The sequence below is a fragment of the Hemibagrus wyckioides genome, linkage group LG11, assembly GCF_019097595.1.
Source record: "Hemibagrus wyckioides isolate EC202008001 linkage group LG11, SWU_Hwy_1.0, whole genome shotgun sequence".
Lineage (NCBI taxonomy): Eukaryota > Metazoa > Chordata > Actinopteri > Siluriformes > Bagridae > Hemibagrus > Hemibagrus wyckioides.
The window spans coordinates 18187699-18259787 of NC_080720.1; the positions used below are offsets into that span (position 1 = coordinate 18187699).

The following is a 72089-nucleotide window of genomic DNA, read 5'->3' on the forward strand; positions in this document are numbered from 1 at the left end:
ATATATATAATATATTTTATATATATATATATTTACAGTGTAAAAAGAAAAGGTTTTTTTTTCACTTAAATGGTTCAGACCATCAGTTTTATTATACAAAGATAATTATGCGAGTAAATACAAAATGCAGTTTTTAATTATGATATCATTTATTAAGGGTAAAAAATTGTCCAAACCTGCCTGGCCCTATGTGAAAAAGTAATTGCCCCCAAAACCTAATAACCTGTTTGTGGCCCCTTTGGCAGGAACAACTGCAATCAAGCATAAGCAATAACTGGCAATGAGTCTTTCACATCACTCTGGAGGAAATTTGCTTCACTCTTCTTTGCAGAATTGTTTTAATTCAGCCACATTGGAGGGTTTCTAGCCTGAACGGCCTGTTTAAAGTGATGCCACAGTATCTCAATAGGATTTTAGTCTGGACTTGAACTTTTTTTTTTTTTATCCATTCAGAGGTGGACTTGCTGGTGTGTTTCGGATCACTGTCATTTTTCTAGCAGCATTCACTAGTGGATTTGCTGGTTGCTTTTATGCAAAATGACTTAAAGCTTAACTTAAAGCTACGCTGAACTCAGACCCAGCTGTCAGAGGGGAGGGAAGGAAAGGACCAATCAGACCCTACTGTATGTCTACATGCAGATATAACTGCTGATCAGAACAAGACAGATGACCTTTAAAGTCTTTTCATGTTTCATCATAAAATTGACATAATAAAGCCTCCAAAAGTCAGAATGCACAAACCCATGTGTATAAATCACACCAAAATATAAACAATAAGATCATAGAGGTCATCAGGGAGAAGTAGTTTGAAACAGAATTTCACCAGCTGATGGAGGGATCTGTAACCATTCAGGGTGAACTGGAGGCACAGTGGTGAGACATTTTTTCCATCGAGGGGTTTAGAAAGAACCTCATCATCTTCAGACAGAATTTCACCTTCATCATCCTCCGAGGTATTACATGATTGTCTATAAAATCATACAAAATGTAAGTTTCCAGTGCCAATGAAAGCACAGCAAAAATAAAACAGTGTGACATTTGACTACTATTTTGTTTATGCTGTCTGCTACATAAACCTAGCACAACCATTCTACTACAGGAAATAAATCAACTCATTACACTTGGTTGTGTACAAATGAGCTCAACAATCCAAACCCTAAATGAAAATTATTTTTCCTCTTCTGCATAAACCTTTTTTCTCCATTCCACTCCTCCTCACTGTCCTCACTGTCAGATATGATTTGCCTAACATTCCAATTCTGCTCTTGCTTTCCATCAAACAACTTTATGTCCATTTTTCTGGCACAAAGTGTTAAAAGAAGTAAAATTAAATCCAAAACAGAAAATAAATATTTTTAATTGTGCATAAATACTTGTGATGACATCAAAACAGAAAAAACTTCCTTAAAAACTACCTCTTATCCCACAACGTTGCCTTGAGGCAACAAAAAGAAAAACTTATTTTCTAAACATGCAAAGTACCAAAAAAACATTAAACCATGATGAAAATCTTCTTTATGCCTTCATGCATGCACATATATTTTTAATTTACAGTTAATGTCATTTTAAATTATATTACCAAAGTAAATAATCTTACCTTCATCCTCACAATGTGCTCCTGCGACCATGTGTCAGAAAAGGAAGTCCAACCTTCAAATGATGCTGGATAGTGACCAGGGGCATTTCTAGGATTTGAAAACATCAGGGGCTGAGCCCGAAACATCAGGGGCTACTTAGGAAGAGTGGTAAGCAAGAATAACACGTTTTGTAAAAGTATTTTTATGTAATATTGTTTAATAATAAACACAAATAAACACAAACAGTATGCAACTTTAGAAAATTTCATTCAATCTTTTTTTCTGACTCCTCCCATCATTTCAGAGTCTTGCTACTAAAAAAGGAGTTCATTAATTTCATTACCTTTTCTCTCTCACACAGGTATGCCATGCAATATTATCTCTTTTACAGCTTGTGTGTGTAGCTGTGCCGTGGAGATCCTTTATTATTACTATTATTTCACAATAATCTATATTATACATGCACCTATTATTTCATCAGAATCAGAAAAAGTTTTATTGCCAGGTACAGCAAAGGGTCAGCAAAGAGCACTTTACAGTATTAGGAATTTGTCTTGGTGTCAGGTGCAAACATATACACAGGTATGTAATGTCTGTACAAATATACACAATTTTTGAAAAGTTATTTAAAAATTAAGTTAAATAAATACTGTATAAAGTGACTTGCATGAGAAGTAGTGCAACAGAATGTAAAAAGTGAAAGTGACTGTCCAAACATATATACAGATTTGAGGTATGTACACAATCTAGAGTGAGATAAATATTGTGTACAAAAGTGTGAGTTTGAATGAGTTAGAATGTGGAAGTGAGTGTCCGGGTTGGGGGGGGGTCATCTGGGGGTAAGTGAGGCACTGTTCAGCAGGCTGACTGCAGTGGGGAAGAAACTGTTTGTGGCATGAGGTTCTGGTCCTGATGGACCGGAGCCTCTTGCCAGAGAGGAGGGACTGAAAAAGTTCGTTTCCGGAATGAGAGTGGTCGGCTGCGATCTTGGCTGCACGTCTCCGGGTCCTGGAGAGGTACAGCTCCTGGAGAGATGGGAGTCTGCAGCAGATCACCTTCTCAGCAGAGTAGATGACACGCTGAAGCTTGGCCTTGTCCCTGGCTGTAGCTGCAGCAAACCAGACCGTGATGGAGGATAGATTCCATGATGGCAGTGTAGAAGTTCACCAGCATCTTCTCAGGGAGAAGATTCCTGATTTATGCTGCCACTACTGTATGAATTATTCTTTGTTCATGTTTTTTATTTTTTACAGCTTCTCTTCTGTTATTGTTCTCTCGTCTCTCATCTGTCTTGCTGCTTATATCTTGTCTACTTCATGCTCTTGGTGACTTTTCTATACTATTTCTTTGAGGGTGGAATCATCAGAGAGTATCTCCGAGACTTCAGTCAGTCACCATACTACTATTTATAGTGCTGAGAATTCCTTTTCTATTGACAGAACAGCCGAATGATGGAGTCTGTTCTGGCCCATTGTTCACCTAAGCCATGTCTGTATTTTAACTTAAATACTGCATTAGTTGAATAATAGAAAGTCATGATGTTCAGACTAATATCTTAGCGCTTTAACAGTTTTCACATGAAATGTTATAATAAAATATTTACAAAAATACATATACACAGGGGCGTCGCTACGGCTATTCATTCGGGGCTCGAGTCCCGGATGATTTTAATCTAGCCCCGAATGTTTTATCCCGAATTTTGCCACCGGAGTGTAGAGGAATTAAGTAAATGTTGATTATTTTATTAGAACACTGTGGCCGTTTACCGTACACGAGTTTGACTGACATCGCTCTCCGCGCGCACACACACACACACACACACGCTCGCGCCAAAATACCGCGAGAGTGTGCGCTGGAATATGTGCTAGAACAGCTCTCGCGATACTTTAATGTCACGCACTTATCGGTCTGTGCAGCGCCGCTTTCCCACCACGTGACTAAAATACCTTACAGCCATAGGCGTCGCTGGGCCATTTTTACCATTTCTACTCAGCCCCCCTAAACTTTCTGCGATTCTCCATAAACTGTACATAAATTGGTGATCTCCTCAGTCCCCTTTAAATATCAGATGAAAACAGCGGCTCTTCGGCTCCTCCCCGTCTTTCAGCGCGTTCTTCAATCCGCAGACCGCGGTGCCGCAGAGCGAGGATACCGCGGTCAAGTTAGTTTGATATTCGGACATTAGACAGACACTCAGAAGCGGTATTTTATGGACCGTCGACAAATTTCTGTACAACTGAAATGTGGTACTTGTTCCTTACCTCGCTACGTGCCCCAGTTATTCTAATTTCTTCTTAAATATACATATGGCATGCCTCATTGCAATCAGATTTTGTTTCTTTATTAATTATGTATCATGTGAATTAATTTGTAATTATTAATTTACTTTTTAATAAAAAAATACCTATTCCTTCAGTAGCTGCTTGTGACCCCAAACTAGTACTAAAATAATCTACTTGGAAACCTCCACAGGGTACACCTCTTGTTATCCAAAAATGTCTTCACTGATTTTTATTTAATCTTAATTTTATTAAGTCAGTTTTTTTTTCAGTAGCTTCTAGGTCGTGTGATCCTGTGACCCCAAACTAGTACCAAAAATAATCCACTTGGTCATCCCTACAAAGTACTCCACTTGCTATCCCAAAATATGTCTTCATTGATTTTTATTTATTTGTTTATTTTCTTCATTTGTTTAATTCCTTTCTTATTTAAATAAACAAGTCATTTTTTCCTCATGATTAAACACAGTTCTTTAAAGTTATTACCCAGTGGTCTTCTTAAACACACAAACAGCATTTCCAAATTTTTTTTTTCTGGCTGTTTGAAGCTGCAAAGTTTCCATTCCCACACACTGTGCATATCTATCTATCTATCTATCTATCTATCTATCTATCTATCTATCTATCTATCTATCTATCTATCTATCTATCTATCTATCTATCTATCTATCTATCTATCTTATAATAATTAAGACAGAGATAGATAGATAGATTTTAGTACTAGTTTGGGGTCACAGGGTCACATGACCTAGAAGCTATTGAAGAAATAGTGTTTTTTTTTTAAATAAAAATTAAAAGAAAAATAAAAGAAGATACAAAGAGGTGTATCTTGTGGGGGTTTCCAATTAGATTATTTTGGTAGTAGTTTGGGGTCACAGGGTCACATGACCTAGCAGCTGTTGAAGGAATAGGGCCTAATCTTTTTAGTAAAAAATAAATTAATAATAAAAAATTTATTCACATGATACATAATTAATACTATCTATTAATTAAATTCTTTATTTATAAATAAACAAAATCTGTTTGCAATGAGGCATGCCATATGTATATTTAAGAAGAAATTAGAATAACTGGGGCACATAGCCAGGTAAGTAACAAGTACCACATCTCAGTTGTACAGAAATTTGTCAACGGTCCATAAAATACCGCTTCCGAGTGTCTGTCTAATGTCCGAATATCAAATTAACTTCACCGCGGTAGCGAGGAACAGAGGACAAGTGTGTGTGTGTGTGTGTGTGATCGGAAAGACTTGTATTTGGCTTGCTCAGTACTCAAATGTTATACACATCTGTGCAATACAGTGGAATGCTGCAATAAGTTTACCTATATCCTGTTAGTCAAACCTTTATTTTATTTTATTTTATTTTATTTTATTTTATTTTATTTTATTTTATTTTATTTTATTTTATTTATTTATTTATTTATTTATTTTACTATTATACCCCCATTAAATGAAAATCCTAGAATCGCCCTGGTTAGAAATAATGATTTTGATGGAAATGATGAATGTTTTCTTCAAACTTTGCCTTCATCAAAAAAAAAAAACACCTTTTGCAGCAATTACAGCCTGGGCATTCTAGCTGTCAGTTTTTCAAGATAATCTGATGAAATTTCACCCCATGCTTCCTGGAGCATCTCCCACAAGATGGAGTGGCTAATGAAGTCTTCGTCCATTGAAATCAAGCTGAAATATGCAAGTGATCCCAAACTTTTAAACGGTAGATACAGTATATACACCGATCAGGCATAACATTATGTTATTATATTATAACATAATATTATACATACATATTATGCCTAATATTGTGTTGGTCCCCTTTTGCTGCCAAAACAGCCCTGACCCTTTGAGGCATGGACTCCACTAGGCCCCTGATGGTGTGCTGTTGTGTCTGGAACCAATATGTTAGCAGCAGATTCTTTAACACCTGGAAGTTGCGAGGTGGGGCCTCCATGGGCCTCACCTAGCAACTTACAGGACTTAAAGGCCTTACAGGACTTAAAGGATACTTTTGATAAATACTGACCACTGCAGACCAGTAAACACCCCACAAGAGCTGCCGTTTTGGAGATGCTCTGATCCAGTCGTCTAGTTATCACAATTTGGCCCTTGTCAAACTCGCACAAATCTTTATGCTTGCCCATTTTTTCTGCTTCTAACACATCAACATTGAGGACAAAATGTTCACTTGCTGCCTAATATATCCCACCCACTAACAGGTGCCATGATGAGGAGATAATCAGTGTTATTCACGTCACCTCTCACTGCTCATAATGTTATGCCTGATCGGTGTGTATAGCAGCAGTAGGCAACAGTTTGCACAAATAGCAGTAGCAGCAATTGAAGAAGTGTGCAAATACAAAATGTGTTTATTGTATATGTATCTATAAACAAGTTTCTAAATTGTTACGCATAATATTTAGAAGTCCGGTACACACAGTAACTACGATTCATCCAAAATGATTAAGACAAACAAATAAAAGTAATGAAATTGAAAGTAAAACTTGAATAAGCATTTAATATGTTTATAATGACATACTTATGATGTGCTTAGCAATTGTGATGTTCATTTGTTGGTTAGTGATGTATTTTCAATATTTCTGTCAAAAAGTCACTGTGGCTTCACAGCCTGTCCTGGGTACAGGGTGTGTATCCTGGGAATAAATCATGAACAGGATCCCAGAGTGCCAAGCACACACATACATTCCCACAGTCAGCCAATTTAGCTGTAGATGTTTTTGGGACATGTGAGGAAACCATCAATTCTGGTAAAACCTGGGCAGAGGCACTAGTAGAACATACATAGAAACCTGAGCTCAGGATTGAACCACAGACCCTGGAGCTGTTCTTGCATTGTTCATAAGATCCCCTGAGGGGAAAAAAGCCTGTAAAACTGTAAAAGTTTCTGTTCAACGACAGAGAAAAACCCTTTCAACCAATTTTCTAAAACAGACATTGTGTGTAAGGGAATACCTTCTGCACCACACTACTACACACACAGCACAGATGACTGAAACATGACACATTACAGCTGTGCCTCTCTTACACGCATGAATAAGCCTAAATTCCAGCTGGCTCTTTCAAACCTTTGCAGAAATGATTGAGAATGCTTTGACTCCCTTCAGTTTGGACATCAAGCATAGCAGCTAATTTACAATGGAACACAGATACACTCCTTGAATACAGACCTCAAATATACTAGGTTGTGCTGTTTATGGAGCTTGTAAATTATAATTTGAACTGTTTCTTAATTATTAAGGAGGATCTTGCTGCTAATTAAAAAATGTGTTAATGCTTGCCAGTATCTACTACCAAAAGTAAAAGTAAAGTAGGTATTTTGGATTTCATTAATTTTGGATAACTCTAAGGCATGACACATAGCTATTCATCCTGGCCCATGGCTGGCCTTTATTCTTATACACTTGATTTCTAATCTGTGCAGGATCTGACACCTAGACCATAGTGTCTTGCTTGTGGCTCCTCAAAGGCTAGTAAGATCATGGTTTCCTTGGCTACTTTATCTAGAGGATGGAACACATCAGATTCCAAACACTGATGCTTGCCTACAAAGCCAAGAATGGACCAGCATCCTCTTACGTCAAAGCTTTTATTACTCCTCACACTACACCATGCTCCCTCTGATCTTCTAGCACTGCTTGACTGGTCCCACCATATCTCAGGGTAAGAGGTAGTTATACATCAAGACTCTTTTCTGTTCTGGCAACAAGGTGGAGGAAAGAACTTCCTCTAGATGTCTTCAAATGACAGGCTGCCTGAAATACTTAAATGCTCTTATTCTCCCTGTTTGTTTTATATACTACTGTATATTGTATGTTGAAAAAAAAATCCTTCCAACACAGATATGTTCCTCCCAACAAAGGCTGGTGGTATCCTAAGTCCTAATGTCTGCCAGAAATGTGAATGTAAATGAAAATGGAATACTCTGAGCAGATTTGGCACCTTCAGCCAGGTCACCTGTGCCTGTGGATCTGCCCTTTGGACTAAATGGCCATATGCCTAAATCAGATTATAAAACTAATTTTTATGTATATGATAGCCATTGTAGAAGACTGTGAATGGCATAAGTCTGGCAGAAAAATAGTTGGGGGAGTGCATGCTCTGTCAATAATCTCACATTGCATGTGTTGGTTAGTCCAGATTCTCATTACATTGTGGCTTATATTTTCTAGGTGATTCTCACGGCTCCAGGCAGCTGGGAGGGATGAATTAGGAGATTAGTCACAGATGTAATTGTAGTTCGTTGAGAGTTCAGTTTAAGATAAATTACATGACATGCTTAGAAGGCCTTGGCATGTGTGTGCATGCATACAGGAAGGTATCCAAGTGATTCATACCTTCCCTGGTATTTATCCAAGGTACATATTGTTAGAGAGTATAATAGGATTTTGTCTATTACTTTAGTAGCTTTGTTTAGTTCAGAAAACAAAATATTCGACTTTAATGTTTAGCATGTCCCCTGGTGTTTCAGCGGCAGGTTCCAGTGCTCTCATTGCCCTGGGTTTGATTGACCGGGTTAGGTAGGGAACTAACCCAGGCACTGAGGTGTCCACTCTCAGTGCTAGTCCCAAGCTTGTATAAAAATGGGAGGGTTGTGTCAGGAAGCTCATCCGGTGTGAAACTTGTGCCAAATCAAATATACAGACTGGGTGATCTGCTGTGGTGACACTGAACAACAATTTAAATGTTAAGCATCATCATATTGTACTACTGCTTTATACTAAACTACTATACAGTACTACTAGCATTGGTATATAATATATGGAAATGGTCTATCATATTTGAAACCAGATTTCCTTTTTACAGTTTATTTGCCTTGGCTAAAAGTGCTGATCATATGAACATGCAAAATACCTTTTCATTTAATTTAAATCGAATTAAATTATTTAGAACATTTAATATCCTTTGCTTGTGCTTGCTCCATCCACAGGATGGTGCTGTATGCAAGGTTGAAGGGAAATGGCCTTTATTGTCTGACTAAGCTGACAAGAAGACCAACAGCATTCTAGTGAGTTCAGTTCTGTCTTCAATTCATTAGAATTAATTTGCTTCTTTAGCAGCATTGAATCTTATTGTGTCTGTCCACACTCTTTCCTTTAGCGTGTGTTTCTCTTGTGCAAAATCTGCCTGTAACCTTCTGCACCTTTTGCATCTCCACAGCATGTTTGGGTGACTCTGTGCCTTGGAAACAAATGTTTCATCACTTCTTGGTTCATGCAGCTTTTCTGAGCAGCAGATGGCTTCCACGAGACCAACGACTGAAATTGTAAGCTGCTGAAATGAAACTGAGAGTTTGCAATGCTTGACTTGTTTTAAAACAGATAAGAATTGACGCATGATGCTGAGTGAATTGCAGTTTGTTTGTAAAGTCTCAGTCATGTGCTGATATTTTGAAATTGTGTGCTTTCTTCTTTTGCAGCCAAATAGTTCTTTTTATTTTTGTGGTGCTTTTTCTAACACCCCAGGTTTACATACTGACAAGGTAGATCCTAAAAATATTATTTATCTCCATAATGTTTAATCAACCTATTTTATTTATAGTTTTCGAACATCTGCATCTAAATGTATTCTAAGACCAAAATTCCTACAAATGCTTTGTTGGTAAATATAAATCATTTCTTTTCAGGCCAAAATCTTCCCGTTACTGTGAAAAGCCGCTCTTAAACAACCTCATATCTCTCATTGTGTTTTCAGTCATGGCTACAGGTGGTCATTCACTCTGCTACTAATTATTCCACATGTTCATCATGTGACTATTTTACAAAGTAAAGCCTGTATCTTGATTTCTGTGTCTGCTGAAGGCTTAGCAGTGACCCTTACTCTCACTGACCCTGTGCCCAAGAGTATCAGGTCAGCTTATCACACATTCGGATTGCTTTCATTCACCCAGGGACTTTGTACCATCATTCTGACTTTCAAAGCTCCCCAGTGTGTGAGTGTATTTACTTCTCGTAAATGTCAGTTGTAATCATCTGTAAGACCATCAGAGTTATAATGTTATAATAATATATCTTTTTTTTTAAGGAGAACACTACACCTGAGCTCTATCTCTTTTCACTGGTATTTTCATGGGCTTGTATCATATCAACAGGTAAGTGACTGCAGTCAGTTCTCATTTAAACCGCTGAACTATACAGTATGTTAATAGAGAACTAAATCACTGAACTGCATTTCATCATGTTCGCACGAATCATATGCTTTATAAAATGGTATTGTTTAAGAAGGCATAAGAAGAGATATATATATATATATATATATATATATATATATATATATATATATATATATATATATATATATATATATATATATATATATATATATATAAATATATATATAAAAGTCTAAAGTTTATAATCATAAACATTAAACTGACCAAAACATTTCTACACATTTCTATACAGCACTCTTCATGATAAGAGGCTGCCTTTGGATGTTCCATAGCCAGTGTCCAAACTGGTTCAGTGAAACATGCCTCTAGTCTGGCCAGCTCACTGCTCCATACAGCTCCATGTATTATTCAGAGCCTCCTGTTGAGTTTGAGACAGATCTTCAGCTAAACTTGGTGAGCTCCTGTTACAAAGGATATTGGTTTACAGTGCTGTCCAAACAAGCAATCTAAAAAGTGAAATGGCTTTCATAACATCACAAGCCACATAACTCCTTCTGCAGAATAGTAGACTGTAAGCTGCATGTAAATTAAATATTCCATCATGGTAATATATATGTTGTTCATTAATAATCATTAATCATTACAAATATACAAATAAATGTAATAAATTACAATTGAAACTGAATGCTACGGTTTTGAAAATGTATTAAATGGAATCATTTCTGATGAATGACTGATAATCATCATTTAGCATTAAGATAAATGAATATGAAAGCTGACATCTTTGTTGATGAATCCTAAACACCCCAGCCTGTTCTTTTCTGTCCAGCCCTGATATTTAACACAAAAAGAATAGTTTCACACACTCACTTGTATATAATAAGACTTTATTTCACTTTTTAAAAAATCATTCATATAATGTGAATTGTTTGAAACTTACCGAATGGATTATTACTTGAAAATGCATGTTTATTAGTACAATTATACAATGTGATTCAAGAGTTTACAGTACTAGGTACAATACAGTTTCATTTGTTAAATCAACCAACTTTTTTTTTTAAACCAGGCCGGATATTTTCAAATGGCATTAAAATGGAAACCAGTATAAAATCAATGTGCACTTTATCAGTTATGTAGATGTCAATGAAAATTCCACCCCAATGTCACCCCCCCTTACTGTGTTATCCACATAAATGTTTTTTTTCCAGAAAATAAGTGATTTCATAGTTGTTCTGTTTTTTTTTTTTTAAAGAATTAGAAAGTATAAGTATAATAAGGCACTTATTTTTTTTCCTGAGGTATATTATGTAGTTGCACACTGTGACAAATATATCATTTTATATATTCCTGGAAAGCCTTAAAAAGCCAATATGGCAAAGTTAAAAGACACTTTCTGCTGTGACTACACCTGAAAGACTACAAACACTGATATATACAATTAGCAACCTTCGAAAATACCCAAGCCAGTGCTTCATAAGCCAGTGGATTTGAGAAAGCTTCCCAGATACACATTCAGACAGATCATACATTTTTTCCATTCTACATGATGAGTCCTAACATATTATGTGACTGTTTATCAATGTGTATACATTAAAAACATCCCTAACTAAGGCTACATGGGCCCAGCATATCCAAATACTCATTTCAGAAGCCAGTTTAAAAGCACCTATTAAACTGATCACAGCAGGTACATGTTTTTAGATTGAAACATTTTGATAAAAAGTAAAAAAAAAATCCCTTTTTGGTAAAATTAGCACAATAAACTATTTTAACTATAAAATTTATTGTCTTCTCATATTAATATTCACAGTTTCAAGCCAACTGAAAGGCACAAAGAACAGAAAACAAGTAACACAGTGAAATAAAATAAACTGTTATGCAGTCTGTTATGCAAAGGGTGAAAAATCAGACAAGTGTACAGTAATAAAAGATGGTCTCTTAGTCTTGTCTCCACAACATTTCAGTTAATTGGAACTACTCCAGATGATCTACACAGATCTGGCATCTGTTTTTCCCTCCAATAAAAACTCTAGCATGGGATTTATGGACTGTTATTATCACTGTATTTTAATCACATCCTAAGTATGGCAAGGCAGTTCCATTTCTATGTTGATATCTCAACACTAAGTTTCTATATGCATTTTTAAGGGCAAAATGTGTTTAATAATGAACAAAGTATTAATCGAATCCCCCAAAACACCCACTGGGTCCCTGATATTTTGGTAAACAGAGTATTTTAATTAACAGTATGTACTACACTTTGGTATTCCTGAGGTTACTGACTCTTATCCTAAAAGTGCATCATAGTCTATATACCATGTTAAATGGCCATCTTTTAGTTTTACACTTGTGATTGGATACTTTGGAGTTTTACCCTTAATTCTACTGAGCTGAACTACAAGCTCATGTTTTCTTTTCCCCATGATCAGTATTCCTACCCTGTGTGCTTTGTTGATGGCAGTGAATGTAAGACTCATCCTCTGGTGAGGCTTGATTGGACTTTCAGTCAGAGCCACCAATCTGTCCCCATTATACTGCAGATTGGTGTCTTGGAACAGTGAAGCAGTGTGACCATCCTCACCTACACCAAGCAGTATATAATGGAAACGAGAGCCATTGACTAATTGGCTTATTTGCTTCTCATAGAGGAGTGCACCGCCATCTTCCTCAACACACAAGCGCTGGTTGAGCTGCACTGGCATGGGGTGGATGTTGAAGTAAGGAATATGGACATTCTGCAGGAGCTGGTCATGAATGGAATGGAAGTTGGAATCTGCCTCAGTGGGTGGCACACACCGTTCGTCTGCTAACCATACATGAGTGCTGTGCCATGGGAAGGTGTAGTGGTGCTGTGCAAGCTGAAGAAACAGGGCAATGGGACTTGAACCACCTGACAGGGCCAGATGGAACTGACCTTCCGCCTGAACTATCTCTTCGGCCATGTCGTGCAGGTCAGAGGCTAAGCGGTCCACTAATTCTTTGGACCAGGCAGAAACCATGTCAGCATTGCGGAACTTCCCTTGCATAACCTGGAAGTTCTCTTCGGGACCTTGCTGAATCACGTTCACCTCCTCGTCACTAATGAATCCAACCATCCTACTTTGCAGCTGAAAGTTCAAGAGGTCACCATTAGCGGCACCGCCCGGGTATAGCCGTGGAACGACATTAACCAGGCTGTTCAAGAGCGGTGTCCAAAAAGCCCATGAGGCCATGAGGTTCTCTGCACTGACAAAACTATCCTTACGTCCATAGAAGACATTAGGAATAAGTTCATAATAGGCCTCTGTGGGCACCTTAGGGGACTGGATGTGATAGTCAGAGAGTGGTAACCCAAGTACAGAAATGTCTTTATGCTCGATAAACTCTTTCCAATCACTGTTTACCAGATCTGGCTTAAACAAATTTTTGCTAACAAGAATTGCCGAATATTGGAGATTCCCATGGCCGAGATAGAATACAATCTGTTTGGGCTTGCAGTGGACACTGCTGTATTCCTGAATGCAAAATTTGTCATTTTTGAAAATAACTCGAGCATATCCAACGCGTTCGTCAAGCATCTTACCCGATGACATAAATATGGGAATTCCACTGAACTGAGGACTGTTTCCAAAGATTACCACACCTGCAAACATAATTCAGCTGGGTAATATCTGTACTAATATTAATTTTACTAACAAAAAATGGAGTTGAATGCAGCGAGTTAAAGTTATATACTCACCAGCAAAAGTTGGGGTAAGGCTGAAATGATCCTTTGTTTTGTTGAGTTCCATCTGGACTTCTGCATTATAGCCCTGATACTGACCTACAACCACACTGCCCCTATCAATGTATTCAAGGCCATTGAAGACTTTAAGCTTATTCTGTAAAACCTCTTCACTGTTGGACAGGTTAGCAGGTATTTTCATCATTAAAAGGGTCATAATTTCCGTAAGGTGGTTCTGGAGCATGTCTCTGATGACCCCGTATTGGTCATAAAACTGAATCCGGCCTGTAAATGCCAGAGCAAAAGAATAACGCACATCAGCCAGATGGCTTATGTAAGTTTGTCTAGGTTTTACTATCATAATGTAAACTTAGCAGCTTAGCAGTTTTACTGTATGTTGCAGTTACTTGTTTGCAGAAGTCTGGGTCAATGACAGTCATTACCTTTGCAATCCAAAGTTTCCTTCAACACGATCTCTATCCTCTCAATGTGCTGCTTGTTCCAAATTGGCTTTAGAAGTTTATGGTTTTTTTTCCTAAAGGGCAATATATGGGAGATGACCTATAGCAAGAAAACAGGTAAAACAATTAATAACACATAAATCTCATTAAGATTCAAGACCTCAGGAACCTAGAAATTGTGCTTTCACCTGCTTCCCTAAATAGTGATCAATCCTGTACATCTCCTCCTCTTTCATAAAACTGTACAGCTGCGTGGCTAAAATTTGGGCGCTGCTGAAGCTGTGTCCAAATGGCTTTTCCAGAACAACCCTGAGCCATGCTCCATCTGGGGGCCGACAGGTGCTATTGATCTTTTCTGCGATTTCAGCATAAGCGAAGGCTGGAACAGACATGTAAAAGAGCCTTCCTGCTTCCATCATGCCCTCCTGCTTGAGCTGCAACTGGATCTGTTCACTGAGCTTCTTATAATCCTCCAGGCTTTTAAGCTGCAGATACTGGGACAGTCGTAAGAACTGCTCTTTAACCAGAGCACAACGCTCAGCTGTAAGTCCTGATGGACATTTCAGCTCCTTTAATATCTCAAACAGCAGTGGAGTGCCTTTCTCAGCTGAAGAAAGGCCACCTCCGTAGAAGGAGAAAGTGTGCCCTTTGTCTACTTGGCTGGCATAAAGATGGAAAAATCCTTGCCAAAGGTATTTTTTGGCCAGGTCACCGGTGCCACCTACAATAACCACAGACACATGTCCAGGGTGTGGAGGATCCTTGCTGTCTTTGGCATCGCCTCTTAGCCAACACGTGGTGGTCAGGAGCAGCACACACCATCTTATCTTCCACATGGCTTCACCAAACCCTTTGGATAATCAGAAAAGAAAATTTTAACAAAGTTTACAAGCGAAATTCCTGAATTCCACAAATCATTCCATACAAGCACAGAACCTTATCCTTTTTACTAGGCAGATGAAAAGTGGGCAATTTCACACCATAAAAATTAACAACATTTTTATGATATTTGACTATAGCAATAATGTAGTGGTCTAATTGTCTCTGTAGAGACTTTAAAGCATTTTAATCTATAAATTAAGTAAAGCACTACTGAATGTGTGTTCCATTTCATAACAAGATTAATACTCTACATAAACAAATGCTACTACCATTTAGTTTATCTCTTCTACATTGACTATCACAACACAGAAAAACATCAACATGGAGCACTGTGTAAATAACCGAGTTTAATACTCAACTATCAGTTTACATTGTCCCATTAAAAAAATGAATCAAACCCTGATCCAAAAATTCTGATTCAGGTATTGACATATTCAACTGCACTTTACCAACAATATCATTTTAAATCAAAGTTCTGTCTGTTCACTCAAATTCATTTATCACAGTTATTGCAAGTGTGCTCTCAACAAATATTTAATGTTGTTCTAAAAGCAATTTAGGTGTTTTATTAAAAATAATCAGTACTTAAACACTCATTATTGGTTGACTGGCTTGAGTTTCAAACCAGTATCAGCTAGTCCAGAGAAGAAGACACTCAGGTTAATGATAAACGTCCCGCTATGGAGGTTAGTCAGCACAAGCAAGGTTAAGCCAACAAAGCTGATTAGTACCTTTGACCAAAAGACTGTGTCAGTTACAGTAAAATATGTTTACTGACTGAACGCAGGTCTAATTGTACAAGACAACGAAAACCAAAAAAAAAAACAACAAACAAACAAAAAAAAATTGTTTCTCCGGTGCTCTCTCTTCCCATTGAATGTTAATCTCTTTCCAAATTATTCAATTCCATACCAATTTTTGATTCAACAAAAGAAATTAAGCTAACCATCTAACATGTGTTACCTGTGGATACAAAGTGTGACGATTATATAAATAATGGCAAAAGTTTTGGGACACCCCTCCAAATCATTGAATTCAGGTGTTGTTTTTCAGGGATTGGGCTTGGCCCCTTAGTTCCAGTAAAAGGAACTCTTAATGCTTCAGCATTCCAAGACTGCGAGCCAGGCTTTCTCGTCCAACATCAGTGTCTGACCTCACAAATGCGCTTCTAGAGGAATGGTCAAAAATTCCCATAAACACACTCCTAAACCTTGTGGAAAGCCTTCCCAGAAGAGTTGAAGCTTTTATAGCTGCGAAGGACGGGCCAACTCCATATTACATTCATGTGCATGTAAAGGTAGACGTTCCAGTTTTGGTCTGGCTCGCAGTCTCCACCCTAATTCATGCCAATTCATGTTCTATCAGGTTGAGGTCAGGACTCTGTGAAGTTCCTCCACACCAAACTCACTCATTCATGTCTTTTTGGACCTTGCATTGTGCCCTGATGTGCAGTCATGTTGGAACAGGGGTCATCCCCAAACTGTTCCCAAAACGTTGGGAGCATGAAATTGTCTTGGTATGCTGAAGCATTAAGAGTTCCTTTTACTGGAACTAAGGAGCCAAGCCCAAACCCCTTAAAAACAACACCTCAATTCAATGATTTGGAAGGGTGTCCCAAAACTTTTGGCAATATAGTATATAATGATTCTAGCTTAAGTACCTTTTGGTAAATGAGTTGATCATAAAGCTCAACAATTATATGAACTGTATTAGAGTATGAATAAACACTGGGGGGAAGTCCAAGTCTTTCAAGTCCAATTACTAACTACTAGCAGAAATCAGAAAACCATGTGAAGAGGATTTTCTAGCATTTTCTAACACATTATCAAAAAAACACATGTATGTTAAAATAACTATCTGTCTGTCTGTCCGTCTATCTATCTACTGTGTATGTGTATTTTTTCTTGGGTTGTTTTTTTTGCAAAATCCTTCTTATTTGGAATAAGCCATGAGAATGGTATTTTTCTCTTGAGGGAGGAGGCTGTGTTGGTGCTATGGTGTGTCAGGTGTTACATCTTACACAATCAAGAAAATATTTTTTTTTTTCCATTGACTTTTTGGGGTAAAAAATTCTAACGAATGTTTTGAATGTATTATGGACAATATAATATGAATACTTATAGAGGCACAATACTTTTTTTTTTTTTTAATGTTTAGGAAATCTTGCTGAAACTAAAGCTTTGCACTAAAGCTTTTACTTTCACGTGGCCATGCATATTTACACGTGAAAAATGATTTTCTATACAGTAGTAACTGCATTAACAGAATTTTTAAAAGGTCCATGTGTCTTTAGTTACTGATTTTGAGAATCTGTCATGCTGAAAACAACAACAACAACATCTTTCTAAACAGATCATACTTGTTCCAGATGGACAATATAAGAACCCTTAAGAGCTCTAGACTTTTTTCTCTAAGATTGTGTGATTTTCTCTCATGACTCCAGTTGCACGATTGATCAAAAGTGCAACCACACAAAACATGTGATTTGTTAAACTGCACATCTGCACACAGCAGCCTTAGGAGATATTAGTATTGTAGTAATTAAAACTGATTATTGATTACACTAACCTCCGGAAATATTACCTTATAATGGTAAGAGGAGCTTGTTTATGGTGTACTGATGGATTCCCTATTACCGGTATAACAAAGTAGACAAACTCCACCGTCCAGTTTTACGTCCCTCTTTTATTTGTAGCTAAGTAAGACATTACGGAAATGAAGACCCTATAAACATCAGTATAGCCGGATTGCCTCCGGATCCCTGCTCAGGATAATACAGTTACTGAAATAAATGAATAGTACAGGTTGCTCCCAACATGTAAAATACAGGCGATCAGTAAGAGTTAGCAACAGCAAGAGAAGTGGATCTGTCTGCTTACCTGTGTTCCTGCATGCAGTCTGCAATGTGTATCATGACAGTCGCTTCCGTGTGTGTGTGTGTGTGTGTGTGCGTGTGCGCGCGCGGTCACGTGACACCAGGCAGCTCGTATTATTGTGTTTAATGCTGTCTTATTTGAGGGCACTGTTGAAGTTGATTCTTGACCCATTAAGCCAGACAGGTGTTTCAGACCAACTGAGAATCCTTATTGACAGTGAATACATTGTTTCCTGGGTTTATTAGAAAAAAATACTCAAACGACCCTAAGCACGAATTTATACCTGCTTTGCATAAATAGACTTTTTTAATGCCTGCACTGATTTTAGTGTTCTGTAACAATTGTGTATGTACGAAATGTACGAAACAAAATGACATATAATTATGTGACAAATTAAAAGAAAACAATTATGGTTCTTATTCTGCAGCATTTTGCTTACATACAGTCTTTTGGCTCCACTTGTCCTCTCTATTCAAACTGTGAAGCGTGCTCCCTCTAGAGGGGTGTGAAGGAATTGCAGAAGGCATACATCGGCTAGATAGATAGATAGATAGATAGATAGATAGATAGATAGATAGATAGATAGATAGATAGATAGATAGATACTTTATTCTTCCCAATGGGAAATTTACAATTTTTTTTAATGCCTGCACTGTTTTTAGTGTTCTGTAACAATTCACAATTTGACCCAATGTACAAAAAAAATGACACATAATTATGTGACAATTTAAAAGAAAACAATTATGGTTCTTGTTCTGCAGCATTTTGTTCACATACAGTCTTTTGACTCCACTTGTCCTCTCTATTCAAACTGTGAAGCGTGTTCCCTCTAGTGGGGTGTGAAGGACTTGCAGGAAGCACGGGTAAAGGGATGAGATGTAAATAAATGATAAATTTTACATAATTGTATCACATTTGCACACAACTTTTACCTATTTTGTTCAAAAAAATGCTCAATGAGAGCAGTGTCCTTTTTTTCATCATTTAAACTGCAGATGAGCCAATCCACGAGTGAGTCTGTATGATGGACAGCCCCGCCCTTTCCAGTCAGAGCAGTCAAGTTCAATTAGTTAGGCACTGTTTTTACACTGTTCACTACTGCTGACTAGATCCAAATACAAATGTCTCTTTCTTTCAGATTGTACTAAATGGCCCAAAACACTTAAAACCCTTAAACGGTGTTCCAAACATATGTAAAGTATGAATTTTATAAAAAAAAATATGAAATGATCCTGTCAAGGGCAATTAAGGGTTTTTTTTTAAATTTTTTTATCCCAATTCATATCAATAACCAGTACACCACAGGTTCCCAGCTCTGGTCCCTGAGTATCCGGTCTCCTACATGTTTCTGTGTTTCTCCTTCTCCAAACACACCTGACTTATCAGCTGATTAACAGTTCTTCCTGAGTTGAAGTGTTGATGTGTGTTAAAGCAGGGAAAACACTAAAATGTGCAAGAAGGAACACTTCACAGCCAAAATTCAAAAGTCAGTGCAGTACATTACATAGTTTAAAAATATTTCTATTGGCGTAATGTCTTATCTGTTATCTTTTAAGGTGGAACAACAACAATGAATAAGAACACTTCACTCCCATTTGTGGGTGACGTTAAAAGTAGTTACACCATCATGCCATTCATTTTTCTTCTTCTTCTTCTTCTTCTTCTTCTTCTTCTTCTTCTTCTTCTTCTTCTTCTTCTTCTTCTCAGTTTCTTCCATTCATTAACATATACAAGTTTCATTATTTACTTTCAGTAAGAGATTTAGCCTGGTCAGGCATGCAGTGGATCAGGATACTGAGGATACTGGACATGAATTATTGGTATTTGTTGCAGTTTTTATTGGTACAGACTGCCTTCCTCGAGCTACACACATTTGATACAGAATCTCTGTGGACAAGACATGAAAACAGAGTTACATACAAATGATATCTTTAATAAGAGAGCTGCTAATGTTTTCTGTCAGGCCTGTAGTACCTAGTTTTATTATGGCCTTATTATTACCAGCTCTTGTGTAATTATTGTATAATTGTCTAAGCTTACACCTGAACAGAAGTTGATCAAAGTGTGCCATCAAGGACATAATAATTCTTTAAACTTTAAATTAGGAGGCTGCTAAATCAAAAATATGCAGGTGTGAAGTCTGTTTATTATAGTGTGGGCTGTTAGGCTATACTTATAAAATGTACCACCTCTCCCAAAAAGCTAATTCTAATAAAATATACAGTAATAGGAGTATAAAAAACAAAATGAATTACACAAAAAGTATAGGAGTAATATCCTTGGATTAAAAGATATCTTGCTTTAAAATTGATGCTATGAGAACCTCACATACTAAAACATACAATAATGTTGTATTTATGGTTATTGTGGTGTTCCTCCTGTCTTTATTTCCTTTCCTTGCACACTTTCTCTGCTTTCTCAGAGGGGCGGAGCTGAGAAATGAGAAGGTGCAATTTACAGAATGAGAAGCACCCTTGTTTTTTGTTATGCTAATCTGAATGTGGTTTCCTCTATAGCACTCGAAAAAACTGTCCATCAGGTCTGTGTGCTTCCCTCTTGTCATCCACGACTCACTTAACAATAGCAGAATCATCTGAAACCTTCTCCATGTGACAGATGTTCAGGTTGTACAAAGAAGTACCAGGACTGAACATGAAGGACAAAAGTAAATCCTAAAGCTACCTGTTTAGACCATCAACCATATGTGATTCAGACACATAGAGCCTATAGGCAATACACTGTCTGTGAGAGAGTTTATACTAAATAAATATAATATTTTTTATTCAGGAGGACTGAACCCTGAACCTGAACTGTGAGACTACCAGCTGCACATCTGTGTCAGCCTTTAAAATGATATTATGATACGCATTTAAAAATAAAGTCATATAAAAACCTGCCATATAATATTAAAGTCAGGTAAATTGAGCCATTAGGTAAAATGAACCGAAATGATTAGTTCTCTGCTAAGTGCTGTAGCTAATTTCATGCTGTTGCTACTTTCATACCAGATGATTTGATTGGTGTGACTTTATTAACACACGCTCAGCATTGTCTTTTTTGGAGGTAGAAAACATAAGAACATCATATGTTCTTATCATAACAATATTTCATCCATCCATCTATCAGTGATCCATATCTTTAAGACCTCTGTAATACAGAATGCAGTCATTCGGGAAATCTAACACCCTCTTGCACTTATTCAGATACTTGTGCTCTCATGCACTCACCCTCACACACATAAACACAAACTGATTCCCTTAACCGCTCCTTCACTGATCTGCACACTGATTTTAAGGTTACAAATGAACATGTAAAAGTTCAATAGAGCTACTGACCAACTTTTGAGCTATCTCACATATATACAGAATATTTAAACTGTCTTGTTTTTACTGTAACTTCACTGTTTTAACTGTAACACATTGATTGCTGCATTATTCACACACCTTCACACAGCTTTTTCACAACGCTTTTTCTCATAATGCTAATTTTGACTAAAGCTGAGGTACAGCACAGAAGGTGTTTTGCTTTGTTCAGAGTGACGGTTTTGTCACTAGCCAACTTTGGCTGAACAGGTGGCCATTTTACCTGAGTGGAGTGGGATATATGACACTTATATAGCTGTAGGGCTGAAGAGCTCATTTTTCAGCACATCTTCTTTAAACACAGAATGATCGAGGAGATCCAATTTAGAAAAACAGCACACAAATGAAAATCATACATTATGTTTATAGCTGTTTTTATTGGCATTCTACAAAATCTCTCTCTCTCTCTCTCTCTCTCTCTCTCTCTCTCGCGCGCGCGCTCTCTCTCTCTCTCTCTTTTTCAGTTTCAGTTTGCTCTGTTGGCACGACAAACTTGCCAAAGCAATTACATAGGAGAAATACATACAAAAACATGAGAAATAAAATAATATTAAAATAATAACATTAAAAAAAAGATTAAAATATAATAAAATACAAATAGAGAAAAAAAATGTGCACATGTACATAAATTAAGGATAAATATACATTCTATATTTTATATACAAAATAATTGAAAAAAAAAGATAAAATTATTATTAAAATGGTATATTACAGAAAAAAATAAAACATTCATCAAGTGCAATTATAACTCTCTCTCTCTCTCTCTCTCTCTCTCTGGGAGTGTGTGGTGTGTATATTTCAGAGCAAGGCCTCCCAGAAGTGACACAAACAGTAAACAAGAGGGCAGAGTTCCTGTTTGTGTGACAAGTGTAAGAGAACCTCTGAAGAAACCAATGATCCCAGCTGTCACTATAATACCACAGCATCAGAGCACTTGACGTGTGTGTGTGTGTGTGTGTGTGGGCATGCCTGCATGTATGTGTGTGAGTGTTAAAGACAGCTATTCAGGTCACCAGGAGGTCTATTGTGCTGAAGATCACCCACACCTCTTGCCTCAGTCCAGTATCCTTGTTTCCTCCTGCTAACCTGACACTTGCCTTGCTTCTAGTTAGCACTTTGTTCTAACTGCAGTGTGAAATTCCAGCCAAGCTGAGTACGCAAAAGTGTGCATATGAATGTGTACTGCCACATTTACTGCACTGTTTCACCAGTACATGTTAGACACTAAATTTACAATTGAAAGTCACAGCAATTCAAGACCAATGTAATATTTATCCCATGTTGTTCAAAGACTCTAGAACTGGAAGTTCAGTTCTAAGATAAAAGGAATTAACTGTGCTAAACTAGGAGCATTAAAAAAAAGGCAGCTAAAATTAGAGAATGTTGACAATGAAACTCAGATAACTATCTAACATTAGAAAAAAAAACAATTAAAATACTAGCTAGCTAACACTATACATCTCTAAACCTATCAAAAATATATAGTTATGTATCCAGCTAACATTAGAGGAAAAGCCCAAATAAAGCTAACTAGATATTGCTTGAATGAATCCTCAAAGGAAGTCCTCAGAGGAAACCCAAGAGCAAAGCTAGTGCAGAAATGTGAATAGGGATTCTACAGGATGTACAAACAAGACAACTGGCAAACATGTGCATACTCATTAAAGTAAACTTGTGTAAACAGCACTGTGTGTGTGTGTGTGTGTGTATGTATGTCTGTGTGTGTGTGTATTATTAATTGTACTGTGTCAACTTATGCAGTTTTACATCTTTCTGCTCGTCCCCGCTGTGTTTACTTGTGGAAGTTCAATCTTTGATTAATTTCCTCTGATATCTGAAATCATAATGGCCCAGGATATTAATGTATTGTAATAACAATGAGAGACAGCTACATTCCAGATGTAGATTCTACATTCAGATTCAATCTAACATGTATCACTACCCATATGAAGAGCTTCCATAATGACCTTGTCATAATGATTAATACAGCTGAATCATGCTGTTTCTAAATTGAAAAATCTAACCAAAACCTTACCACAAATAGTGGTGACCAAAACAAACAAACAACCAAACAAACAAAAAAAACATGTAGTTTTCTTCATGATGACGAACTAAATGTTTAATGAGGTCAGAACTGTCAGAAGTTCCTATTCTTGAGGGGGACAAAAACAACAAGTACAATACCTCCAGCACACACACACACACACAAACACCTGTCCAAGAAACTTGCTAATCACCATCTTCTTATACATTTTTTAAAGGGGCTGGCCATCACATCAAACATTGATCACTTGTCACTGACAGTGTATTTAAGAATATTTGCATATACATATTATTACTACTACTTGTAATTTAAGAGTGCTTGCATAACCATACTGATACTACTACTTCTAATATTTTATACTGATTGTGATTCTAAAAATACATCAACGCATCTCAATGTTGACATTTTAATATGAACCTAATAGCACAGACTTTGAGAGTAATTTTGTTAACTATGGAGTGAAAAATGTGTTAACAACCCTCCATATGTCTATAACACATATCTCACGCCACCACCCCAGAGTTCAGCGGTGTGTCGCGACTGTTAACAAAGCATTTGAGGAGCAGACACACTCGAGGCTGCACACAATAGAATGCTGCCTCTGGGTTCCTCTGTTGAGCTGAGAGCTTCTGGAAAGGAGAGACAAGTAGGAGGCAGGAGGGGTGGGTGAGCAAAATGACCTCGCCATGTTGGTCCTGTGACCCCTTAAGCCTGAGCCCAGCCTCCTGGCGTGAACGCTTTTATAAGGGTGGATGTGTGGCACAGGGTGCTGCAGAGGGGGAGAAAGAAGAAAAGAAGCAGGCTACGCTGTGAAGAATAGTGGGAGTGAGGTGGAAACCGCAGGCTCCTGCTTCACACATGGCCCTTGAGTGAAAAGGAGACCTTCTCATTGTGAACGCGTCTCAATGGTTATGGCACCTCATTTGCTGAAGAAAAACACCCTTCGTAACACGAGTGCTTTGCCCCTACAAACCAAACAAACCAAAGTCATTAATCATCCTCTTTATTTCTATGATGCCATGATATGAAAATAACTTTGAAAATTTCAATGAAAACGGAAAATAGATATAATTCTTACACGTTGGATTTTTTGACCCTCAACTAAAAGCTTGTGTATGAAGTGTTACTTCACTCAGGTCCAATCCACATGTGAACGTCTGCCCGAGTTTGCCTAAAATTACTTGGGAGATCTTTCATTCAGCTCCTGCCTAATGAATATTCATAGTGCTAGCACAATGCAGGCAGCTTCCTAAGCTCTTGAGAAGAAGTCAGCTCTCTTTGACGTTTGGGTCACGGGACTCTTGACAGACTGCTGCACAAAAAAACCTGACTGCAGAATTCCTCTGTGTTGCCCAGCGACGCCATTGTGTGACGTATTTCTGTGTCTACATATTCATAGCTTTTGAAGTCATTAGCGGTGATTCATTCATGATGGCACTCCCACTCGACCCCTTCCACTTTTATCGTGGGAATGCTGAAGGGGGGTCGCACATTTTCTATATGTTTAGTTAAGACAACCATAGATGAATAACCATATATGAATATGAATTACCCATATCTATCTATCTATCTATCTATCTATCTATCTATCTATCTATCTATCTATCTATCTATCTATCTATCTATCTATCTATCTATCTATCTATCGATCTATCTATCACATAAATGGGTGTGACCAGAATCAAAATGATGTTGACTCCAAAAATAATGAAGTAAAGAAAAATGATATATACTTTTTTTTAAATAAGGATATAAAATTGCCATTAACTAATAAATTACACATATTTATGATGCATATAAAGTACACAAAAGATGGCATAAGATTAATATAATAGCCAAATAATTTAATTCAAATCATATATGTATTAACATATACATATGTTTAAAATTGAACTATTTTCAAGATCCTACAAGAAAGACCCTATGTCTATGGATAAATGAGGATTTATGGATTAAATAGTGTTTTCAGAAAGCATCGTAATAAGAAGTAGACTAAAGTGGACTGGAAAGAATAGACCATTACTTAAGCCTATTACTGAGTATATAGAAATCTTTATTTTGTGTTCTATCCTTGTATCGATTTGGAGATTGCTGAATATGACTAAGGGCAACATCTTAATATGTAGTAATGTTTACTTAGCCGACATACAATATTGGAATATTTTGATGATGAATCTGAAGATGATTTTATTTAAAATGAAACATTTTAAATACACAGATGAGGACAAAAATACTGTAAATACCTCAAAATGTGTTCTAAATTACTAAACCTAAAAAAAAAAAAAAAAAAAAAACACTTTCTCTTCACATGTTGATAGTCAACCTCTAGAAGGTTTTGAAAATGTTTAGTGGATTTTGCGCTATTGTTTTTATTAATGTCAAGAATGCTTAGACAATTGGAAATTTTTACAATGTACCAATATACACTATACAGCCAATTGTTTGGGTTTTTTGGTCACATGACCAGCACATTAATATGTGCTTGTTGAACAACCCATTCCAGATTTAGTACCCCCTTGCTGTTATAATAACCTCCACTCTTTTGGTAAAGCTTTCCACTAGATTTTGGAGTGTGGTTGTGGGGATTTGCTCAATCAGTCACAAGAGCATTAGTAAGGTCAGGCACTGATGTGAGTTGAGGAGGCCTGGGTTATTCAGTGGGGTTGAGGTCAGGGCTCTGTGCAGGACACTCAAGCTCTTTCATTTTAGCCTTGGCAAACCATGTCTTCACAAAAGCAGTGTCGTGCTGGAACAGGTTTAGGCATCTTAGTTCCAGTGATGGGAAATGATAATGTTACCGCCTACAATGACATCTTACAGAAGTGTGAGTGTCCAACTTTGTGGGAATAGTTTGGGGAAGAATCACATATGGGTGTGAGGGTCAGATGTCCACATATTACGAGAATATTAAAAGTATGTTACCATGACAACTGGAAAACAGTGTAGGCTAAAGTTAATTGCAGTGATCGTATTGTTTATTTCAGCTTGTAAAAGAAACTTTAATAAAAAAAATTGAAGAAAATTCAAGATATTTTGTAGCCTACGCCTCCTTTCCCTTTCTGCCTAAGCTAAACAGTCTGTGTACATAAATGACTTTACTCATGTAAAAGAAATGAGAAGAGTCAAACATCGGAAACCAGGCAGCAGCTCGCGCTAATGATGTGTCATTCGCCAACGAACCGACTCTTTGAACCAGGTAATTTGGGGGAAGAGGGTATGCAGATAAAAATTTAAATGCCAGCAAAGCTGGACTAAGAATAATGACTGGTCAAACTTTTACCTTGGGGAGCCAAAAGAATCGGGTTTTACTCGTGAGCTGAGCCAAATGATCCGACTCACTGAAAAGATTCTCCTCACTAGTTCCAGTGCCGTTCGCCCACGCGCTCTGCGCAGACTCCGCCCACTCCTTTTGGATACTGAAGCTACATTCCAATGGGCGGGGCTAACGTCATTCAATTTCTCATGAATGAGTCTCGCGGCCGCAGTATGGAAAAGTTGTGTGCGCGTGTCGGACTCACCGCCGAGAGACTATAGCAAATGTCCAGATAAAAAAACGAAACAGAAAAGGAACTAAAAAATGGATTACCAATTTCGCTCGTTTTTCTCTTATTTATTTATTAACAGCATATTTATTCTAATCCACGCAAAGGAACGTAAGTATTCCACACTTCCTTTTAAAATTCTTTCTAAAGTCTTTCAGTTCTATTAAATGTACATTTAAAATGTCTAGTCTTACTTTGTAAAATACTTTATAACATATTCTATATAACCCTATTATTTTATTTACATTGTAGTAGATATATGATTTTAATCACGTGAAATGTGGGGTTTTAACTGAGTGGTTTGAAACGTTTAATTGGCGATATTTACTCTTTGAATGTCATTTCCACAGTATCATCACTGGTCATATACTATTTTATCTAACATATTTGTTTAAAAGTACAGTTATTATCATACATCACATGAACCTGATGAAATTCAATAACCAAAGTAGTTTGTCGTTTCTTATTTGAATTTATTTCATCTTCTTTTTAACACATACAATGAAACATGTTCTTTTAGACATTCTGCTAGATATGAAGGCATCTGGAGGAGAGCTTGGCTGGTTGACTTCACCAAATGAAGAAGGGGTGAGTAAGCCTAGGCTTATCAAAATTTTCAAGTTGTTTTATCTATGAGTCAGAGACACCACTCCCCGGGTTGTTCATATTAAATATAATCTATAATATGGCTGGTCTATGTCTTCTATTCTATTTGTTTCATGTCTTATATATTTAAATATAAAACCCATGTAATAACTTAACGTATATTTTTCGTTATAGTCTAATCTGATGAACAGTTTTCCATTTTACTTTAACACTATCATTTTAAAATGATATGATTCACATTTTCTATTTGGTAATGTGAACAGTTTTATGGCTTTAAAGATCCTCTGAACATAGTTTTACAGAAGAAACAGAAAGACACCAAAGCCACGGGTTAGAGGGAGTGTACAGTTCTCTATCTTTAGTCATGCAGTTTCCTTTCTGAGGAACTGGAGGAAATGGAGACATGGTCAGGGGCAGCGGTGAGCTGCTATACTTCCGTGAGCTGTTGGGATTAAAAGAATCGTCTGTAGATTCCTTCTGTGGCTCCAGGGCCTCATGAGAGATTTACACACCAAATTTGTTCTCTTAAACTTACAGAGCCTTGGAGATGACTGTATAGGTTTGAGGGCAAGTTCAAGGCATTCACACTCTCAGGGTGGGGATGGGGGGGTTTAATTACTCCTTTGCACAGACTAGTCCTGTCATTTTCTTGTTCTGATGTTGGAGGCCTTGCCTGGGATCTCTGAGCTCTTGAGCCGCTGTGTCCACACAAGGCCTTTGAGGTTTGCATGCCTGGCCTGATCCGCTGTTCAAGTGTTTTTTGGGGAGCTGAGGGAAGTAGAAGGTTTATAACAGGGATAACAAAAAAAACAGTGTTTAACTGATACATTATTTCATTAAGGACGGTCTGTATTCCCTTTATTTGATACACTTTTATTAGGGCTTGAACAGATATGCCTGGACATGCAAATCCCACACCCACATGTCTATTACAAAAGGCAATATGCAACACCGTGAGAAAAGACAAAATGTATCCAAATTGTAGACAACGGTCAATTCTACAGAAGAATATTTGCAATATTACAAATTATGAAATATATAAATGACTAAAAAAGTCATAAAAACAATTTGTAATTATCATTTGCTCTATTGTCTTCAAACTTTTATATTTACTTTTATATTATTATATTTTAGAATATAATACACTATAATGTACATATAATTAGATATTAGTAAACTATGTATTAATTACAAATGTTTCCATTTCCCTTGTGCTTTCTCTTTGTCCCTCAGTGGGAAATTGTCCAGACAGTGGTGAATGGCTCCCTCCTTTACACCTACAGTGTGTGTAATGTGGCCACTGATACTGAACAGGACAATTGGCTTCGTACCACCTTCATCCAGCGTCCTCTTGAAGCCTCTCGCGTCTCTGTTGAGCTGCGTTTCGTTGTCCGTGACTGCAACACTTTTGACGGAACGTCCCCCTCTTGCCGCGAGACCTTCAGCCTTCACCTGTACGAAACGGATATGGATGTGGGAACCAGTTTCCGGAAAGGTCAGTTTCGGAAGATCACCACAGTGGCTCCAGATGAAGTGACAGCAAACAGAGATGGCGGACGAGCTTCACTGAGGGTGAACGTGGAGACACGGAGCATCGGACCACTATCTAGACGAGGCTTCTACCTGGCTTTTCAAGATGTGGGTGCCTGTGTGGCTCTGTTGGGTGTGAGGGTGTTCTACACCACATGTCCATCCATTCAGAGCAACCTGGCAACTTTTCCTGAGCGTGTGACTGCGGCAGCTCTAACAGAGGTGGAGGGATCATGTGTGAAGAATTCAGTCACCGTCGGCCAGGCACCTCCACGTATGTACTGCACTGCTGAAGGAGAGTGGGTCGTTCCTGTCGGGCAGTGCTACTGCAGAGCCGGCTATCAGGCTGTGGGACAGACATGCCAAGGTAAGCTGGTTATAATGGTGCAGTGTGTGGGGTCATGTTGGAATACTGTTTTAAAGTGGGAGAAATACCACACTATTTCTTTTTTTATTTCTGTTGTGGAAGCACTGCAGTTTATGGTTGACTTTAATCTTGGGCCACTGAATCCCCTTAAATCAAGGTTGAGTTCTAATTAAAAAAAACCTTGTAAAGCAGTCAGTGGGTTGATGGTTGAGGAACAACTGCAGGGCTTTGTGGGTGGGCTGTCAGCGTGTGTTTCTGAGTAAGTGTGTGTGCTAAGATGCCTTAGTGTGTCGTGCTGTTACCGAAGAGCTGTCTAACAAGTTGCCTGTGAGCACACTGGAGACAGAGAACATGACTTCAGTGTAATGGAATGTCAGTCTTGTCCACACCCTCTCACCTGCTTGCATTTTATTTCAGATCTGCGTGAGAGTTTATTGGTTTAGGAAGGAAGCTTAAAGATACCAGGTTACCAGTGAGGAAGTCTGTGTGTGTGTGTGTGTGTGGAAAGACAATAATGGTAGATTCCCATCATACAAGGAAATGAACAGGAACCTAAATATTTTTTAGCATGATATAAAATAAATAAATGGCGAAAGGTGCTAAATCTCCTTATTCTTTTTCATTTTCTATTTCATCTTGTAATACAGTGAATAAGATAAGTCCATTTTAGGCTTACATGATAGAAGGATTTAGGAATTTGGGGGGGATTTTTTTTCCAGGCGTTTCTCTGGTGTGAATTGTCATGTCATCCGGCAGCTGATATGACTCAGTGGAAAGGTCTAGCATTACCTGAATACTACCTTGTTTCTGTATGTGTGTTTCTATGACTACACTTTACCACAGATTACAGGGAAGGCTTGGCACACCCTCTCTACACTGAGTCAGTTATCATGTAATTGAGGGCTTCAGGTCTCTGGATGGCTTTTGTAGTGGTGAGAAATATAGGTTTAGTTCATGGTGTTGAAACGTAGGTTTTCTCATGCTGACTAACTGTAAGCCTAAATCCTATCAAAGATAAAGGAGGGATTGTTAAGTCAGCTTCTTAAAGCTTCTGCCTGCTCATCAAAAGCAAAAACCTCATTTTCCATGTTTTAATTGTTGTATGTGTCTTTTTTTTTTAGTTTCCAAACTTGTTAGGCATTAAGATAATTTCCCTACCCTTGCAAACAATAAAAAGTCGTACAAATCTCTTGACTACTTGGAATAAACACAAAGTGAAGTGATTATCCTAACATGCAGCAAATGTGTACTGAAATAAAAAGGAAGGGCAAACCTCAGGAAGGAATGTTCTAGAGACCCGGACTTCTGGTGCTTTAACACGATCCATCAGGCTGCACCTGAAACGGACACAGGTTTCACCGGGGATTGGGAGGATTTACTGGTATGCAGGTCTGTGGAAAAAAAAGTAGATTCCAAAACTTCTGACATTCCGCTGTTTCCAGGAGACGCTCCAAATGTTTTTTTTTTCACCCATCGTATGTCGATGGTTGAATGAGGAGGCCTGGGGGAGGAATGAGATTATGAGAGGGTCATCTTGTTATTATTATATGATAGCACAAGTCAGGAAGACTTCACACATTTCTTCTGCAGTTTCTAAATTGAATGCTTTCTACTCATCACCTATTGTTGCGTTCATTTTTTATGTGACTCACTTAACACTTTATGGTTTACAGTATTCAAATTGTTAAAAGGCTGTGAAGATTAAAGTTAATTGGGTCAGCTGAACTACCCTTGAGCAGAAGGCCTTTAGGCTTTAAGTGAAAGAGAAGGTGCTTACATCTAAACAACTATAGAGACAATAATGTTGCTGGTGACATTGTTCTCATTGGAGTTTTACGAGCGGCTCTTTGTAAGCAACTTCTGTTCTTCCAGGCTTATCGCCACCTGCCAGTCTTCATCAGGCCCTCCTGTGATTGGATGCCAGGCTGGAGTGGGGGGTGGTGACTGATTAGTAGGTTTACAGCAATACCGAGTAGGGGAATTCTGGGGGTCACGTGGCTGTTTAATGTTTCTGTTTCCCGGAGATCAGAGAGTATTTAGGCCATCAGTATTTTTAGGGAAGATAGCATTTCATTGATTTACGATGGAACGTCCAGCTCCCTCCCTGCTTCATTATAATGACTTGTTTATAACACCGATAAGGCTCCATAAACAATGACATCAAGAGATTAGGAGAGATTAGTGTAATGAGTAGCAATAGGTGTGTCTCCAGCTTGTTCTAATGAGATATACATTACGTTAAGATAATGTTAGTAGGTTAGAAAAATAGATCATTGCCATGTCATTCAAGACCAGTAATTTGTTTGAAAGTGGACTTTTCCAGAGCACTTCCCAAAGGTGACTTTTTAACTGTTGACTCTTCCGCCCACATGACGCTGACTAGACTCTTTGTGTGGTGTGTTGTGATAAAATGACTTCAGAGGGCCAAATCTGTACAATTGCTCAGCCTTATCTTATTATCACTCTTCTGTCACATGAATCAAACTGCTAGGAGATAACACAACAACAACAAATATATTTAGTGTTACAACACACAGTCATTTTTCCACACTCTTCCTACACAGTGTCATTGATGTTCATCAGAGCTGTAGCCACCCACAACGGAGTCAAAGTAAATACATTCCTGCTGTAGTCAAATCTCACACGTTCTGCATGAGTTTCTGGCTGTGACATAAAAAGCATTACGAGTAATCCATCAACATATTTGCAAAGTTGAGTATTCAGCACTTGTTGACTTTGTAACTTCCAAGAACTTTTGGAAGCTTATTCCTTGTTCTACAGTGCTGGACAAGCACCATTAAATCAGTTTAACTTGTGCTATGATCAGATAGATAGCTTTCATTTTAAACTCAAAGCCTCTCTCTCTCAGAACAGATATGGGCGTTAGGGTTGAAGAATGGAGTGGGAGGTTTTCCGCTCACTCCCAACTTCAAACAGCATGGAAAGGGAGGCTGCTTTTCTTATGCGAACATCTCTTCCACTCCCCCCTTCCCTCTTCCACTATTCATACTCTCTTCAATGCAAACACACAGCAAATACACAAACCCCCACAAAAAATCCCCTTGAGAGAACTGCTGTCAGCAATCCTTAAGAGCAAGACCCCATTCACACACACGTACGCATACACCACCTACTGCTCGTCAAACTCCAACTCTTTTGCTTAAAGCACAAGCTGAAAGCCTGACCCCTGGGAGGTCACACACTCATTCAGTAGAACCCCCACCACCATCAACACCCCTCCTCAGAAACTTTTTTTTTTTTTTTTTTTGCAACCTTATGAGTTTCTCATGGTCATTAAATGTACATATTTCACCACCGATCACCTCTTGGTACTGTTCATGTGCTTCCGAATAACCTCTACATCCTCTCTGCTGGTGATTGTTAGTGTTGTTGCGTTCCTTCTTTTCTGGATTCCTGTACTCTGCGCTAGCATGTTCTCATCCCTTGACACAGGAAGGAAAGGAGGAGAGGATGAAGCCTATACAAACTCACAATTCCCGCATCCTGTTTTGTCCAACTAACATCCACACAGCGCTCTATAGCTCACCTGCAGGGCTTTAAACCTTAAAGCTTTCTGTTGGCATTCTTTTATTTAGCACTTAATCTTGCCTGAATGTATTTTTTTCACCTGCCTGTAACTGCTTCGCTTTTGTTAGAGCTAGACTCACCACAGGTCTGTTGTCTTGATAAGTATATGCTGTGAGGATTTGTGTCGTCATTGACGGATTCATCCTGCCTATAGTGTAGATGGTGTGAATCCTTTTGCCTTATTGTTTCCGTCGAATGGGGAGAGGGGATAACAGTGGACTCCTGCAGCTCTATCACTTAAATAGATGTTTAGTCTGATGAAACTTAACTAAGACCCTTCATTAACCAATTCCACTCTTGCATACCATGTGACAAGGTAGAGAGAAGATTCAATAAGAAAAATGGAAAAAGGCATGCTAAGTGGCAAATATGTAGTATGGGAAAGCTGTATATGAGATAATATTGTTTTGGTAGATTTATGGTCACAGTTTGCTCTTGTCTAGCTGAACAACGTGTTTCAAAACTCGCCTTTCCTGTCTTTTTTTAGCATGTGATGGAGGCTATTACAAGAGCTCAGATTCCAGCCAGCCATGTGAAGTCTGTCCAGCAAACACACAGCACTCAGGCCCTGGTGCACTTCAGTGTCCCTGCTTGGAGGGATTTTTCCGAGCAGACTCAGACCCCGACTCTGCTCCATGTTCTAGTAAGTGTTTCTGGCTGCAGAGCTTGAGTTTACACTTCCCACTCTCTTTTTACTCAGGATTTGTTCATAATATTGTTTTTTTTTTTATATATACAGACAGTATATTATTATTTACTGTTATATAAAAAAATGTTATATATATAAAATATATATATATATACTGTTTACATTATATATATATATTTTCAGTTATTCACTCTTGCAATCTGTCACTCCCTCAGGTCCACCTACTTCACCAGAAGATCTCAAGTCCATTCCGCGTCTGACAGCAGGGAGCATCCAGCTGACCTGGAGACCTCCATCTAATACAGGTGGCAGGACTGACATCGTATACAATGTGGTGTGTGAGCGTTGTAATGGTGCCACATGTGCACCGTGTGGAGGGAGGGTGCACTTTGAGCCTACACATACATCTCTACGAGAGCCAGAGGTTACAGTCAGTGAGCTGGAGCCTCACCTCAACTACACATTCAAAGTGGAAGCATTGAATGGAGTGTCCCATTTGAGCCCTCAAAAATCAATTGCCAGCATCACCACTGTGCTACACTTCACAGGTAACTTCAGCTCTTAGCATTTTAAGTACAAGTAGGTCTTTATGTATTAATAAAATAAAACAATAAGATGTTAGCCAGGGAAATGTTTTGAAACTCTTTTATGCCTTTCTCATCACAGAGCCTCCTAAGGTAACATTCCTCCGAGTAGTAGATCGTACATCTAGTAGTCTTCATCTGTCCTGGGCTGTGGACCAACACACAACTTCCCATCACTCTACTCACTACGAGCTTATGTACCGAATTAAGGTATGTAGATTACAACATTATCAGAATGTATGATTGCAGAAGTCTTTTTGCCTCTTGTTTCAAATGGGTTTACGATATCTCTTTTTCCATAAAGGACAATAAGGGAGTCCAGGATGTCACCACATACAATGTTCTGAGGTTGGACAAGAACTCCATTGAGATTAGTGACCTCTTACCTGGCACTAAGTATGTGTTCCGTGTTCAGACTTTAACACCAGAGGGCCATCCTAACAGCCAGAGTGCAGAACACGAATTTGAGACCCTGCCTATGGGTAAGTGTGTGAATATGTGTGGGTGTATTTGTGCGTGTGCTTGGTGATATTCTTGTCCTAAAATAATACAGAAGTAGAGAATTGCGTGTAACCAGATGCCTTGTATCTGTCCAACAGCTGAGTCGCACGCACAGGGCAGTTCCATGATTGTCATGGGAGCCATTGCTGGAGGCGGAGCCATGTTGTTTATCGTGGTGGTCATTTTACTTCTACACAAAAGGTTAGAGAAGCCTTCATGCTTTCTTCCTTTTTCCTCCTCCTCGCTATGTTCTTATCATATTTCCTCCTCAAAGCCAGCCTCACCCTCTCCACCCTGTGATCTGTTTACATTCAAAGCTCAGTATGAAAACATAAAGCTGGTCTCATTACAGTACAAGTTTGAAAACACAGATGTGTAAATATAATTTTGACTTTGCCCTTTCTCTTATCAGGAGGCTTAATTCTCGCATCCGGCAGAGAACAGGGGGCAATTACTTCTCCTGTCCAGGTATGACAAAGTTCATATATATCTATATATATATCTATATATATATATATATATATATATATATATATATAGAGAGAGAGAGAGAGAGAGAGAGAGAGAGACAGAGATATTTTTCTTTAGGCTACAGTTTACCACATGACATACCACATGTTCTATTCCTGTACCACAGAAAAACATCAGCCTCTGAAGACCTATGTGGATCCACATACCTATGAAGACCCCTGCACTGCTATCCTCAAGTTCGCCAGTGAAATTCACCCTAATCACGTTACTAAACAGAAAGTTATTGGAGCAGGTAATCTAGCAAATAATTACATTATCATTATTATATGCAATACTTAAATACTGTTTTAGTGCTTAGACATTTTTAAAGGTTGGAGTTAGAATGTTTTTCTGTTCATTAAAATTTAAGTTGGCCATTTGTTTAGGAAATGCACAAGTCATACTGTACACTGAATTACTTTTTATTCATATTAATGGATTATATAAAAGCAATTCTGAATCCTGCCTTTTTTGGTCCCATAGGAGAGTTTGGTGAAGTATTCCGTGGTGTCCTGAAGCTGCCGGGCCGTAATGAGGTGGTCGTCGCAATAAAAACACTGCGACCTGGCTACACAGAAAAGCAGAGGCAGGACTTCCTGAGCGAGGCCAGCATCATGGGCCAGTTCTCGCATCAGAACATCATACGCCTGGAGGGGGTTGTCACCAAATGTACGTGTCAACTTTATCACCATGGCTCACAATGCACCCACTCAGCCGAGTCATTTAACATGTAAAGCACGTCATATGACATTGGCTGATAAATGTGTTGTCATATTCTAATTGGATGCTTCTGTGGTTTTCATTTCAGTCAAGCATGCTATGATCGTCACAGAGTACATGGAGAATGGAGCTCTGGATCAGTACCTACGGGTAGGTTGAACACCATAAACCTCATGCTGTTTGGATTTCTTGTATTGTGATATTTCTGTTTCTATCATATGAATAAATATCCCTCTATTTTAATGTGCAGGACCATGATGAGGAGTTGTCCTCATACCAGTTGGTGGGCATGCTTAGTGGCATTGCAGCAGGGATGAAGTATCTGTCAGATATGAACTATGTACACAGAGATCTTGCTGCACGCAACATCCTTGTAAATAGTAACCTGGAGTGCAAAGTGTCAGACTTCGGACTATCACGTGTGTTGGAAGACTATCCTGAAGGCACCTATACCACAAGTGTAAGCTACTTTAATAGTGATGTTTAATATCCTGGCTTCAATTTAGAGTAGATGCACATAGATACAGTAAAGTTCTACATATACTGTAGAACGGCTCCTTAATTTTTGTTAGATAATCTGCTTTTATTTTGTTTCGTAGGGAGGAAAGATTCCCATTCGTTGGACAGCACCAGAGGCCATAGCATACAGGAAATTCACCTCTGCCAGTGATGTGTGGAGCTTTGGTATTGTCATGTGGGAAGTGATGTCTTTTGGAGAGAGACCATACTGGGACATGAGCAACCATGAGGTACATCATACTGACTCTGAATGTTTAATAAATTCACTTAGGATACATCACCATGAATATAAATACACAGAGCCAAATACATACCACAGGGTTATTCTATGTATGTGTGTTTAAGTTTGTTGAATCAAGAGCTATTAGTCAGTATTAGTCATTCCTCTTTCACTGGGTGTGGATTTAAAGAGCAGGATGGTGACCTGATTTCCTCTTTACATCTCAGGTAATGAAGTCCATACACGAAGGGTTCAGGCTGCCGGCACCGATGGACTGTCCATCTGCTATTTACCAATTAATGCTACAGTGCTGGATGCAGGACCGCTCCAAACGCCCCCGCTTCCTCGATGTCGTCAATGTGCTGGACAAACTTCTGCACAGTCCAGAGTCCCTTACAGCAATTGCCAACATAGACTTACGGTAAGAGTCACTGCTCATGTAATATAGGGGAAATAAAAAATGTATACAAGGTTGAACAAATAATGCAGGCATGATTATGGAATAGAAATAGCCTGTACAAGGTTTTTAATCAATATAATTACCTTTTTATTCCCGCAGAGTGTCTATTCGCCTGCCTAGCACTAGTGGAAATGATGGCAGCCCCTTCAGGTCTGTGGATGAATGGTTAGAGTCTATGAAGATGAGCCAGTATAAAGAAGCCTTTGCCCATGCTGGAATTACAACCATGGAGCAGGTGTTGCACTTGAAGATTGAGTAAGTAAACAAACAGACAGACAGCCCTATACACACATAAATAACAAACCAATTATCTATGTAATTTTATGATCTTTTATTACTGTTTTATTCTTAATCTCACCAATGTTTTTTATCTCTTGTAGGGATATCAAAAAGATTGGTGTGCGGTTGCCAGGTCATCAGAAAAGAATGGCCTACAGCATTCTGGGTCTTCAGGAGCCCACTGCAGGTCCTGTGGATGTCTTTGCAGTGTAACACTAAGATTCTACACCAGAACTACATTCTACTAAATTCTTAATGAGCATAGCCATCTGGCCTCAGAGGAACTTGCAATGGGCTGGTTTGCAAATATACAGAATGCTGCTCACTACTGAAATGGACTCCCATTGTGAATAAATGGACCAATTATCAATTGAACAATGACTGAATATAGACTGATATTTTTACTGTTATTTTTTCACTTTTGTGTGTTTTGTAACTGTATTCAGTTTTGTGAAAGATAGTTGTTGTGTTCCCTGATTTCAAATGCTGGCCAAATTGAAAGTTTAGCTTGTTTAAATGAATCGCACATCAATAGTGTCGCACTACAAAACATGTTAAGGGCAGATGGTAAACTAAGGGAGTTTTAAGTTCTGCAAAACCAATAACTCAACAGATTTATTTTAGTTTTTTTGTAGAATAAAGTTTGTAGAGTGTAGATAGGAAATGCTTATACCATTGAATATGTCTGAAAATTAAACCAAATGGCATATTCTATACCATCATGAGAGGCAGTATGTTTACATATATTATTTCAGCTCTTTTTTGATTATTTAATATTTATTGTCTGTTTTTTTATTTATTGTCTGTTTGTAAAGTTGTTGTCTAATGTGTAAAAAAAATGCGTTAAAAATTGTGTAATTATTAAATGCTGATATTTAATCCATGAAGCCTATTTACTTTTTTTCTCGACTGTCCACGAGAGAAGATTTAGCCTAGAAAAATACAGTGTTTTAAAATAAACTTTATAGAAGCCCAAATGTCAGTAATATAGTGGAATAATATTAAGCAGTTTGTGTGTAAATTATAGTATGTAAATATCTAAAATTACTACAACCTTGAAATTGTTTAAGAACTCAAACCTATATATATATATATATATATATATATATATATAAAGTAACACATGGTTGGGGCTAGGGAAATGGGAAGGATTTGAAGTTGTAGATTTACCTACAACAATAGTCTAATTTCAGTGAAAATCCCAAATTTATTTTTCACATTTAGGGATTCTTGTCAAGTTTCTTAAAAAAAAAATACATATGGTAATTCACTTTGTCTACTTTAGAATTAAAGGTACATGCATACATTTAAACAAGCTGAGTTGGGGCATGATACCCATTTACTTCACTATACTGCAAATAAATAATGGGTAGCAATGAGAATTAAAAAAAAATTTACCATGTAGCTTCCTGACATGGGCAATTTAGCACTCATTTAGCAGTCCTCAGGGCATTGTGGGTTTGAAACTTCAACAAGGAAAAGGGCTCAGCGGCCAAGAGTTGTAAAGCTGTTAAAATGAATCACTTAATGACCTTGCCTGAAACACTCAACACTCTTTCCCTGATACATGTGTATATACACTTCACTTTTAACATGTTCAAACATGTTTGTAATGGTTAGCTTCTTAGCTTCCTTTTCTGAAGAACTGTTAGTAACAAGGGCATAGCATGGCTGTATAGCTGATCTTTTGACATGGACAGAAAGCTGTCTGTCTGTCTTGATAGTGAGTGTCAATAACTACTCTAAACTTGTGTCTGGTTAGTTATTTATGTGGCAAATATACACTATATTGCCAAAAGTTTTTGGGACATCTGCCTTTACATGCACATGAATTTGATATGGAGTTAGGGTTAATACATAATATTCCCTCCACCAAACATTACACTTGGCACAATGCAGTCAGGCAAGTAACGTTCTCCTGGCAACCGCCAAACCCAGACTCGTCCATCAGATTGCAAGGCTTAGAAGCCTGTTTTGCAGAGGTGGACAGTAAAGAAGTACATTTACTTGAGTACTGTACTTAAGTACACTTTTTGAGTATCTGTACTTTACTTGAGTATTATTTTTTCTGGATACTTTTTACTTTAACTTCACTACATTTGAAAGACAAATACTCTACTTTTTACTCTACTACATTTCTGTCAATGTCATTGAGTAGAAAGTAGTTACATTAATCATAGGATGATTTTTTTTTTCATTCTTGTAGCGTCACGTGTTGTAAAGTTCAGTGGTTTTCCATAATTTTTTGAACTCAATTGCTGACAAAATGGACGAATATATGCTTAGTATGTTATACACCACCAACGCATTGGTAATGATGTTAGTTAACACACAAAAACGTATGCTGTGTCCAAATTCTCATATGATGTGTCCTAAATGGTATTCAAAAATAGAATTAGTATGACCCAAATCGTAGTATACTGAAAAGAGTATTCCAAAAATTCCTGGATGGTCTACTACTTCCAGTAGAAATTCAAAGTGCAGAACAATGCACACTCTAATGGGTAATATTACCCACAACGCATTGCACACAGGAGGAAGGATCCTGGACAATGGTGTAAATGCATATTAAAACGGTGTAAATGAATTGTGGAAATATATATAACTCTTTGTTAAAGCAGTGTTGCTGTTGGGTGGTTGGACAGCTACAGTTGTGTAGCTGGGTTTTAAAGCAGGTTAGATTTTTTTTCTGACCAGTCTTCATTTACAGACCATTTGATTGAAATGTGCATGAGTGGATACACATAGATGTGTACAGGTACATATCAAAATTTAGAATATAATGAAAAAGGTCAATATTTTTTGTCACTCAGTTCAGAAAGTGAAACCCATAAATTATATAGATTCATTACACATAGAGTGAAATATTTCAAGCATTTATTTCTTGAAATTGTGATGATTATGGCTTACAGATAAGGAAAACCCAAAATTCTGTGTCTCAGAGAATTAGAAGTTCAATATTGGAAAGTCATGGTGTCGCACCCTAATCAGCTAATTACCTCAAAACACCTGCAAAGGTTTCCTGAGCTTTTAAATGGTCTCTCAGGCTAGGTCAGTAGGCTACACATTCATGGGGAAGACTGCTGACTTGACAGTTGTCCAGAAGACAGTCATTGACACCCTCCACAAGGAGGGTAAGCCACAAAAGGTAATTGCTAAAGAAGCTGGTTGTTCACAGAGTGCTGTATCCAAGCATATTCATAGAAAGTTGAGTGGAAGGAAAAAGTGTGGTAGGAGAAGGTGCACCAGCAAAAGGGATAACCGCAGCCTTGAGAGGATTGTCAGGCAAAATCCATTCAAGAATTTGGGGGAGCTTCAGACGAATCCTAGACATGGCCTACAAATGTCGCATTCCTCGTGTCAAGCCACTCCTGAACCAGAGACAACATCAGAAGCGTCTTACCTGGGCTGTGGAGAAAAAGAACTGGACTGTTGCTCAGTGGTCCAAAGTCCTCTTTTCAGATGAAAGTAAGTTTTGCATTTCATTTGGAAATCAAGGTCCCAGAGTCTGGAGGAAGAGTGGAGAGGCACAGAATCCATGTTGCTTGAAGTCCAGTGTGAAGTTTCCACAGTCAGTGATGATTTGGGCTGCCATGTTATCTGCTGGTGTTGGTCCACTGTGTTTTCTGAAGTCCACAGTCAACGCAGCCATCTACCAGGAAATCTTAGAGCACTTCATGCTTCCTTCTGCTGACAAGCTTTATGGAGATGCTGAGTTCATTTTCCAGCAGGACTTGGCACCTGCCCACACTGCTAAAGGTACCATAAGCTGGTTCAATGACCATGGTGTTACTGTGCTTGATTGGCCAGCAAATTCGCCTGACCTGAACCCCATAGAGAGTCTATGGGGTATTGTCAAGAGGAAGATGAGAGACACCAGACCCAACAATGCAGATGACCTGAAGGCCGCTATCAAAGCAACCTGGGCTTCCATTACACCTGAGCAGTGCCACAGGCTGAGTGCCTCCATGCCATGCCGCATTGATGCAAAAGGAGGTCCAACCAAGTATTGAGTGCATAGAAATGAACATACTTTTCAGAAGTCTGACATTTCTCTTTGAAATATCCTTTTTTATTGATCTTATGTAATATTCTAATTTTCTGAGACACAGAATTTTGGGTTTTCCTTATCTGTAAGCCATAATCATCACAATTTCAAGAAATAAAGGCTTGAAATATTTCACTATGTGTGAGGAATCTATATAATATATGGGTTTCACTTTCTGAACTGAGTGACAAAAAATATTGACCTTTTTCATGATATTCTAATTCTTGAGATGTACCGGTACTTTTTTGTTGTGGGTGGTAGGAGTGTTAAATTAAAAATAAATGATTATACCTGTCTTTTTTTTTGTCAATTCAGTTGTTTAATTTCTATAGGTTTTGTAACATTCTAAAAGCTCTTAATTCCACAGAAAGTATTGCATACAACAATGCAACAATAATAAAACAATGCGTTGACATTTACTTTTGATACTTAAGTACTTTTAAAAACAAGTACTTCTGTACTTTTACTTAAGTAAAAACCTGTCTTTACAACTTTTACTTGTAATGGAGTAATGTTTGACCAGTAGTATTTGTACTTTCACTCAAGTAAGGAAGTTGTGTACTTCGTCCACCTCTGCTGTTTTGTCGCTCCAGAGAACACATCTACACTGCTCTAGAGTCCAGTGGCAGCATGCTTTACACCACTGCATCTGATTCTTTGCATTGCACTTGGTGATGTAAGGCTTGGATGCAGCTGCTTGGCCATGAACACCCATTATACGAAGCTCTCTATGCACAGTTCTTGAGCTAAACTGTAGGCCACACAAAGTTTGAAAGTCTATAGCTATGGACGCTGCAGAAAGATGGCAACTTTTGCCCACTGTGCACCTCAGCATGCTCTGACCCCGTGCTGTGATTTTTTACGTACCACTTCGTGGTGGCGTTTCTGTTTTTCCCAATTGCTCCACTAGCACTGCTCGACTGTTCCCGCCATCTCTCAGGGTAACAGGTAGGTATACATCTAGACTCTCCTCTGTTCTGGCACCGAGGTGATGAAATGAACTTCCCCTAGATGTCCGAGTCACTGACTGTCTTCAAACGATGGAGAAAGACCTACCTCTTCCTGAAGGACTTAAACTAGCTCTTATTTTTCCGTGTTTGTTTTATGTATTCTTTAAAAAAACCCTCGGTTTTTAGGCTGATGGCATCCTAAGTCTACAACCTATTGAACCAGTGTTAATGTATTCACTGATAGAGACTTCGAAGTACTTTTCTACGTCTCTCTGGATAAGAGCATCGGCCAAATGCCAAAAATGTAATGTAAATGTGAATGATCTGTTAATAACTGAATTGCAGTAGCTTTACCGATCAATAGATGGCAGTAAGGAGCATCGTGATGACGATTGCACTACGTCACGCTGCAAAGATGGCGACTTAGTGAGGGCTCCCATGCTTTACTGTTGATAAATCATATTTCAACTATTTTTCTCGTAAAAAAACGTACCGTAAAACGATCGAAGGCAAAAATGTCACGGCTTATTGTGAAAAACCTACCGAACGGGGTGAGTATGTTTAATTGCTAGATAAAACTTAACAATAGCTGTGGTTCTAATCCACAACATCAGGCGCATTTGGTAAAATATCCGAGCGCTGAATAAATACTAGTAAGTTATACCAGATGTAGTGAATGTGGGGTTTTTGTGTGTTTCATGTTTGCACAGATGAAGGAGGAGCGCTTCCGTAAGATGTTTGCAGCCTTCGGGACGCTGACAGATTGCGGACTGAAGTTCACCAAAGATGGCAAGTTCAGGAAATTCGGCTTCGTTGGCTTTAAGAGTGAAGAAGATGCAGAAAAGGCGCTGAAACATTTCAATAAAAGCTTTGTAGACACATCCAGAGTGACGGTGAGTGTCAGATCACACAGAAATATACTTTTTCCTCTGGCTTATTTTCTTTAATTCCACCTTTAATTGGGCCGCATTGACGACATGTTACCCATAGATACATGCACATACACGCTCTCATCGTCCACTTTATTAGGAACAGGTCATTTAAGCAGTCATTCATTCATGTGGCAGAAGCATACCTCATAGTAAATCATGCAGATACAGGTTAAACATCATAATGGGGAAAAGTGTGGTTTCTGTCAGCGTTGTATGGTTGGTTGTGGCTTATTTGAGAATTTCAGAAACTGGTGATCTCCTGTGATTTTCACACACAGCACTCTCCAGAGTTTACCCAGAATGTTGTGAATAACCAGACTTTTAAAAAATCACCCGCTTTTTATAGACTTCGGTCGTCCAGTTTCTGTGAGACTGTCCCCTTGATGGCCTCAGATTCTTGTTCTTGGTTGACAGATGGATCACGATGTGGTCTTCTGCTTGTTGTATTGCATCCACCTCCGTGGCTTGATGTTTTTGTTTTCTGTGATGCTTTTCCGCTCGCCATGGCTTGTAAAGAGTGATTATTTTATTTACGATAGTCAGCTCAGACCAGCCTGGTCTTTCTCTTCTTATCTCTCTCATCAACAAGTTGTTTCAGTCTGCAGACCCGTCCCATTCTGTGTAAACTCTAGAGACTGTTGTGTGTGAAAATCCCATTCTGATGTTTGACGTGAACGCTAACTGAAGCTCTCAACCCGCATCTGCATGATTCTGTGAATTGCACTGCTGTCACATGATTGGCTGATTAGATAACTGAATTAATGTTCCTAATTAAGTGGACGATGACTGTCTTGCAAATTCTTTATAAACTGGGCCATTCGTTATTCCCATTCTTTCCTTTTACTGATGATGCTTACATTATTCCTACCATATTACTATTTAAACTACTACAACACAAAATCAAAATTTTGACTTAACATTGCATTTTCTGGTTGATTGAAAGCTTGAAAGCTCAGGCATCATTACCGGCATCAGTAATTTATTAAGATTTTCTATTGGTACCTGAAGGGTGGTGATATTTTTATTTGTTTTGTTTGTCAGGTGGAATTTTGTACAGATTTTGGAGACCCCAACAAAGCGAGACCATGGAGCAAGCATAGCCGCCAGCCTGACAAAACCAAAGATGAACAGAAGCCAGAAGGAGAAAAGAGAGATGAGAACAAGGTGAAACAGGAACATTTCTCTAAGCATTTTTGAGGAAGGCTGCTTTCATTATTTACAATTACAACTGATGCAAAATTCGGTTTGATGTATTAATTTTGCCTTTTTTTTTTTTACAGGGAAAGAAAGGGAAACAGCCTCTTGACCTTCTGGGAGATGTGAGTTTTTTTTGTACATCAAATGCAGGAACCAGTTTCCAGTATTGCTTTTGCTAATATTATCATTAACAAGTTTTAGATTGCCAATGAAGAATAAACTTAAATTGAAATTTTTTGTCTTAGAAAAAATGTATCATGGGCAATCCTCAATGCTGTTACCGGGCCTGAGTATTGTCCCATGCACATATACAAAAAGTTGCAGTATAGCCCTGTTTGTTTTTTTCAAGTGCTGTGACCTGACACTGATACAGCATAAGCTTATAAAACTAATAATCAGTCAGGACCTTTGAATGCTTTGTAAACTTGTGATCAGCTTGTATAAAGAGAGTTTAAAGTGCTTTTACAGTGTTCACTCTACCATTTCATGATAATCTTTGTACTGTAATGCTTTTGCTAAACCATGTCTATTAAAAAAACAAAAAAACCCCACTGTGGTATGTAAATTGATATGCAAGTCATATGGTATTCTGTAAATGTTTGCTTTGTCCCAATCCTCAGTTGAAAAATGACGAAGGCTTCCAGGAGTTCCTGGCTGTGCATAAAAATCGCACACAGGTGCCTACGTGGGCCAACGACGCTGTGGAAGCCGGAGCATTGGACAAGAGTAAAAAGCCAGAGAAAACGAAAGAAAAGAAAGCTGTCAGCGACGACTATTTAAACTTTGACTCTGATGAGTCTGAGGAGCTGAGTGAGGATGAGGAGGAGGCGCAGGATGTGTCTGAGGATGAAGATAAGCAGGGTATTATTTTATTTCTCTGCTACATAAAATGCATATAAAGTTACATAACTTTCCCACACAACTTTTATGGTACAATCTCTCATAATTGGATAGATTCTGCTAAGATGGCTCTAAAGGAAGGCCTGTCAGATATGGACTACCTCCGCTCCAAAGTGGCAAAGAAACCAGACAATGTGGATGAGAAAGAGGAGGAGGAGGGGGAGGAGGATAATGCAGAAGAAGAAGAGGAAGAAGAAGGCCCAATGCACCAGTTAGACAGTGCATATGAGAGTGGAGATAAAGACAGCTTGAAGGCAACAACACCATCATCGTCATCACAAAATAAGGTTTGTTCTAGCTTCTGTGAAGCATTTCTGAACATCATTTTGTGCAAGATTTTTGATTTCCATTTTTTAATACTGTCCTTAGTTTGAACCTGCTACAGAATTCACAGTCAAACTACGAGGAGTGCCATTCACCATTAAAGAGGTAATGTCTAAATCCTAATTAAATTACCATTTCTCTGGTCAAGTATTTTAGATAACCCTGTTAGTGGGTTGACTTCAGTCTTCCATAATGTAACGCAATTTCTCCACAATTTCTATTTAGTTTCACTGGAATTACAGAATAATTGATAGGAATTATTACATAATGATAAAGAATAAAGATGAGGAGCAGAATAAGGGAAATTAAATAAAAGATTTCAGGATAACTGGTACTTTGTTGCTGCTTATATTTTTGCTGATTTCTTGTGTTTATTTTCTGCAGCAACAAGTGAGAGAGTTTATGCTGCCACTGAAGCCTGTGGCCATCCGTATTGCCAAGAACAAAGAAGGCCGTATCTCAGGTAAGAGCTGCCTACTACAAGCTGTAATCAACAATACTAATACATTTATTTATTATTTTATTTATTTAAATAGCACCGTTTTAATGTCTAAAGGGGTATGAAGATACTTGAAAAAAGCAATACAGCCATATGGTACATTTCACATTGCTTTAAAATTAAAATATTCCTTCTATAAATGGCTATAAAAAAATAAAATGACTTGAATTAAATAATCCTGGCTTATCATGTTTTATGTCTCACACTGCTCATACTTTACGGGGTTCAGAATTAATAGTAATCTTGCATAATAGTAATCTAAAGTTTCGCACTATTAACTATTGTTAATGTTATTATTTGCCGTGTCGGCAACCACGAATGGATAAATACAGAGAGTGACCACTTTAAATAAAAAAATTTTTCTTATGCTCCTAAGAGGAACAAAGGCAAGAAAACAATGGAGGAAAAAAACCCAAAACTTTTAAACTACTCTCACTGAATAATGAGACGTGAGAAGACATTAACGGTGAATGACAAAATAAGTTAAGAATTCTTTAAAGGAGGATCTGGACGAGCATTCCTGGAGAGACATATAGACACAGAGAGTTTTGGAGCAGTATCCTGGAATGATTTTCCTCCACTATGTGGTCTCTGAATATTCAAACTGCCCGCTGAGGCTAAAAGTAGCAGCTCATCCTGTATACAAGATGTATGGCTGAAAATAAGTTTGTGTTTTCTGTGTTTAGGTAACGTGTATGTGGACCTTAACTCAGAAGCTGAGGTGGAAAGAGCTCTGAAACTCGACAAAGATTATATGGGTAAGTCAGCTGGTTTGTTTCTGCACAAGAAATATTGTTGTATAAGAAGTTTTAAATGGAGGTTTGCAACTCCCCATGCTTTCCTTTCTCCCTCAGTCCAAAGACATCACCAAATTATCAATAGTGTGTGAATAGGAGTGTGTGTATGTGATTGTACCCTATGATGGGTTGGCACACAGTACAAGGTGTCCCCTGCCCTGTTCCCTGGAATAGAATCCAGGTTACCCGCCACACTGTGTATGATCAGTGGTACAGAAAATGTATAGATAGAAGAAGCTTTAAATATTGTAACAGAATTTGAAGTCGTGGGTGTGTGTGTATAACATGGTATCGTGTTCACAGGTGGACGCTATATTGAAGTGTTCCGAGCAACAAACTTCTCTGACAAGAGGAAAATGAGAGGAAATCCACAAGAGAAAAACTTTGTCTCTGAGCTGAAAGAAGATGAAGAAGAGGAGGACGTGTCCGAATCCGGACGGCTCTTCGTGAGGAACCTGCCTTATACGTGTACAGAAGAAGAGCTGAAGGAGCTCTTCACTAAGCACGGTGAGAGGACATTAACATGCATGTCATGTATTTGTGACCATATTGATTACTACAACAAGCAGTGGAAGCCTTTTTAGAAACTTTAAGGCTTTCTTTAAACTATTAACTTTGCATATTAGACACAATGTACTGTGAGATGAATTTTCAAGTGTAATATTAAATGATAAACATAGACTTATACTCAGCAAGTGACTGCAAGAGTGGACTAACCTTACACAGAAATTAAAAATTATAATAGCAGTTTCAGTATCATTTTCAACATGTCTTAATTTGTTAATGTAATATTTTTTAAGTCTAATCTTTATCCACAGCCAAAATGCAGGTATAACAAGACTTTTAAGACTGTGATAACAGCAGTGAATCTCGCTTACTCACTCCAGTAAATTCTTTAAACTAATCAGGGTTGAGGTGAATCCGGAGCTTATAACAGGAACACTGGGAGGAAGGCAGGAAATTATAGTACCTTGGATGGCATGCCAATGACAAATCTGTTTCCTCTAACCCTAATTATGAAGGAAGCCTAAGGGCAACTGTTGAATTCTGTTAACAGATGTTTAAATCCTGACCATATAGTGCAAAATCCAAACTAAAGCCTTTATACTCTAACAATAAAGGTCTTAGAATGAAGCGGATGTAAAATGTCGTTATGTAGTAAACTCAAACACGTATTCTGGTTCCTCAAGTTTCTTGGCAAAAAGCTATTGTGGTGTACATGTGTGATCAGGGTCAATTCTTTGTTTCAATCCAGTTACTGAATTCTTCTTTTCCGAGAAAGTAATCCTGTTTCTGAATCCTGTACCTGTTTACTGGCTTAGTATTATTCATTCAGTCAAGTTTTTCTTAAATTTAGTTTTTTGCATGCACAGTGTAAGGAGGAGTAGGCCGGGTTTTCATTTCAGTGCGAGTTGTATACTGTATATAACTGTGTATGTGAACAATAACAATCTTAAATTTTAGATTTTTATTATAAGTGACTTGCCAGTTTGTTTATTCTTTTTACAGTAACAGGAAACTTGTCAGTAGACTTGCATGTGGAAATTGCTCACACAGTCCAGATGCAGTAAGAAGAGGTTAGGTCAGTGTATGTGATATACTAAATCATTCTACATCTGATAATGTGTGTGTTCTCCACAGGTCACCTCTCAGAGCTTCATTTTCCCATAGACTCTCTGACTAAGAAACCCAAGGGATTTGCCTTTGTTACTTACATGATCCCAGAAAATGCAGTGGCTGCTTTAGCCCAGCTGGATGGCCATATATTCCAGGTACATGAGTAGATTTAGTTAGTTAGTTAGTTTGTTTGTTTGTTTGTTTTGCATGTTTGCACTGGTTTTGCTTACATGTTTGTCCTGTAGGGCCGGATATTGCACATCATACCCTCCAGGATAAAGAAGGAGAAGCCAGAACAGGGTCCCAATGCTCCAGGCAGTTCCTCATATAAGAGGCAGAAGGATGCCAAGGATAAGGCAGCCAGTGGCAGGTCAGCACTTATATGAAAATCTCACTGTGAGTTCTGTAAATGGCAGTGGATGTAAGTGAAATACATATATTGCACTTCTGTGTTGCAGATTATATGTGCAGTAATAACATTATGGTAGCTGCTGTTATGGTTTTGATGCATTCTTTGTCTCGCACAGCTCCCATAATTGGAACACGCTGTTCCTGGGCACAAGTGCAGTAGCTGATGCCATTGCTGAGAAATACAACACCACTAAAAGCCAAGTCCTTGATCATGTAAGTTATAACATCAGTAACATTTACATTTAGCATTCAAAAAATGTATTGGATAACTTGGTTTACTGTGTGTGTGTGTGTGTGTAGGAGTCAAAGGGCAGTCTGGCAGTGAGAATGGCACTTGGTGAGACGCAGATCATTCAGGAAACTAGACAGTTCCTACTGGACAATGGTGTGTCTCTGGACTCTTTCAGTCAGGTACAAAGTAAATTTAAATGTATTAGACAGAATTTAGATTAATCAAGGTAACCTGGTTAACTTTAGTAATTGCCCTTTTAACATAAACATTTCTTTCTATTGTTTTGCTTATGAATTTTTCCAGGCTTCAGGCCCGAGGAGTAACTCTGTAATCTTGGTGAAGAACTTGCCATCTGGAGTAGATGTGAAAGAGCTGGAGGTTCTTTTTTCCCCTCATGGCTCTTTGGGGAGGGTTCTGCTGCCCCCATCTGGCCTCACCGCTATTGTGGAATTTCTGGAGCCCACTGAAGCCAAACGTGCCTTCACCAGACTCGCATATAGTAAGGTACATATATCTGTCTAATATAATTTTTTAAAAAAAAGTTTATTGGTCAGTATGTTTTCCAGTTCTCAGCTGACCTTGTCTTGATTTGAATCTGTTTCTCATCCTAGTTTCAGCATGTTCCCTTGTATTTAGAGTGGGCTCCAGTGGCTGTCTTTTCTACACCCCCTAAGCAGCACAAAGCAGGTGAAACTTTAAAAATAAAAACAGAGTTTTTAGAATTGGTCTGATCTCTATTTAGGCTGTTTTCAGCTTTGTTGTTTGTATTTTTCATTTCTTATTCTTTGTATCCTTTTCCCATCTTACTCAGCCGAACATGAAGATATGAATAAAAATGCGGCAGATCAGCCAACAGACACAAACAAGAAGGAGGAGGAGGATGAGGAGGAAGATGAGGAAGAAGAGGAAAGTCAGCCAGGTTCAACACTCTTCATTAAGAACCTGAACTACAGCACTACTGAGGAGTCATTAAAAGAGGTGGGGTCAGAGTTCACGGAACCGAGGTTAAGGGTTGGGCTGAGAGGAGCAGATATTGTCTGCAGGGTCAGGTGTCCGAATTTTTAGTGGAAAGATGGGCACATGAATTATTGTATTATTACAGTGTACTAGGATCAGAGCTGTTTTCTTAAGTCTTTTCTTGTGTGTGTGTTTTACAGACCTTCTCCAAATGTGGAGAATTAAAAATGTGCTCCATATCCAAAAAAAGAGACAAATCAGGTATGCTCATACTTACCCTTAATCTTTATATTTAAAAATATGTGTATTTATTTAAAATAGATTTGTCAGGCATCTGATGTGTTTAAGTATGCATCCAGTGCTTTCTCTTTTAGTCTAAACCATTAGCACAGTCACACAACATTGAAATCTGATCTGAATACCATTCTTATACCAATATGACCTGTATCAATTTTGGAACTGAGCTCACAAAGCTTCATAAGGTTATAAAAATCCTTTCCACTAGAGGGAGTGTTCAGTAGTTGTGGCCCATATGGCACAATAGAACTTTGCACCTAGGCACTATATACTCTACTGTATAGTGTATGAAATGTAAAAGGGAAGTATCATCCTGGATGGTTTTTTGTAATGCGACTCTGCGACTTTAGAATACGGTGAAATTTTAAATCGCACAGCATGGGCTATTTAATGGTCCAACTCAGTGTTGTCGGCCATTTTGGATTTTTTTTTCCCTCATACAGCATCAGCTTCAAGTAGCCCAGTCCCTTTTCCACTAAGCAAAGCTGTGTCCAACATTCCACATTTCACTCTTTCAGGCTGAATAATCAGTTTTCTTCAAGTGCACTTTTTAATGTTGGAATTTCCAGAGTCAACACACTACTCATGCTATTTGTGCTACACAATGGTGTAGTATAGTGTATACGGATGGATTGGGACGCAGCTAGTGTGATCATTTTTCTACGATTTTTGTCCTTTACCTTCTGAGAATTTTTTTTTTATAACAAGGATGCATTTGCACTGAGTGTTTGCAATGCTGCCTGTTTTGAGCTGCATTAATTAAAATGTAATCTCTCTTTTAGGCAAACTGTCATCTATGGGCTATGGTTTCATACAATACAAAACTCCTAAAGCAGCTCAGAAAGCTATCCGTCAGCTCCAAGTAAGTGTACTTCAGTCTTAGGTATTCCTATTTCTGCATGAGACCAGTGCATTAATAATAAATGGTCCTTTTTTTCTCTGCAGCATTGTACTGTGGATGGGCATCAACTCGAGCTCAAAATTTCAGAACGAGAAATAAAGTAAGAGGAAGAGAAGTGAAGCTGTGATCCTTTAACATATTTCACTCTAGATTAGATTCTCTAAAGGATATTTATATCCGTTTTGGTGAACATGCCTTGTCACATTAAAAGTTAATATATATGTCTGTTATATATGTGCCCCTTTCTTATCTCAGGTCAGGAGTGACGCACACTAGCAGGAAGAAACAAACAGCTAAAAAACAGACATCATCTAAGATCTTGGTGCGAAATGTCCCCTTCCAGGCTACAGTCAAAGAGCTTAGAGAGCTTTTCTGGTGAGAGCCTTTTTATGAATCTTGCAAAATAACATGTGGTGAAAGATAACCATTTGTTGTGAAAATGTAATTCATTGTATATTCAGTGCATATCTATTATGTAAGATAAAACAGAATTTTATTAATCCTAAAGTAAATTCTTTTGCCAGAGACTGCTTCAGAGTACACAAGACATATATAAATGAAATATGCCCTATATACAGTATCTCACAAAAGTGAGTACACCCCTCACATTTTTGTAAATATTTTATTATATCTTTTCATGTGACAGCACTGAAGAAATGACACTCTGCTACAATGTAAAGTAGTGAGTGTACAGCCTGTATAACAGTGTGAATTTACTGTCCCCTCAAAATAACTCAACATACAGCCATTAATGTCTAAACTTCTGGCAACAAAAGTGACTACACCCCTAAGTGGAAATGTCCAAATTGGGCCTAATTAGCCATTTACCCTCCCCGGTGTCATGTGACTTGTTAGTGTTACAAGGTCTCAGGTGTGAATGGGGATCAGGTGTGTTAAATTTGGTGTTATCGCTCTCACACTCTCTCATACTGGTCACTGGAAGTGCAACATGGCACCTCATGGCAAAGAACTTTCCGAGGATCTGAAAAAAAGAATTGTTGCTCTACATAAAGATGGCCTAGGCTATAAGAAGATTGCCAAGACCCTGAAACTGAGCTGCAGCACAGTGGGCAAGACCATACAGTGGGTTTACAGGACAGGTTCCACTCAGAACAGGCCTCGCCATGGTCCACCAAAGAGTGCACGTGCTCAGCGTCATATCCGGAGGTTGTCTTTGGGAAATAGACGCATGAGTGCTGCCAGCATTGCTGCAGAGGTTGAAGGGGTTGGGGGTCAGCCTGTCAGTGCTCAGACCATACGCCGCACACTGCATCAAATTGGTCTGAATGGCTGTCGTCCCAGAACGAAGTCTCTACTAAAGATGCTGCACAAGAAAACCTGTATACAGTTTGCTGAAGATAAGCAGACTAAGGACATGGCCAGAACCATGTCCTGTGGTCCGATGAGACCAAGATAAACTTATTTGGTTCAGATGGTGTCAAGCGTGTGTTGCGGCAACCAGGTAAGGAGTACAAAGACAAGTGTGTCTTGCCTACAGTCAAGCATGGTGGTGGGAGTGTCATGGTCTGGGCCGGCATGAGTGCTGCCGGCACTGGAGAGCTACAGTTCATTGAGGGAACCATGAATACCAACATGTACTGTGACATACTGAAGCAGAGCATGATCCCCTCCCTTCGGAGACTGGGCCGCAGGGCAGTATTCCAACATGATAACGACCCCAAACACACCTCCAAGATGACCACTGCCTTGCTAAAGAAGCTGAGGGTAAAGGTGATGGACTGGCCAAGCATGTCTCCAGACCTAAACCCTAAGGTGGGGGAGCGCAAGGTCTCTAACATCCACCAGCTCTGTGATGTCATCATGGAGGAGTGGAAGAGGACTCCAGTGGCAACCTGTGAAGCTCTGGTGAACTCCATGCCCAAGAGGGTTAATGCAGTGCTGGGAAAATAATGGTGGGCACACAAAATATTGACACTTTGGGCCCAATTTGGACATTTCCACTTAGGGGTGTAGTCACTTTTGTTGCCAATGGTTTAGACATTAATGGCTATGTGTTGAGTTATTTTGAGGGGACAGCAAATTGACACTGTTATACAGGCTGTACACTCACTACTTTACATTGTAACAGAGTGTCATTTCTTCAGTGTTTTCACATGAAAAGATATAATAAAATATTTACAAAAATGTCAGGGGTGTACTCACTTTTGTGAGATACTGTATACAAAATGTACAAAAAAGTGCATTAATAGGATATTGCACATGGTATGATATTTATGTCCATATTGTTGATCGGGATAGTGTATATTTTGGAAATATGATCCTCATTTCTCAATACATGATGTTTTCATAAGAGTACTGAGTCAGTTTAAATTAGGAAAAGACTAATAAAAACTCAAATTATTGATCAATAGACTTATTTCTATCTCTCTTCTCTAGTACGTTCGGGGAGTTGAAGACTGTCCGCCTGCCAAAGAAAGGAGTTGGTGGAGCTCACCGTGGCTTTGCTTTTGTGGACTTTCTTACGAAGCAGGATGCCAAGGTGAGTGAATCTGTTTCTGTCGCTTTCTCTCAAGCTGTTATTCAGACATTCTGTCACTCTGTTTTTATTAAGAATCCAGACTGACTGAAACCATGTATTAAATGCATGTAGTAAAATTGTCTCTTGTCTTTCAGAAAGCATTCTCAGCGCTGTGTCACAGCACCCATCTGTACGGTAGGAGGCTGGTGCTGGAGTGGGCCGATGCAGGCGAGAGTATAGAAGAACTGCGGAGAAAAACAGCTCAACATTTCCATGGTAAGACCAAACAACAACTCCAACTTATGCTGAGCTAATTTATTTTTCTAAGTCTGCACTAAAAGTCTGTATTTACTCTTACATAGCACTTTATTAGGAAGACTATGCTAATACTGGATCCTTTTGAAGTCTAGAAGAAGCTTTTATTTATATATATCTTTACCTATATATTACAGCACACTGAAATTTTCACATATGCCAATTTTGGAGGTTGGGGTCAGAGTGCAGGGTTAGCCATGATATAGTGCCCCTGGAGCAGAGAGGATTAAGGGCCTTGCTCGGGGGCACAGCAGTGGCAGCTTGGCAGTGAACCCCAATCTTCTGATCAACAACCCAGAGCCTTAACCACTTGAGCAACCTCTGGGTAAATGTGCTACATTTAGGTTTGCTCCATGAAAGTTTTAATGCTTTGTGGTGTGGATTTCACAAAATGTTGGAAACATTGTGTTGAGATTCTGGTCCATGTTGACGTGACTGCATCATGCAATTGCTGCAGATTTTTCGGGTGCAGTACAATGCTGTGACTCTCGATTTAGATCAAATCTGGGAAGACCTCTGAAGAACACTAAACCTATTGTCATGTTCATGAAACCAGTTGACTTTGTGACATGGCGCATTATCATGCTGGAATTATCCATCAGAAGATGGTAAATTGTGACCATGAAGAGATGCACATGGTCAGCTACAATAGCTGTAGCAACAGGCCCAAAGTGCATCAATAAAACATTCCCATCCCATTACACCACCTCCACCAGCCTGGACCATGGACACAAGGTATGTTGGGTGCATAATTTCATGCAGTTGGAGGTTCTGATTCCTGCTCTTGGAAGATAGAAGTGCAACCTGATGTGCTCTTCTGCTGCTGTTGCTTATCCACCTCAAGGTTCAAAGTGTTGTGCATTTTGAGATGGTTTTCTGTTCACCACAATTGTATAGAGTGGTTATCTGAGTAGCCTTTCAGTCAGCTCAATTCTCCTTTGACCTCCCTCATCAAAACCATGCTTTGTTGCATTCCATTTCATTCTTCATAAACTTTAGAGACTGCTGTGCATGAAAATTTCAGATTAACAGTTAGAGAAATACTCAAACCAGTCCATCTGGCACCAACAATTATTCTGATGGTTGATGTGAACATTACCTGAAGCTGCTGGCCGGTATCTGCATGATTTTATGCACTGCACTGCTGCCAAATGATTGGCTGATTAGATAACTGCATGAATAAAAACAGTTTACAGGTATTCCTAATAAAGTGCTCCTTGAGTGTACATTTATGTGGACCAGATTAATTAATACCAGAGATGTAATAACCTTTATTATACCTTTAATATTATAGTACACTTTTTATTTATAATGATGACATTATTGTGTTATCTGTGATAAATTATCCACATGCAGAAATAATTTGGAGCCAATACTGTTTTCTTTTCTAGATGCTCCTAAGAAGCAGAAGCAATCAGATGTGTTGGAGGGAATCCTGGAGCAAATGGAGGCTGGGGAGGGAGATGAATGAACAACAGCTAATCTTTTATATGGCAACAAGTACAGGGTACATATTGCAGTGAAACTATAATTTAATTTGCTTTATTTACTTTTCACACTTACCAGGCATCCCATCAGCAATATTGATGCACCAGATCGATGTTCACAGATGCGTAAAGGATTCCTAATTTGGACATAAATGCTGCACAGTCTTTTAATTGTTTGTATTTGTAATCTGTGTCAATTTGGCAAGCCATACCTGTGTCTCTAATTGAGTGAGTCTCCATTAACACACCGGTTACTATATAAATATACTTGTATTTTTGGTCATGATTATATAGTTCAGAAGCTTGTTATATCTTTGTATTATACATTTTATTAAGTGTAGGGAAAGTATTTACTTTCCGAAGTTAAAGGTGTACTGTATTTATGGACAAGGAAAAATGATGATTTTGTCTATAAAAACAATTTTTTTCTGATTCCTCTGTTTCATCTGATTATTCAGTTTTCATACTGGTTCTTCCCATAGGTTGTTTCACTTTAATTTAGGGTGTAGTTTTTATTATATATGTAGTTTTTTAATAATTAATTATGTAGTGTGTTTGATGACACACTGTTGACACACTGCTCTTGCCCAGTGATGTCAGAATCAGGAAAACTATATATATATATATATATATATATATATATATATATATATATATATATATATATATATATATATATATATATATATACACACACATACGCACACCGATCAATCATCAATCATAACATAACCACCTGCCTAATATTGTGTTGGTCCCCCATTTACTGCCACAACAGCCCTGACCTGTCCAGTCCAGATCTCTGAAGGTGTGCTGGTATCTGGCACCAAGATCTTTTAAGTCCTGTAAGTTGCAAGGTGGAGCCTCCATGGATCGGACTTGTTTGTCCAGCACATGTGAAAGAAAACATGATTCATCAGACCAGGCCACCTTCTTCCATTGCTCCATGGTCTAGTTCTGATGCTCACGTACCCATTGTTGCCACTTTTGGTGGTGCACAGGGGTCAGCATGGGCACCCTGACTAGTCTGCAGACTAGTCTGATTCTATCAGCATTAACTTCTTCAGCAATTTGAGCAACAGTAGCTCATCTGTTGGATTGGTCCATTTTATATATATATATATATATATACACTATATTGCCAAAAGTATTCGCTCACCTGCCTTGACTCGCATATGAACTTAAGTGACATCCCATTCCTAATCCAGAGGGTTCAATATGATGTCGGTCCACCCTTTGCAGCTATAACAGCTTCAACTCTTCTGGGAAGGCTGTCCACAAGGTTTAGGAGTGTGTTTATGGGAATTTTTGACCATTCTTCCAGAAGCGCATTTGTGAGGTCACACACTGATGTTGGACGAGAAGGCCTGGCTCTCAGTCTCCGCTCTAATTCATCCCAAAGGTGTTCTATCGGGTTGAGGTCAGGACTCTGTGCAGGCCAGTCAAGTTCATCCACACCAGACTCTGTCATCCATGTCTTTATGGACCTTGCTTTGTGCACTGGTGCACAGTCATGTTGGAAGAGGAAGGGGCCAGCTCCAAACTGTTCCCACAAAGTTGGGAGCATGGAATTGTCCAAAATGTCTTGGTATGCTGAAGCATTCAGAGTTCCTTTCACTGGAACTAAGGGGCCAAGCCCAGCTCCTGAAAAACAACCCCACACCATAATCCCCCCTCCACCAAACTTTACACTTGGCAAAATGTAGTCAGACAAGTACCGTTCTCCTGGCAACCGCCAAACCCAGACTCGTCCATCAGATTGCCAGATGGAGAAGCGCGATTCGTCACTCCAGAGAACGCGTCTCCACTGCTCTAGAGTCCAGTGGCGGCGTGCTTTACACCACTGCATCCGACGCTTTGCATTGCACTTGGTGATGTATGGCTTGGATGCAGCTGCTCGGCCATGGAAACCCATTCCATGAAGCTCTCTGCGCACTGTTCTTGAGCTAATCTGAAGGCCACATGAAGTTTGGAGGTCTATAGCGATTGACTCTGCATAAAGTTGGCCACCTCTTCGCACTATGCGCCTCAGCATCCGCTGACCCCGCTCCGTCAGTTTACGTGGCCTACCACTTCGTGGCTGAGTTGCTGTCGTTCCCAAACACTTCCACGTTCTTATAATACAGCTGACAGTTGACTGTGGAATATTTAGGAGCGAGGAAATTTCACGACTGGATTTGTTGCACAGGTGGCATCCTATCACAGTTCCACACTGGAATTCACTGAGCTCCTGAGAGCGACCCATTCTTTCACAAATGTTTGTAAAAACAGTCTGTATGCCTAGGTGCTTGATTTTATACACCTGTGGCCATGGAAGTGATTGGAACACCTGATTCTGATTATTTGGCTGGGTGAGCGAATACTTTTGGCAATATAGTGTATATACACACACACACACACACATATGTATATATATATATATGTATATATATATATATATATATATATATATATATATACATATATATACGTATACGTATATATATATATATATATATATATATATATATATATATATATACATATACATATATATATACATATATATATATATACGTATACATACATATATATATATATATATATATATATATATATATATATATATATATATACGTATATACATATATATATATATATATATATAGAGAGAGAGAGAGAGAGAGAGAGAGAGAGAGAGAGAGATTTAGTACCCCTGTTACGTTAATAACCTCCACTCATTTGGGAACGGTTTGTGTTATTTCTGTTAGATGTCTTCATGGACCTTACTTCAAAATTTGTTAGTTTAGAACAAACATCATGGGTTGATGATTACAAGTAATCATTTGCTTCTGTAACTGGTCTAAAATAATCCCTGCTCATGATTCCCTACAGATAGCAAAACATTTCATTTGTTTTCATTACCCATTAGTATAAAAAGCTGGATGCTAACCTACTTTACTTCCATTTGGTAGTTGCTGAGTGCTTCTGGACATGACATTAAAATGGTGCCTTATTAAGATGTTGAGTCACCATAAGCCACCAGAACAACATCCAGTCTATGTTGCTGGAAGTGTTTATTGGATTGAGCTCAACAGACTGCAAAGACATACTGTATGATTTCAATACTTACTCATCAAGCCATATAGTGAGCACTTGAACCTTGAGGATTAGGACATTATAATACACCTTACATGGCTGTAAATATAAACCACACAGCTAGTGTTGGTTCCTCAAGCTCCAGGTATTGAGATTTGTTTCTGAGCTTACTTATTGTCTGTTTGAAGTTTCCATACATCCACCTCAGTTTCCAGTTTCAATCCCAACCAGAAAACTGAATTCTTCTGCACTAGTCTTGATTTTGTATGCGACTGATGTTTAATGAACATCTAATAACCACAGAAGGCAGTTTAAATCACCTAGATACCTTCTTGTGCAAAAGTCATGATGTCACCATATGAAGTATTGTTTGCTATAAATACCCTTGTCATATGGCCATCATTCCCTGTTTCTTCTTGATAGAAAACCCTCATGGTTATTTGGCTGTATAGACCACAATACTTAGGTCATAATTTGACTCTGAATGATGATCTAAATCTGGCCCTGCAGAATAAAAGAGGTTAGCAGAGGAAACTCAACTCCAGCCTCAGAGTGCTGCCAGTTAGCTACAAGCCTGCTGACCAACTAGATGGTAAAGCATTGGAAAGTAGAGTGAAGACACCATAGAGAGCCTGCTAACTTAACATTCTCAAAAGCAGTAGTATATTGAAAACACTGGTGAAGTAATCTATAGTTGTGATTTGCAGGAATATTCTATATACCCAATAGAAAATCTCCAGCATTTGTATGTAATGAGTTAAAAATGCAATGATATGTGTTAGTATGTACTTCTATTATATGTGAAATGTTGATATAAGAAAGAAAATGGACAGCTTGGGAAATAAAACAAAAAAAAGAAATCAGTCTGCTGGAAAAATATTAAAGTATTTTGCAAATAAGTGTCACATGGGCATCGCAATGAAATACTGTTATAGACACTTTTACCTTAAAATGAACCGTGCCTTCGCCAGACGGGTGATTGCCTGATCAGCTCTTGTATAAAATCTTCTACAAAGTGAAAAATAAACAAGAAAAGCTCCTCATAATGATTGTGCTTGTCTTTGTGTTGTCTTTCAAGGATCCTGGTGAGTAATGTTCATGCACAGCATGGTGAAAAATTGTAACTACTTACTGGTAAAACATTTCTTTGCAGTTTTCTTCATTGTACTCTTACTGTTTTTGTCCAGAAGTGGAATGAATGAAGCTACATTTACAGTCTTTAATCTGTGTCACCTTCTAGTGTTATAATGGTCCAGGGTTAGACCATGAGATCCATGAGCAAGTACTTGTTCAAGCTATAATTCCTATTACAGTATAAAACATAAATGTCTATCTCTGAGTGTCAAGTTATGTAGCACCTATACAGTTTATTATGCTCAAAATTATATAGCGCAAGTATGTGTAACGCACAGCTATAACTGCTTGCAGAAAGTAGCAAGTCGACTTTTGAGATCTTGCCTCACATTATTCTTTGTCTTGACTTGGACTTCACTGGCTATGGTTTTGACTCAGTGTTAATTGATACACTATATTGCCAAAAGTATTCGCTCACCCAGCCAAATAATCAGAATCAGGTGTTCCAATCACTTCCATGGCCACAGGTGTATAAAATCAAGCACCTAGGCATGCAGACTGTTTTTACAAACATTTGTGAAAGAATGGGTCGCTCTCAGGAGCTCAGTGAATTCCAGCGTGGAACTGTGATAGGATGCCACCTGTGCAACAAATCCAGTCGTGAAATTTCCTCGCTCCTAAATATTCCACAGTCAACTGTCAGCTGTATTATAAGAACGTGGAAGTGTTTGGGAACGACAGCAACTCAGCCACGAAGTGGTAGGCCACGTAAACTGACGGAGCGGGGTCAGCGGATGCTGAGGCGCATAGTGCGAAGAGGTCACCAACTTTCTGCAGAGTCAATCGCTACAGACCTCCAAACTTCATGTGGCCTTCAGATTAGCTCAAGAACAGTGCGCAGAGAGCTTCATGGAATGGGTTTCCATGGCCGAGCAGCTGCATCCAAGCCATACATCACCAAGTGCAATGCAAAGCGTCGAATGCAGTGGTGTAAAGCACACTGCCACTGGACTCTAGAGCAGTGGAGACGCGTTCTCTGGAGTGACGAATCACGCTTCTCCATCTGGCAATCTGATGGACGAGTCTGGGTTTGGCGGTTGCCAGGAGAACGGTACTTGTCTGACTGCATTGTGCCAAGTGTAAAGTTTGGTGGAGGGGGGATTATGGTGTGGGGTTGTTTTTCAGGAGCTGGGCTTGGCCCCTTAGTTCCAGTGAAAGGAACTCTGAATGCTTCAGCATACCAAGACATTTTGGACAATTCCATGCTCCCAACTTTGTGGGAACAGTTTGGAGCTAGCCCCTTCCTCTTCCAACATGACTGTGCACCAGTGACCAAAGCAAGGTCCATAAAGACATGGATGACAGAGTCTGGTGTGGATGAACTTGACTGGCCTGCACAGAGTCCTGACCTCAACCCGATAGAACACCTTTGGGATGAATTAGAGCGGAGACTGAGAGCCAGACCTTCTCGTCCAACATCAGTGTGTGACCTCACAAATGCGCTTCTGGAAGAATGGTCAAAAATTCCCATAAACACACTCCTAAACCTTGTGGACAGCCTTCCCAGAAGAGTTGAAGCTGTTATAGCTGCAAAGGGTGGACCGACATCATATTGAACCCTATGGATTAGGAATGGGATGTCACTTAAGTTCATATGCGAGTCAAGGCAGGTGAGCAAACACTTTTGGCAATATAGTGTATGTGCATTAATCTTGTTAAATTATAAAAATGATAAGTCTGCTCATTCAACTTCCACTGGATTCCCTGAAGGCTTGTTTGCCACTGAATGGCAGTTCTTACAGAATAAAATTAACATCATTTGTACTACCTTTTAAAAGTTTTACCATCAACACATCAGAGTTTACCATAATTCTATGCAGATGAACCTTGGATCTATATCATTACATAAGACGTTAAGGTACTGAGGGTATCTGAGGCCCAAACACTAAATGGAAGTCTATTCTATAGCTGTGGGAAAGTCTCTGCCTTCTGCTACAGTCTTCTAAGCAGACATGGTGCATCATTATAGACCAAGAATTTCCTTATGTACTGTGGAGCAAGAGCACTTAGTGATTTGTAGGAAATTAGAAATATTTTATAATCAGTGAGAAATTTGCGAGCCAATCTAGTGTGAATATTAATTAGAGGCCTTTTAAACTGCTACTTACAATAGATGATGATTTTTTTAATTAAACGTGGTGTAACAATACCTTGTGACATGATGCATTGTGATGCAAAAACAGACATTAAAAAGGAGCCTCTTCAGTCAAATTTTTTTCCTTCATTCTAATTTTGTTCAAAAATATTCTAAAAATGTAATCAAATCAAATTATAAAGTTATTATCATGAAATTTGACTGGAGTGTACAATCCTAAAAACTTGGTTTCACATTGTCTGGCTTTAATATGTAAAATTGTCATTCAGAAAACATTGGTGTTACCTACTGTTGGTATTTATGCTTTGGTGTTGATTTCTGGGGTCACCTTAAGGAGACCATAATAGACCTGGGGACAGCTTGAACACCCAGAAACAGACATGGGGACACCTTAATGACTCCTAAATAGAACTGGGGACACATTAATGACATCAAAATAGACCTAGGGACAACTTAACGACACCAAAATAAACCTAGGGAAAACTTGAGCCCCCAAAACAGACATGGGGACACTTCAAGTACATAAAATAGTACACACTAAATAGACTTAGGGCCAAGTTGACCACCCCAAAACAGACCCGGGGATCTAAATGACACCAATATAGACCTGGGGTCACATTGAGCACCCAGAAACAGACATGGGAACACCTTAATGAAACAAAAATAGACCTGGGACACCTTAATGAAACAAAAATAGATCTAGGTACACTTTGAGCACACAAAAACAGACATGGGGACACATTAATGACACCAAAATATACCTGGGGACACCTTAAGCACCCAGAAACAGATATAGGGACACCTTAATAACACCAAAATACATGTGGGGACAACTTGAGCACACAAAAACAGACATGGGGACACATTAAGGACAACAAAATAGACATGGGGACACCCTGAGTACCCAGAAACAGACATGGGGACACCTTAAGGACACCAAAATAGTCCTGGGAACACCTTAATGACACCAAAAGAGACCTAGGAACACCTTGAGCACCCAACGACACACCTGGAGACACCTTGAGCACAGAAAAACTGACCTGGGGACATGTTAAGGACACTAAAATTGACCTGGGGACACCTTGAGCACCCCAAAACAGACACTGGGACACATTAATCACACCAAAATAGACCTGGGGACACCTTAAGTACCCAGAAACAGACATAGGGACACCTTAATGACACCAAAATAGAAATGGGGACAACTTGAGTACGCAGAAACAGACATGGGGATACCTTAATGACACCAAAATAGAAATGGGGACAACTTGAGTACCCAGAAACAGACATGGGGACACCTTAATGACACCAAAATAGCCCTGGGGACACCTTAATGACATTAAAAAAGTCCTGGGGACACCTTAACAACACCAAAATAGATCTATGGACACCTAGAGCACCCAAGAACAGACCTGTGGACACCTTGAGCACACAAAAACAGACACAAAAATGGTGCCTACCTTTTCCCTCTATTAGATAGAGGAACTGTTCCCATCATGAAGCAAAGCACTGACTCTAAGCAATCAGCCACTTTAAATTCTGTGGGGTCAAAGGGTGGACCAATCAAAGTTAATGATTGTGGGAGATTTTTAATCATGCTTGGTATAGAAAGCTGACATTTGATGCAGTAGTGAGGATATATATTGTGTGCATATATTATGACTAAGACACATTTTAAGTGCAGTGAAGTAGTGATCAGATATCATTTCAGAGTTGACCCCTATTGAGTCCAATATAGATTTAATAACTGCTCACAGATATGGGTGCTATGGATTACCAATATTGAATATATTATTATTGCTTTTTCTACTGAAGGGAACGTTTAGACAAGGGGGTATAGCTGTATGCTCATTTTACAGCTACATACCCATTTGGTCTAGTCCAATTAAAAACGTACATTAAATCCTTGATTAGTTACAGTTTAATTCTAACACTTAGCAGTCCTACCTTCAGATCAAAAGTGCTGGCTGTGTGTTTGGTATAGATTAATTTCATCTTAATTAGATTAGATTTTGTTCCTTGCTCTTGACTGTCAACCAGTATTGTTAAAACACTATGTGAACTATAAGATCCTGCTCTAAAAAGGCTAGACCTGACTTCAAAAATAGTTAATTTATGTAAAAATCCCACACTGGACACCCAGCTGTTCACCAACTATAATCACCTTCTGCAGATCCTCTCTTTCAGCTTGTTGTTAATTCTTCACCTCACACTGAACAGGGTCTCATCTGTTCAGAATTCGCAGTGTTAAACACAAGTGTGAAACAAAACATAACCATTTTAAAGGGACCTACACTTAATTTTAGGTTCTCATTTGTTGTTACGGAATGCTCATAGTAAAACATCTGTAAAATATATTTTAGGTGACTTGATTATATTTGTTATTCATTATATATTCATTTGCAGCTTTGAACCCTTAGCTATAAAGCTGTACAAAGCAACTGGCAAACTTTCAGTCATGTCACTAATCTGGACTTTTGTAAACAAGGAAATTAATCAAACTGCACCTTCACAAATTTTAAGTGAACACCTCTGAATTCTATTGTCAATAATGCAAAAAAAATAAATAAATAAATAAAAATAATGCAGGTATACTTTGTGGTTATGATAGATAGATAGATAGATAGATAGATAGATAGATAGATAGATAGATAGATAGATAGATAGATAGATAGATAGATAGATAGATAGATAGATAGATAGATAGATAGATAGATAGATAGATAGACAGTGTGGAGTGATGGGTAATGTGTAGATAACATGCAACTCCAACCACTGTCACTAGCAGTCATGGTGCAAAAGACAGATGACCTGAATAACAAAGAATGCAAAATCAAAGAGTTCAGGATTGATTAATTTCAGGAATATTAAATTGATCTGTTCAGCTAATCATTCATATAGACCTTAATTGTTAACTATAGCAAGGAAAGACAAATGCAAATAAAAATTAATCAGCAGAGGGTTTGGAAAAATGGAGGGAGTTTTCTGATGTCCCAGATTTCCCTGGGGACTAATAAAGTTTCTCTCTCTCTCTCTCTCTCTCTCTCTCTCTCACCCCCCCCCCCTTCTCTCAAATAATAAACTTTCAAACAACGTGGCTGTGTAGCATTAGCCTAAAATGCACTTGTCAGGGACAATTTGCTGCATTTAGCCCTTATTAGTGATTCATGTGTAAGATGAATCTCATCGTAAAAGAAATATTAACCTCATTAGAAAAGGCTAGGACCACATGGTGGCGCTACTGGATAAAGAACGAATTCTTCAGCCATTGAAAAGCAGTAAAACGATCTCACATGTTCAGTGAAGAGTTAAGGCAGTGTAGCTCTTGAGCACAACCCAAATCTATGATGTCCATTTAATATGTCAGATTTGTATCTGACACCTTAGGGACACCTTAATAACACCAAAATACATGTGGGGACAACTTGAGCACACAAAAACAGACATGGGGACACATTAAGGACAACAAAATAGACATGGGGACACCCTGAGTACCCAGAAACAGACATGGGGACACCTTAAGGACACCAAAATAGTCCTGGGAACACCTTAATGACACCAAAAGAGACCTAGGAACACCTTGAGCACCCAACGACACACCTGGAGACACCTTGAGCACAGAAAAACTGACCTGGGGACATGTTAAGGACACTAAAATTGACCTGGGGACACCTTGAGCACCCCAAAACAGACACTGAGACACATTAATCACACCAAAATAGACCTGGGGACACCTTAAGTACCCAGAAACAGACATAGGGACACCTTAATGACACCAAAATAGAAATGGGGACAACTTGAGTACGCAGAAACAGACATGGGGATACCTTAATGACACCAAAATAGAAATGGGGACAACTTGAGTACCCAGAAACAGACATGGGGACACCTTAATGACACCAAAATAGCCCTGGGGACACCTTAATGACATTAAAATAGTCCTGGGGACACCTTAACAACACCAAAATAGATCTATGGACACCTAGAGCACCCAAGAACAGACCTGTGGACACCTTGAGCACACAAAAACAGACACAAAAATGGTGCCTACCTTTTCCCTCTATTAGATAGAGGAACTGTTCCCATCATGAAGCAAAGCACTGACTCTAAGCAATCAGCCACTTTAAATTCTGTGGGGTCAAAGGGTGGACCAATCAAAGTTAATGATTGTGGGAGATTTTTAATCATGCTTGGTATAGAAAGCTGACATTTGATGCAGTAGTGAGGATATATATTGTGTGCATATATTATGACTAAGACACATTTTAAGTGCAGTGAAGTAGTGATCAGATATCATTTCAGAGTTGACCCCTATTGAGTCCAATATAGATTTAATAACTGCTCACAGATATGGGTGCTATGGATTACCAATATTGAATATATTATTATTGCTTTTTCTACTGAAGGGAACGTTTAGACAAGGGGGTATAGCTGTATACTCATTTTACAGCTACATACCCATTTGGTCTAGTCCAATTAAAAACGTACATTAAATCCTTGATTAGTTACAGTTTAATTCTAACACTTAGCAGTCCTACCTTCAGATCAAAAATGCTGGCTGTGTGTTTGGTATAGATTAATTTCATCTTAATTAGATTAGATTTTGTTCCTTGCTCTTGACTGTCAACCAGTATTGTTAAAACACTATGTGAACTATAAGATCCTGCTCTAAAAAGGCTAGACCTGACTTCAAAAATAGTTAATTTATGTAAAAATCCCACACTGGACACCCAGCTGTTCACCAACTATAATCACCTTCTGCAGATCCTCTCTTTCAGCTTGTTGTTAATTCTTCACCTCACACTGAACAGGGTCTCATCTGTTCAGAATTCGCAGTGTTAAACACAAGTGTGAAACAAAACATAACCATTTTAAAGGGACCTACACTTAATTTTAGGTTCTCATTTGTTGTTACGGAATGCTCATAGTAAAACATCTGTAAAATATATTTTAGGTGACTTGATTATATTTGTTATTCATTATATATTCATTTGCAGCTTTGAACCCTTAGCTATAAAGCTGTACAAAGCAACTGGCAAACTTTCAGTCATGTCACTAATCTGGACTTTTGTAAACAAGGAAATTAATCAAACTGCACCTTCACAAATTTTAAGTGAACACCTCTGAATTCTATTGTCAATAATGCAAAAAAAAAAAAAATAAAAATAAAAATAATGCAGGTATACTTTGTGGTTATGATAGATAGATAGATAGATAGATAGATAGATAGATAGATAGATAGATAGATAGATAGATAGATAGATAGATAGACAGTGTGGAGTGATGGGTAATGTGTAGATAACATGCAACTCCAACCACTGTCACTAGCAGTCATGGTGCAAAAGACAGATGACCTGAATAACAAAGAATGCAAAATCAAAGAGTTCAGGATTGATTAATTTCAGGAATATTAAATTGATCTGTTCAGCTAATCATTCATATAGACCTTAATTGTTAACTATAGCAAGGAAAGACAAATGCAAATAAAAATTAATCAGCAGAGGGTTTGGAAAAATGGAGGGAGTTTTCTGATGTCCCAGATTTCCCTGGGGACTAATAAAGTTTCTCTCTCTCTCTCTCTCTCTCTCTCTCACCCCCCCCCCCCTTCTCTCAAATAATAAACTTTCAAACAACGTGGCTGTGTAGCATTAGCCTAAAATGCACTTGTCAGGGACAATTTGCTGCATTTAGCCCTTATTAGTGATTCATGTGTAAGATGAATCTCATCGTAAAAGAAATATTAACCTCATTAGAAAAGGCTAGGACCACATGGTGGCGCTACTGGATAAAGAACGAATTCTTCAGCCATTGAAAAGCAGTAAAACGATCTCACATGTTCAGTGAAGAGTTAAGGCAGTGTAGCTCTTGAGCACAACCCAAATCTATGATGTCCATTTAATATGTCAGATTTGTATCACAAATCACACTGGGGACTGTTCAGACCAGAACAGTTGTAAAAGAGAGATTGTTTCAGAGACAAGAAAATCTTCACAACAAATAGGAGCGGTTACAGTTATTCCATGCATTCCATTTGTACAGATTTCTATATTATTGCATCATAAGCATTATAAAATAAATTGTAAAATAAAATTTAAAAAAAATTAAATAATAGCAATAGTGCATGCCATTAATTCGGCATACTGTATTTGGAGGTGCTTTTTTGGGTGCACTGAATACATAAACGAAATGAATTTTGATTTAATATGTTCTCAGAAACCTTTCTTTGTGGAGTTTCTCCCCGTGCCTGCATGGGTTTATTCTGGATACTCCGGTTTCCTCCCACAGTCCAAAAACATGTACGTAAGGTTGATTGGTAATTCTAAATTGCCCATAGGGGTGAGTGTGTGTGGTTGTCTGTCTATATGTGGCCCTGCGATGGACTGAAGACCTGTCCAGGGTGTACCCCTGTGTTTTGCCCAATGTGCGCTGGGATAGGCTCCAGCAGATCCCCATGAGCCTAATTCGGAATAAAGTGGGTATAGACAATGGATGGATAGATGTTCTCAGAAATCCTGCCAGCAACATTTTGGAATCACTTGGAGACCATGGCAGTGGCTTTGGACTCTTGTTGCCATGGTCAGTTTTGAGCTTGACACTCTGTCACTGAACATTTCATAGATGTAGCAGAATGAACTTACGTTAAAACTATAAAGAATTCAGAAATGATGCTGATGCTTATACTAAGTTGCCCAAAAGCTTCTAGTTACACAACTGCACTTGTCTATATAATGTACAGTTATTGAAAGGAGATCATTTATAATCGCACTATCCAGTGTCACTCACAGATGAGGATGAGTTCCCTCTGGGGTCTGGTTCCCCTGAAGGTTTCTTCCTCATATCGTTTCAGGGAGTTTTTCTTTGGCACCCTCGCCAATGGCTTGCTAATTCAGGATAAATATAAATTCACATTTTGTAAACATTAGCATTTGCATTCTGAATTTATGTGTTTATGTCTTTGTGTAAATATCCATTGTTAATAGTGGTATACAAATAAAATGTAATTAAATTCAATTGAAATTCCAATAAACTTAAATTTACATGGCTGAAAATGACAGCAGATTTCTTTTAGTGAAAGGTTGCACCATTGAATGTATGTGCAAGGATCTGTGAACAAATACATTTCACCATTGTCTGAGGCTCTCAACTGCTTATGCAGGAGACCACCTGTGTATAGCATGGAACATTTAGGTGTATTCTTGCATGTGTGTGAAAGAGAGGCTGCTTAATGTGGCAGCTGACACAGTCTGAGCACAGCCAGGTATGTGGAGATGAGGGGTTGGCACTTTGTGTGCCTCATTAGTGGGGCTGTGTGTTGAGGTGCTGTCTCTGTGGCTCACTCCCCTGCATGCCCCTCATGGCTATGTACAAATTGGTGATCGGCCTTCAGAGCGCCCACTTGTGCACTGCCCGCTGTCAGATACTGCTTTTAAACCCCTACAGAGGGAGCACTGACATCTAGGGGCCTTGGGAATAGGTGAGTCAGGACCTGAAATGTCGCAATATGGACGAGTTAGGGACTTTTTGTGGGAAAGGAAAGTACTAGTGTCGACAAAATAACAGCATACATCCGTAACAGCAAACACGTTATTTCCAGCGAGTCAAACTGCCGTGTGAGTTGCTGCGCAACTGGACATGTCTTTTCTTTCATTAGTGGGCGCACATATTTTCTCGACATCTGTTTGCCTTTTTTTTTTTAATTAAAGATCTTTATCAGAGCATGGAAAATGTTTGATATGACAGATATGTCAGAAATGGTGTTGAGTCTGGATAAGTGTCTAAATGCACTTTTCTAATACCAATACAAGATTAAACAACACGGAAACCTAATTGACCAATGAAAACCTTTGTAAAAGTGTGTTAGGAGAACTCTACAGTTTCCCCACTTCTATTACACTGTCAGTATCTCACATTATCTCTGCATCACCCCTTAACACTTTTCCTCTCTCTCCATCAATCCCCTTGACTCCCTTTAGAAGTATTCCCTGATGGTATAGCTCCTGTCACCTGTCTACTGCCTTCATCATGCTTCAGGCCTGGGTGTGTGTACACAGGCACTTTTGGGATTGAGACAGGCTCTACTGCCGACACACATCTTATTATTTTAAATTTGAGTGTGCCACTCTTGCAGAAGGACTATTTTTCACCCAGTCACCAATTTATTTCCCTCCAGGTTTTTATTGGAAATGTTGAATGTGACAATTATTGGGAGTATTCGGTGGAGAAGGTGCACTGTGTTCCAGGAAGCCCTGACAGAGAGGCAGAGAGAATGAAGCTCCGGCTTGTCAGTGTTCCTTGGCAGTTCTGGATTTGTATATGAGCCTATAACTTTTTGTCAATCATGAATGGCGGTTGGGAACATGGGCTAGTTTACAGCGAGAAGCACTGGCTGTCCTATTACAAAATATTCTGAATATTCTCCAAGAATAATGTTTTGGCAGCATGTCTTGGTGCATGATGTAAATGGATGAATTGGATCCTGGTTTGTTTTACTAAAGCATTAATTAAAGGCAGTGATTCTGCGTCACTGAGACATTGCTCCATTAAAATTGAATGTGCAAAAAAACTTTGTATGTATTTTGTTTTTAAACAAACAAAAAAATCCATTTCTGTAGTGTTTATCTGACACAGGGTTGTGGGGAATCTGGAATCTATGCCAGGAGACAAGAAACACAGAGTAGGGGGGACACAGGATGGGGGCAACCCATCACAGCGCAAAATTACACATACTCACACACCCATTCCCACTCACACACAACAAACATGCTAACAGCTAAGCAACTCTGGCTCCCCAAGGCTTAAATAATGTTAACAAAAACATACTTATTGGAAAGGTTTGTTTCTAGATAGATAGATAGATAGATAGATAGATAGATAGATAGATAGATAGATAGATAGATAGATAGATAGATAGATAGATAGATAGATAGATAGATAGATAGACCACTGACCCTGACAGAATGATGTAAAAAAAACAAACAAAAAAAAAACAACCACAGTACACACCGGAGAAACCGCTGAGGGGAATGAGTTTTTAGCCAATTGTAATAATGATATAATAACACATGAGAATGTGGAATTTTAGAGGTTATTATTTGTTATATATATGTATATTCAGCATGATATGTGTAGAGTAATGCATAGCTTAAAGAAAATGCTTCTCTGTGGGTGTATGCACTCTTTTTCTTGTGCAGTCCAAATATCCCCAGTGCCATAGAATTAGTTAAACAAGCAGTTAGCTAGTAAGTAAGTAAGTAAGTAGTTAAGTATGTAGCTCAGGGGAAAAGTCTGTGTGGTTCATGTTCAGTAGCAATGAGAGATGGATCCCAGTTTATTCAGACCATTAACTAATTCTGGGTTTAAGTTTATACATCCAGGGATGTGAAGCTGGTTTCAAGGTTTCAAAAATAGTGCATTTTTATACTTTTACACATTTAAATTAGAGATAAAAAAAAAAATACAGTTATTGTGAAGATAACATTCTCTTCCATTGCTGGTATGAAAAACACTCATTAATGGATATGCCAAAATGTCACATGCTGTAATTGCATTTTTTTTTTTACTCTCAGAATATCCACTTCCATTTGCTTTGGCTCCTACAAAAAGAGAAATCAAAGACACAATGGAGGAGAGCAAAATAACCTCTCCAAATAATAGCATGAATAATGCCTGAATATTAAAGGATATTATTGCAGCCATTTACTATCCACCAGGATAATGAATTTATCACTTTATGGCAAAATATCATAATGGAATTATCATAAGGTGTTATGAAGACACTCAGGAAAGTCATTACAAATGGAATTATATGTCTTTTTGCTTCACTCTCATTTTCGCATCTGTATAGATTATTAGAATAAATGAACATAATTCTTTGGCACACACGGTTTCTGTATGTGTGTGTGCTAGTTCATGTCATACTCTTCTTTTTCGGACAAGCGGTAATAGGATGGCCTGCAGGAATCCTCACAGTCTGATTGAGAATTAAAAATATATTGCTTACCCACCCCCATCCTCTTACCATCACCACCACCACCACCATCTCTCTCTCTCTC

The 72089-nt window shown here is 38.5% G+C and overlaps 4 protein-coding genes across 5 annotated transcripts; 3 read left to right on the forward strand and 1 right to left on the reverse strand.

Annotated features, from left to right (window-relative positions):
• Positions 1 to 8826: 8826 nt before the first annotated feature.
• On the forward strand, positions 8827 to 10821 carry LOC131361849 (uncharacterized). Of its 2 annotated transcripts, XM_058403446.1 has the most exons (7): positions 8827 to 8880; positions 9033 to 9138; positions 9292 to 9354; positions 9499 to 9578; positions 9674 to 9804; positions 9897 to 9963; positions 10277 to 10821. In XM_058403446.1, exons 2-7 carry the CDS (start codon positions 9065 to 9067, stop codon positions 10351 to 10353), a joined length of 492 nt encoding a protein of 163 aa, XP_058259429.1. In that variant the 5' UTR covers positions 8827 to 8880; positions 9033 to 9064; the 3' UTR covers positions 10354 to 10821. The 2 variants fall into 2 exon arrangements, with proteins under 2 accessions (XP_058259429.1, XP_058259430.1); XM_058403447.1 differs by lacking the exon at positions 8827 to 8880 and having other exon boundaries at positions 8908 to 9138; positions 10277 to 10720.
• A 33-nt stretch (positions 10822 to 10854) lies between these two features.
• Positions 10855 to 18031, reverse strand: h6pd (hexose-6-phosphate dehydrogenase (glucose 1-dehydrogenase)). The gene is made up of 5 exons (XM_058403445.1): positions 17910 to 18031; positions 14337 to 14998; positions 14131 to 14248; positions 13703 to 13972; positions 10855 to 13606 (listed from the first exon to the last, which is right to left on the reverse strand). The coding sequence occupies exons 2-5, from the start codon at positions 14982 to 14984 to the stop codon at positions 12270 to 12272; spliced, it is 2373 nt and encodes a 790-aa protein (XP_058259428.1). The 5' UTR covers positions 14985 to 14998; positions 17910 to 18031; the 3' UTR covers positions 10855 to 12269.
• Positions 18032 to 26775: 8744 nt separating this feature from the next.
• Positions 26776 to 37773, forward strand: epha2a (eph receptor A2 a). Its single transcript, XM_058403759.1, has 17 exons — positions 26776 to 26965; positions 27375 to 27442; positions 28694 to 29357; positions 33433 to 33588; positions 33810 to 34142; positions 34261 to 34388; positions 34483 to 34660; positions 34778 to 34880; positions 35092 to 35147; positions 35317 to 35442; positions 35673 to 35858; positions 35998 to 36059; positions 36160 to 36369; positions 36509 to 36658; positions 36876 to 37069; positions 37208 to 37363; positions 37489 to 37773. Exons 1-17 carry the CDS (start codon positions 26890 to 26892, stop codon positions 37598 to 37600), a joined length of 2958 nt encoding a protein of 985 aa, XP_058259742.1. The 5' UTR covers positions 26776 to 26889; the 3' UTR covers positions 37601 to 37773.
• A 5004-nt stretch (positions 37774 to 42777) lies between these two features.
• On the forward strand, positions 42778 to 56162 carry rbm19 (RNA binding motif protein 19). The gene is made up of 24 exons (XM_058404076.1): positions 42778 to 42936; positions 43096 to 43278; positions 44359 to 44481; positions 44598 to 44636; positions 45135 to 45375; positions 45469 to 45701; positions 45784 to 45843; positions 46123 to 46201; positions 46924 to 46995; positions 47338 to 47541; positions 48676 to 48806; positions 48897 to 49021; positions 49179 to 49275; positions 49363 to 49473; positions 49598 to 49798; positions 49906 to 49981; positions 50106 to 50272; positions 50452 to 50512; positions 51331 to 51410; positions 51494 to 51549; positions 51705 to 51824; positions 53847 to 53949; positions 54084 to 54204; positions 55635 to 56162. Exons 1-24 carry the CDS (start codon positions 42901 to 42903, stop codon positions 55712 to 55714), a joined length of 2799 nt encoding a protein of 932 aa, XP_058260059.1. The 5' UTR covers positions 42778 to 42900; the 3' UTR covers positions 55715 to 56162.
• The last annotated feature ends 15927 nt before the right edge of the window (positions 56163 to 72089 follow it).

Coding starts and splice junctions, on each gene's coding strand:
- LOC131361849 (XM_058403446.1), top strand. CDS start 9,065: ATGTTTCATCACTTCTTGGTTCATGCAGCTTTTCTGAGCAGCAGATGG. Junction 9,139..9,291: donor CGAGACCAACGACTGAAATT/GTAAGCTGCTGA, acceptor CTTCTTTTGCAG/CCAAATAGTTCTTTTTATTT. Junction 9,355..9,498: donor CAGGTTTACATACTGACAAG/GTAGATCCTAAA, acceptor ATTTCTTTTCAG/GCCAAAATCTTCCCGTTACT.
- h6pd (XM_058403445.1), bottom strand. CDS start 14,984: ATGTGGAAGATAAGATGGTGTGTGCTGCTCCTGACCACCACGTGTTGG. Junction 14,249..14,336: donor ATCACTATTTAGGGAAGCAG/GTGAAAGCACAA, acceptor TTCTTGCTATAG/GTCATCTCCCATATATTGCC. Junction 13,973..14,130: donor GGAAACTTTGGATTGCAAAG/GTAATGACTGTC, acceptor TGGCATTTACAG/GCCGGATTCAGTTTTATGAC.
- epha2a (XM_058403759.1), top strand. CDS start 26,890: ATGGATTACCAATTTCGCTCGTTTTTCTCTTATTTATTTATTAACAGC. Junction 35,148..35,316: donor CAATTACTTCTCCTGTCCAG/GTATGACAAAGT, acceptor CCTGTACCACAG/AAAAACATCAGCCTCTGAAG. Junction 35,443..35,672: donor ACAGAAAGTTATTGGAGCAG/GTAATCTAGCAA, acceptor TTGGTCCCATAG/GAGAGTTTGGTGAAGTATTC.
- rbm19 (XM_058404076.1), top strand. CDS start 42,901: ATGTCACGGCTTATTGTGAAAAACCTACCGAACGGG. Junction 50,513..51,330: donor CAAAAAAAGAGACAAATCAG/GTATGCTCATAC, acceptor TCTCTCTTTTAG/GCAAACTGTCATCTATGGGC. Junction 51,825..53,846: donor GAGCTTAGAGAGCTTTTCTG/GTGAGAGCCTTT, acceptor TCTCTTCTCTAG/TACGTTCGGGGAGTTGAAGA.